The 72,089-nt window shown below is 48.7% G+C and overlaps 1 protein-coding gene across 1 annotated transcript; it reads left to right on the top strand.

Moving 5' to 3' along the window:
* The first annotated feature begins 35,182 nt into the window (after nucleotides 1-35,182).
* Nucleotides 35,183-57,934, top strand: LOC149445085 (vomeronasal type-2 receptor 26-like). The gene is made up of 2 exons (XM_089654251.1): nucleotides 35,183-35,300; nucleotides 57,042-57,934. The coding sequence occupies exon 2, from the start codon at nucleotides 57,056-57,058 to the stop codon at nucleotides 57,932-57,934; it is 879 nt and encodes a 292-aa protein (XP_089510377.1). The 5' UTR covers nucleotides 35,183-35,300; nucleotides 57,042-57,055.
* The last annotated feature ends 14,155 nt before the right edge of the window (nucleotides 57,935-72,089 follow it).

Raw genomic sequence — 72,089 nt, 5'->3', positions numbered from 1 at the left:
TTCCCCCACCAATCATTATCACTCAATTCTGCAAGTGGTTCTGATTTACTATCGCTGTTCTCTAGCCAGTCTAAAACCGCGTCTGACCTAAAGGGACGCTTTTTGGACGCCATGGACGTTTCTCAGTTTCCAGGCAGAAAGAACAGTAATAATGCAGGCAGGGCGCCGGACAAAGCACTCGGGACAAAATGTGTGTGAAATGGTTTGATACAGGAATGTTATACTATGTGATTTTAGTGTATTCAGTGAATGTCACTTTTTGTCATTTTCAAATTTCCCGCCAGTTCCGTCCCCCGTACGTCCCGAGGTCGCAGGGGACGGAATCCAGATGAGAGATACCGGCGTCCTCCGGAGCACATTGCCGGGGACACTGCAGGAGGAACATCGCGGGAGCGCAGGACAAGGTAAGTGAAGAACAGATCCCAGAGCAGCACCGCATGGTAAGCCCGAGTGTAGCTCGGGGGGGGTCACCACTTGTGGTACTGAAACCTTACCCCGAAATACACTCGGGAATACCGCCAGGGGAGTTAATGTGCTAATCCACCGTGTGTGTGTAAATTGTAGCGCTTTTACTCACAGTGCGGTGTTCTCTCTTCTCTCCCTGGACTGACCGGGGGACAGTGGGGGCGCAGATACACCCCAAAATAGAAAGTGCCGTAAGGATACATCGCTTTGCCCAGACCCACCACTGGCCCGCAGATTGTAGGCAGGCAGTTGGCAAGCTGTTAAAAAAAAAACCTAAAAAAAATTTAAATTCTCAGGGCAGTATTTTTTATTTTATTTTTACATTTTTAAATATTTTTTTAAATGCAGTTGGTAACATTGTACTACTCTGGGGGGGTGATCAGTGATCAGTAATTTTTTTTTTTTTTTTTACACTTTGCTTTGCAGGAGCAATAACAATTATTGGGTCCCTCTAAAGCTCTGCACAGCCAGGCAACACGCATTTTCTTCCACATTCTGCACACTGGAGTCAGAAAACATTCTTTGATCTTGGTTTTGTAATTTTATTTAGGGGTTTAGAACTCGGAGGGGTTGAGGGGTGTATGGGATGCCCAAGGGAACTGTGAACTTGAGGACAAACTCCTTAGCAACTATGTACATATGGGGACAAAATAGTTTCTCCTTTAAGAGTACTCCAGCTCTCTCTCCAGCTTTCCAAAAAAGGTGTCATTTGGTGGGGGGGGATTAGTACTGTCCTGGAATTTTAGGGCCTCAAGAATTGAGACAGGCAGTCAACTGGACTGATCATTTTCAATGCTACGAAGTATAGCTGGTAGACTTTTTCTTTCCGACTTCCTCTGGATCAACTGTGGGTGTAGGATTATAACTCTTTTTTTTTCTATGGTTGAACTGGATGGACTTTTGTCTTTTTTCTGCCAGACTAACTATGTAACTATGTAGCCTTAGAATGAGGAGTTGTAGGTGAATTAAGGGCTGAATGTGAGGGTGTAGAAGGTAAGTAGGCATTGTGTGCCATCATCTACTTAGATCTCTTGGATATAAATTCTGGCAAGTACTTCTTTTTATCAGAACAGAAAAATAAATATAGTTACATAGTTAGTCTGGCTGAAAAAAGACAAAAGTCCATCCTAATATGATAGAGATCTTTGTGTGTCATTTATATATTACATTTCTCCTATTTTCTTTGAATAATAATAATAATACCATCCCATGAAAATATCTCCCAACGTATCATCCAGCTTAGTTATCGAGTCACTCACCCTCCCCGGAGTGATGGAAGAATGTATCCAACTTTATTCCGTATGACACCGGACAATCGGGCCTATTATACGGCTGTTGTACATTTCTTGAAGCATTTTGGGTGGAACTGGGTTGGAATAATATCATCATGGGATGGCAGCAGTGATGATGAGGCCCAAGAACTGAGCAGGATGATGAGCCAACACGGGATCTGCACAGATTATATCTTTAAAAGCACTTCACATCTTGAAGATCATTATCGGAAAGTAAAGATGATGTATAAATCATCAGGTAAAGTCGTGGTAGTGTGTGGAACTTTCACAGCGTACTTTTCTCATTTTGCTATAGAAACTATCACATATATTTTCCCGCCGTCGTGGAGTAAATTCTTAGATGCCTTCTATGCTAAGTTTAAACCAGTCAGCTGCACCTTCATATTTCAGTGGCCACAAATGAAAAGCGTGAACTTCAATCATCATGATGTTGGTGTCAACTTCTCCAGCTGCTTAACTGACCCAATACTGCAAGATATTGGGATTTCTTCGCTTCGGTGCCTTTCCCCAAATCTGGACAAAAATAACTGTTTACAACTTTACACTTCTCGCCCTCTCAGACATTGTACAGATGTAAAAATTTCTAAAGTATTTTTTCATTATACATCTATACCGTCCTATGCATACAGGGCTGTGTATGTTCTGGCCCACGCTCTACACGGAATGTACACCAAGAAAATACAATCTGAACAAACTGGATTCCAGCACAGAGTGAGTTGGATAATAAGTGCTTATGTTACTCGGGGGGCGTATTTACCACAAGGTAAACAAGGCATTTGCCTAGGGCGGCATTTTTTTAGATGGGCAGCACTGGCCCCTGGAGGAGGGACATGGGGACCAGGTGGGATCTGAGAAAGGCTGTGGGCTGCTTGATGGTGTATGCAGAGTCCCACTGTCATTCCTGGGGATAGCCAGACCTGTGAAGGTGAGTGTCTTTTTTTCTGTTGGGGGGTGTTAGTGGAAGGCTCTCGTGGGTGGGGGTGGAGCAGGGGTGTTGTTGGTCACCATCAGGCTCTCTCCGTGGGGGGGATGTCCAGACCTGTGAAGGTGAGTGTCTTTTTTTCTGTTGGGGGGGTGTTAGTGGAAGGCTCTCCCGGGTGTGTGTGGAGCAGGGGTGTTGTTGGTCACCATCAGGCTCTCTCCGTGGGGTTAGGATGTCCAGAGCTGTGAAGGTGAGTGTCTTTTTTTCTGTCAGGGGGTGGGGTGTTAGTGGAAGGCTCTCTCGGGTGGGGGTGGAGCAGGGGTGTTGTTGGTCACCATTAGGCTCTCTCTGTGGGGGGGTGTCCAGAGCTGTGAAGGCGAGTATCTTTTTTTCTGTAGGGGGTGGGGTGGGGCATTAGTGGAAGGCTCTCTCGGGTGGGGGGTGGGGCAGGGGTGTTGTTATTAGTCACTGTCAGGCTCTCTCCGAGGGGGGGGTCTGGTGTTGGTTGGTGGCAAGCTCTCTTCGCCGGGAGGGGGAGTGTCCAATTTTTGTATTACCTAGGGCAGCACAACACCTAAGTACACCTCTGATGTTACTACGATCCTATCATAGATTACATAGTAATTGTGTGACCAAAGTGAGATGGACCGCGATCTCCGACCTCCCTCTCACTGTCCGCAAAATTGCCGGCAATACAATGTTTGTTTCTCCTATACAGTATTTAAATATACACCGTATTCCAAATTATTCTGCAGATGATATTTCCTCATTTCCCTCAATAATTGATGTAAATATCAGTCGGCAGAATTCTCAGGTGACAACTAGAAGAGGACAATTCACATTTTATTGCACAAACCTCCTAATGATAACAGGATTTGTGTTCCGGATTATTCCGCACAGGAAGTTTCAGAACACTTTCTAGGTTGTAAAGAACTGAAAGTTGTCATTTGTTGTGTTTGCAGCAAATTTACTGAAATCAAAAGCTATTTCAATCAAACTTTTCCCAACATTGTAACTTTGTAAACATTTGAAGCGGTCACGTTACATTGTAACATAGGAGCCCTTATCTGATAGCAGATCACAAGTCTGGCATCCATTGAACTTGGGAGTTTTTGGACAGTTTCTGCTTGAATTTGTTTGCAAGATGTCAGAATAGCCTCCCAGAGCTGCTGTTTGGATGTAAACTGCCTCCCACCCTCATAGATCTTTTGCTTGAGGATGCTCCAAAGGTTCTCAATAGGATTGAGGTCGGGGGAGGATGGAGGCCACACCATGACTTTCTCTCCTTTTATCCCCATAGCAGCCATTGATGCAGAGGTATTCTTTGCAGCATGAGATGGTGCATTGTCATGCATGAAGATGATTTTATTACGGAAAGCATAGTTCTTCCTTCTGTACCAGGGAAGAAAGTGGTCAGTCAGAAACTCCACATACTTTGCAGAGGTCATCTTTACACATTTGCGGACACAAAAGGGGCCGACCAGCTCTGTTTCCATAATTCCGGCCCAAAACATGACTCCACCACTGCCTTGCTGATGTCGCAGCCTTGTTGGAACAGGGTGGCCGTCCACCAACCATCCACTACTCCATCCATCTGGACCATCCAGGGTTGCACGGCACTCATCAGTGAACAGGACCCTTTGCAAATGAGTCTTCATGTATTTTCTGCCCAATGCAGCCGTTTCTGCTTCTGAACATTGGTTAGTGGTGGCCGAATAGAAGGTTTCTGCACAGTTGCAAGACTCTGGAGGACTCTACACCTTGATGTAGAGACTCCAGAGGCACCAGCAGCTTCAAATATCTGTTTGCTGCTATGTAATGGGATTTTAGCAGCTGCTCTCTTGATCCGATGCAAGGATCTGGCAGAAATCTTCCTCAATGTGCCTTTATCTGCACCAACCCGTCTGTGCTCTGAATCAGCCACAAATCTCTTCATAGTGCGATGATCACACTTACGTTTTCCTGAAATATCGAATGTTTTCACTCTTTTCAGCAGCAGAGAGATCCTTTTTCTTCCCCATATTGCTGGAAAATGGAGCTCTGCTTAATAATGTGGAACGTCGTCCTTTAGGAGTTTTTCCTTCAATTGGGCTCACCGGCCAATCTAATTATCACAGGTGTCCCAGATTGTTTTCAGTGATCAAAAGAGCCCTGACACACAATGCCATCCATGAGTTACACTGAAAAACAAAAGATTTCATCTTTGTGATAAATAGAATTTGCAGAATAATTTGGAACATGGTGTAATTAAATAAATGGTTGGCTTTTAAAAGGGGGGATGTTTATTGTACTAATTGTATATGCCATGTTAAGAGACACATTCAAGTAGCCCAGATTCATATATAATCGATATACATTCTATATATATCCATATATTTATATATCGTATTTTTCATTCCATAAGACACACCTAGGTTTTAGAGGAGGGAGACAAGAAAAAAATATTCTGAACCAATGGGCTGCAGACATACTACAGGAGATGGTCAGAGACTGAGGACATAGTACAGGAGATGACCAGAGACTGCGGACATAGTACAGGAGATGACTAGAGACTGCAGACATACTACAGGAGATGGTCAGAGACTAAGGACATAGTACAGGAGATGACCAGAGACTGCAGACATACTACAGGAGATGGTCAGAGACTGAGGACATAGTACAGGAGATGACCAGAGACTGCGGACATAGTACAGGAGATGACCAGAGACTGCAGACATAGTACAGGAGATGACCAGAGACTGCGGACACAGTACAGGAGATGACCAGAGACTGCGGACACAGTACAGGAGATGACCAGAGACTGCGGACACAGTACAGGAGATGACCAGAGACTGCGGACACAGTACAGGAGATGACCAGAGGCTGCGGACACAGTACAGGAGATGACCAGAGACTGCAGACACAGTACAGGAGATAACCGGAGGCTGCAGACATAGTACAGGAGATGACCAGAGACTGCGGACACGGTACAGGAGATGACCAGAGGCTGCGGACACGGTACAGGAGATGACCGGAGACTGCAGACACGGTACAGGGGATGACCAGAGACTGCGGACAGTACAGGAGATGACCAGAGACTGCGGACACGGTACAGGAGATGACCGGAGACTGCGGACACGGTACAGGAGATGACCAGAGACTGTGGACACAGTACAGGAGATGACCGGAGACTGCAGACATAGTACAGGAGATGACCAGAGACTGCGGACAGCACAGGAGATGACCAGAGACTGCGGATACAGTACAGGAGATGACCAGAGACTGCGGACACGGTACAGGAGATGACCAGAGACTGCAGACACAGTACAGGAGATGTCCAGAGACTGCGGACATACTACAGGAGATGACCAGAGACTGCGGACACAGTACAAGAGATGACCGGAGACTGCGGACACAGTACAGGAGATGACCGGAGACTGCGGACACGGTACGGGAGATGACCAGAGACTGCAGACAGAGTACGGGAGATGACCAGAGACTGAGCACACGGTACAGGAGATGACCAGAGACTGAGCACACGGTACAGGAGATGACCAGAGGCTGTGGACATACTACAGGAGATGACCAGAGACTGCGGACACGGTACAGGAGATGACCGGAGACTGCGGACACGGTACAGGAGATGACCGGAGACTGCGGACACAGTACAGGAGATGACCATAGACTGCGGACACAGTACAGGAGATGACCATCGACTGCGGACACGGTACGGGAGATGACCGGAGACTGCGGACACAGTACGGGAAATGACCAGAGACTGCGGACAGAGTACGGGAGATGACCAGAGATTGAGCACACGGTACGGGAGATGACCAGAGACTGTGGACATACTACAGGAGATGACCAGAGACTGCGGACACAGTATAGGAGATGACCGGAGACTGCGGACACAGTACAGGGGATGACCAGAGACTGTGGACAAGGTACAGGGGATGACCAGAAACTGTGGACACAGTATAGGGGATGACCAGAGACTGCGGGCACAGTACAGGGGATGACCAGAGACTGTGGACAAGGTACAGGGGATGACCAGAAACTGTGGACACAGTACAGGGGATGACCAGAGACTGCGGACAGTACAGGGGATGACCAGAGACTGCGGACACAGTACAGGAGATGACCAGAGACTGCGGACACAGTACAGGAGATGACCAGAGACTGCGGACCTTTGGGGAGCAGGTACTCGAATTTGACAGGTACCCGCTCCCACTTCGCCTCTCTCCCCGTAGTTTTCTAGGACACGTGACAGGTCCCATAAGATTACGGAGCCATTCACAAAGTTCAGCATTTCTCACGCATGCGCAGTGGGCTCCCAGCAGTGAAGCTGCAAGCTGTAACAGCCGGGTGCCCACACTGAAGATGATGAGGTGAGGAGGACACAGCTGGACTGAGGAGCAGGATCTGCTGCACAGAAGAGCCAAGCGGTCAGCCCGGTATTCTAACACGGCTGCGACGGGGGGAATATCAGGCCAGACACTCAATATTCGCTCCATAAGATGCAGAGACATTCCCCCCATTTTTTTTTGGGGGGGGGGAAGTGCATCTTATGGAGCAAAAAATACGGTATATATATATGGGTGGGACACATATTTGGAAACAAGTATGGAACAAGAAGAAAATCGTCCCCTAATACGGTGTTGGACCGCGTGTGGTATCCAAGACGGCCTGAATTTCCTGGGAATTATCACATATACAGTGAAGTCTTTGATGGGGATAATGGAATCTGATATCACTCTTCATACAAGAATCCAGAGTCACCATCCTGCTCATCAAGACACCAAAACGCAGCGCTCTTCAAAGTGATATATCTGTAAACAAGTGAACACAGAAAATAGATGCCAAATAATAAAAGATAAATGTGTCGCATAAATCAATAAAAATTAAATAAAAAATATTTTTCGATCAGTGAAAAAAATATGTGAATAAGTGTCCAACATAAAGTCCATTAACTTATATAAATAAATAAAAAAAACTGCAAAAATTTGTGTCCATAAATCAATATTTCTTCTTTAATCACCTCCCACCCGCCATATAGTAATATGATGGACGCAAGGCGGTTCTCCCGTTCTGGGAGGATGTCATATGGCGTCCTCCCATTCTCACCGCACATGCGCGGCTCAGGGAGCGTGCAGCGCGGCGATCGGCGGTGCGCTGTGTCTCTTGGACACAGCCGATCACGGAAAGAGCCGAAGATGGCGGCTCGGTCATGTGATCAGCTGTGTCCAATCACAGCTGATCACATGTAAACAGAGAAATGCCAGTTACTGGCATTTCTCTCCTCTCGAGCTGTCACACTGACAGAGGAGAGCCAGTAATAGGCTTTCCACAGAGGGGACATCTACACTGATCATCAAGGCACTGATGATCAGTGTATCCCCAGCAGTGCCACCTGTCAGTGTCCATCAGTGCCTTGTGTCAGTGCCCATCAGTGCCTCTTGTCAGTGCACATCAGTGCCACATCAATTCCACATATCAGTGCCTACCAGTGCAAATCAATGCCACATATCAGTGCCTACCAGTGCAAATCAATGCCACATATCAGTGCCCATCTGAGCTGCCTTTCAGTGTCACCCATCAGTGCCAGTCAGTGCCACCTATCAATGCCAATCAGTGCCACCTATTAGTGCTGCCAATCAGTGGCACCTATCAGTGCGCCTATCAGTGCGCATCAGTGCTGCCTAACAGTGCCACTCAGTGCCGCCTATCAGTGCCCATCAGTGATGCCTATCAAAGCCCATCAGTGCCCTCTACTAGTGCCTCCTCATCAGTGCCCATCAGTGCCACCTATCAGTGTCCATTAATGTAGCCTATCAGTGCCCATCACTGCAGCCTCTATAGCGCATATCAGTGAAGGAGAAAAATCACTAATTTACAAAATTTTATAACAAAAACTAAGAAAAAATGTTTTTTTTTCAACATTTTCAGTGGTTTTTGGTTTGTTTAAGAAAAACTAAAAAACCCTGAGGTGATGAAATACCACCAAAAAAAAGCTCTATCTGTCTCAAAAAAATGATAAAAATTTTATATGGGTACAGTGTTGCATGACCGCGCTATTGTCATTCAACGCGTGATAGCACTGAGAGCTGGAAATTGGACTGGACAGGAAGGGGGTGTCAGTGCCCTGTAGGCAGGAAGGGGGTAGAAGTGCCCTGTAGGCAGGAAGGGGGTAGAAGTGTCCTGTAGTCAGGAAGGGGGTAGAAGTGTCCTGTAGGCAGGAAGGGGGTAGAAGTGCCCTGTAGGCAGGAAGGGGGTAGAAGTGTCCTGTAGGCAGGAAGGAGGTAGAAGTGTCCTGTAGGCAGGAAGGGGGCAGAAGTGTCCTGTAGGCAGGAAGGGGGTAGAAGTGGCCTGTAGGCAGGAAGGGGGTAGAAGTGCCCTGTAGGCAGGAAGGGGGTAGAAGTGTCCTGTAGGCAGGAAGGGGGTAGAAGTGCCCGGTGGGCAGGAAGGGGGTAGAAGTGCCCTGTAGGCAGGAAGGGGGTGTCAGTGCCCTGTAGGCAGGAAGAGGGTAGAAGTGCCCTGTAGGCAGGAAGGGGGTAGAAGTGCCCTGTAGGCAGGAAGGGGGTAGAAGTGTCCTGTAGGCAGGAAGGGGGTAGAAGTGCCCGGTGGGCAGGAAGGGGGTGTCAGTGCCCTGTAGGCAGGAAGGGGGTGTCAGTGCCCTGTAGGCAGGAAGAGGGTAGAAGTGCCCGGTGGGCAGGAAGGGGGTAGAAGTGCCCGGTAGGCAGGAAGGGGGTAGAAGTGCCCTGTACGCAGGAAGGGGGTGTCAGTGCCCTGTAGGCAGGAAGGGGGTAGAAGTGTCCTGTAGGCAGGAAGGGGGTAGAAGTGCCCGGTGGGCAGGAAGGGGGTAGAAGTGCCCTGTAGGCAGGAAGGGGGTAGAAGTGCCCTGTAGGCAGGAAGGGGGTAGAAGTGCCCGGTAGGCAGGAAGGGGGTAGAAGTGCCCGGGAGGCAGGAAGGGGGTAGAAGTGCCCTGTAGGTAGATAGGGGGTAGAAGTGCCCTGTAGGCAGGAAGGGGGTAGAAGTGCCCTGTAGGCAGGAAGGGGGTGTCAGTGCCCTGTAGGCAGGAAGGGGGTAGAAGTGTCCTGTAGGCAGGAAGGGGGTAGAAGTGCCCTGTAGGCAGGAAGGGGGTAGAAGTGTCCTGTAGGCTTGTAGTTAACCACATCCCATCCAGCCCATGTACATAAATGGCCGACGGGAGCAGTGCAGGGGCGAGTGGCTGTTTATAAATGGCCTCCGCATTCACTGCCTGTGCGTGCTCCCTGGGAGAGCGCGACACAGCGATCCGGTGCCCACGCAGCGAAACACAGATCGCTGTACAGGACCTCTGTGTGAGGTCCCGATTCACGTGATCACGGATTGGCCAGCGAATTAAATTAAAAATATGTGTCTCGCTCCAAATAAATACTAAAGTGAATTAGAACATATTTTATCGTGCTATATATATACAATTAGTAATAAAAATATTATCCGTGTTAATACTTGTGATCCAAAAAAGCAAAAAGAAAAAACTATATAAAATAAATTCAATTTTGATAGCAAATAATAATTATAACACAAATTAAAATGTGTAAAAATAGATATTAAGTGTCCAAAAATATATTTTGTCCAGTACAAAATATTATTCACTCTGCGATTGTGCTCGGAAAATCTTTGCTATATATGCGCTCACCTTAATGTAAGCCTAACGTATAATTTAGGCAAAAACAACTTTATGTCCTTATTGGATGTATATGGTTCTTCCGATGTTACTTGTATGCCAAAGATAATGGGTAGTAGGATGTAATGATGTCATTCTTCCACTAGGGGGTTCCTAGATACAGTGATCTCTGTGTGTGGACTGGATGGGTAAATCTCTCCCTCGGTCCTCCGGGGGTCTTTATGTCTCCTCCTCCTCCTCTCTTTATTTCTCCATTATTTATATACCAAGAAAGAAAGAAAAATATAGTGCCTTATCCTTTATACCTTTTATTGTGAACAAATATCTGTACACTCATATGGTAAACCATGTAAATTGCGCTTAAGATCTGTCTCAAAAAAAGCCTCCTCTGTGTGTGCACTGCACACGCTCTATACTCGCCATCTGGTATCCTGAGTGCATGATGACATCTGAGCCCTTCCCCTACGCGTTGCACCGCTGGGTCACGAGGCTTCATCAGGGGGATTAAATCTGGATTTAAACGACATCCTCATTCACTGCCTGTGCACGTTTCCTGGAAGCGCACGGCACCACAATCGGGGTGCCCACACAGAGAAACACCGATCGCTGTACAATACCTCTGTGTGAAGTCCCGATTCATGTGGTCACTGATTGGCCAGTGATCACATGCAGAGTAGTAAACAAGATGTCACTTCCTGACCTCATTGCTTTCTACGTGTGAAATCTGTGAATGATCTCAGAGATCACATGGTACAGGGCTATTCACAACAGCCTTGTACCATGTGACAAGCTGTGACCAATCACAGCTCACACAGTATTTCTCTTGTTCAAACATTTTATTAACAGCTACTAGTTACTAGTTTAGTTACTAGTGGGTGGGAGTTGGTAGCAATAAATGTCGTGAAGTTGGTCAGTTACGGTAATGGCTCACTGAAACATTATGGAAGGTTGTAGAAATTTAGGGGGGATCGAAAGGGGGTGGGAATGGGGGAAAAAAAAAAAGGGGGGGGGGAAGGGGAAGGGTAATAGTAATGACTCCATGAGTGGTAGGTAGGAACCTGGCAACACCTATACATCGTATAGGGTGAAACATGGGCAGTGTCCAAGGCGTACTACAAACAATCAGGGGAGAAGAAGAGATTCATCGAAGTTAGGTGGGAGAAAACACTCTACACAGGGACTCCAAACATTTAAGAATTTAGGGATCGTGTCAAGAATTGTGGCTTCCACTTTTGCATGTATCATAGCTTGCGTGACTCTGGTCCTAACCACTGTAATATTTAATGAGGGGGATTTTCAGGATTTTGCAATCACCTGTTTGGCTGCTGTGATGACTTGCAGAAGGAGTTTGAATTGCAAATTAGAAACGCCAGGAGGGCGTTGATTGAGTAGTGCGGTTATCGGGTTGGGTTGTAGTTTAGTAGTGCAAAGTGTGGATAACATGTTGAAAATTTCCACCCAGAAGGTTTGAGCTACTGGGCAGTTCCACCATATATGATAGTGTGTTCCTAGGTCAGTACAGCCTCTAAAGCAGTTGGGCGAGTAGTTGGGGGTGTATTTAGCAATTCTCGCTGGGACTAAATACCATCTTGCTAAGACTTTATAATTGGTTTCTAGAGCTACAATGTTTTGCGAAGATGATTTAGTATTAGTCCAGACATGGTCCCACTCAGAGTAGTCTAACTGCCTGCCTAGGTCAGTTTCCCATTTACGGGTGTAAGGGGGGGGACATGGTGGTCGGGGTTGTGAGGAGGGAATATAGGCATTAAATGAGGCCACGTCTGTGGGGGTCCTTGCAACATGCCCGTTCAAAGAGAGACATGGAGTTAGGTCGGTTTGTTATTGTTGTGTAGGGGGCATAAAAGTGCTGTAGCTGTAAGTATCTAAAAATTTCGGAAGCTGGAAGACTATAGGTTTCCTGTAGTGAGGCAAAGGATTTAAATTTATTCCACTGTAGGAAATGGTGTGTATGGAGCAGGTTAGCAGAGGTCCATGCTTGGAATAGGAGAGATGTCTGCCAAGCCGGGGGAAAGGCTGGGTTTCGAAGAAACGAGAGCAAGGGGTTATGTGGCGATTGGAGGAGATAGCGGGTTTTCAATGTGTCCCATAAAGATAAGAAGTGGGAGGTAATGGGGTTGGTTATTGAGCGGCGGTCTACTGGCCTTAACCAAAGTAAGTTAGCGGTAGATAGGGGATCGCACTCTATCGACTCAAGGACTACCCACTGAGGGATTTCGGAAGTCGCATGGTATTTTGGCAACTGTGCTAAGTGTGCTGCTTGGTAGTATTTACCAATATCAGGGAGGCCTAGGCCCCCACTGAGTTTGGAGCGACATAAGATGGGGAGGGGTATACAAGGACGGGTATTGCCCCAAACGTAGGAGGAAATGCGACGCTGCACCGTACAGAGGTAATGAGAGGGGACTGGGACTGGGAGGACTCTGAACAGGTACAAGATTTTTGGGAGGATTGACATCTTTATAACTGCAATTCTACCCATCCATGCGACGGGCAAGGAGGAACACCTGGTCAAAAGAGCAGAGAGGTGATTTAGCATCGGAATGTAGTTAGCTGTATAAAGATCTGACAGATTAGGGGTCAATTTGATTCCTAAGAAAGGAATATGGTGGTGTGACCAGGGGAATGGTAGGATCTGTTTCAGATAGGCCAGCTCATCAGGGGGAAGGGAGATGTTGAGTGCCATTGATTTGTTTGGGTTAACTATAAGACCAGAGAACGAGCCAAACGTCTCGAGGAGTCGGAGTAGGGAGGGAGAGGAAATCAGGGGAGATGTAAGAAAGAGTAAAACGTCATCTGCAAAAAGACATAACTTGTGATGGGTGCCACTTAGTTCCAATCCCCGCACATCCGGGTTAGCTCTTATTAGTAAGGCCAGAGGTTCTATGGACAAGGCAAAGAGCAAGGGGGACAGAGGGCAGCCCTGTCTCATGCCTCGAGAAATTGGAAACCGAGCTGACCTGTGCCCTAGATACCGAATTCTGGCCAAAGGCTCTCGATATAGCGAGAGGACCCAAGTTAAAAAGTGTGGGCCAAAGCCCCAATGACATAAAATGTAGTAGAGGTATGGCCATGAGACTTTGTTAAAAGCCTTACGGATGTCCAAGGACAGGAAACAAGTGGGAATCTTGCGAGATTTGGCTATATTTGCCAAGAGAGATGCACGTCTGATGTTATCTCCGGCCTGTCGAGTTGGAATAAAGCCCACTTGGTCATTATGAATCAAGGACCCTATACACGGATTAAGGCGCGTGGAGAGGATTTTTGCTAGCAGTTTAATATCAATGTTGAGAAGAGAGATTGGCCTATAGTTGGACTACTGCGTGTCATCCGAGTTTGGTTTCGGGATCATCGAGATGTTCGCTTGCATCATTTCACAGTGGAAGGTATGGCCAGATAGTGGCGCGTTAAAAGCGTTAGTAAGGATAGGTGCAGGGAGATCGGCAAATTTTTTGTAATAAGTAGCTGAGAAACCGTCTGGTCCTGGGCGCTTGCGAGGTTTTAAACACTTAATAGCATGTAGGGTTTCAGCTGGGGTGATAGATTGCTCTAGCATGGCTAATTGGTGTTCCCACAGTGCCTGGAAGGAGATGGGGGCCAAGAGGGCATCAGCTTGTGAGGGATCAAAGGGTGCGGAGGAAGAGTAAAGCTGTGACAGATGTTTATGGAAAGTTCGTAGGATGCGTTCCGGATTACTAGTGAGGTTGCCAGTTGAGTTGCGTATTCGTATAGGTTTAGCAATCTGGTCCAGCCTACGAAGCGAGAGGGCTAAGAAAGTACTGGGCTTATTCACCTTGGTATAATATCTGTGCCTGGATCTACGAAGTGCGAGTTCTGGTCTGTGAGAAAGAGGTCTAGAGCTAAGCGGGATCGTTCTAAGGCTTCACGGTTAGCAGGTGTGGGGGTCGCTAGGAAGATTTGATGGGAATGGTCGTAGGATTGCTCCAGAGAAAGACGCTGTTGTCTTTTTGCTTTGTTTAAAAAGGATGCTTTACTAATACAAAATCCGCGTATCACCGGTTTATGTGCTTCCCAAAGTAAGAGTGGGGAAATGTCTGGTGTATGGTTAAGAGATAAGTAATCTTTGAGGGCGGTTTCAATTTCCGAGCAAAGTTCTGGATTTGAAAGTAAATTGTCGTTGATAATCCATGAGGAGTCAGTAGGGGATGGGGCTAGAGAGGCCATGGATGTAAACACAGCGCAGTGGTCCGACCAGGGAATCGGGATTATCTCAGAGGTCAAGAGCCGGGAAGAGGAGCCGGCTGTAATAAGGATGTGATCTATCCTAGAGAAGGTCTTGTGGGGGTGGGAGTAGAAAGTATATTGGCGTTTGGCCGGGTTAAGTTCCCTCCAGGTATCAATCATGGAATAATGTTGTAATAAGTCTTGTAGGGTTAGCTTAGAGGAAAGGAGAGGGGAAGGTTGGGGGGACTTGTCAAGAAAAGGCAACCCACCGGAGAGGTGCTTCCAGCGTGTGGAATCTAAGTCCCAGAGCACTTGTTCACCAGGGCCCCTGATGGTGGGGATGGACTTGGAGCGCTCTGAGACCAGGTCGCAGTTACTGGGCACACTCACCACTGGTAGGGGTATCCGCCAGGGGCTCCCGCAGAGGAAGAGCCTAATGTGAGAAGGCCGGGAGATCCCGACGGGATGGATGGATGGCTGAGCAGGTGCAGGGTCAAACAAGCCGGGTCGGGAACTGTAGGGTATGCGAGGTACAAAACAGCGGGCAGAGAATAGTCGGGTCACATGCCAGGTCAGAAACGGTATATCAGAACATATATGGGGCATACAGAACAGAAGCCAGGGAAGCCAGAGGTCAGGGCAGGAGAAGGCAGCAAGGTCAGACAATCCAGGTAAGTATTCACAATCAGAATCAGGAACACAGGAACAGATTTAGACCGAACGGCACCAAGTGACAGCTCAGGGCGATTTAAATACCGCGCCCTGCGCTGTCATTGGTGCCCGGCGCACGCCTGCATCACCTACTGCGCATGCGCGGCCTCGCCGCGGCCAGCCCACACCTGCGATGCGGGGCACTGCGCCTGCGCCGGGACCAGCGCCGCGGTGGACCCTGACATTGCCCCCCCCCCCACGGGCAACCTCCGGATGCCCACTCGATCCTGGTCACGCAGGAACTCTCGGACAAATCTGGGGGCATGAACATTTTGGGCCGGTTCCCAGGAATTGTCTTCTGGACCGTAGCCTTTCCATTTAATCAAGAACTGGGTCTGGCCCCCCCCTCTTTCGGCATTTAAGAATTGCTTCCACCTCAAATTCTTCTTGTTCTTCAATGGTTACAGCTTCTGGGGGTCTGGATTCTCGGTCTGGAAAAGGATCCGGAACAACTGGTTTCAGTAGTGATACATGGAACACCGGGTGGATTTTAAACGTTTCCGGGAGGATGAGCTCGTATGCCACTTTATTGATCATTCGTTTCACACGAAAAGGACCCACAAACTTTGGTCCTAACTTCTTCGACATCTTTAGGTTAGTTGTTGCCAACCATACCTTATCCCCGGGTTGTAACATCAGTTCCCCTCTTTGTTTCTTGTCAAAGGCCCTCTCGTTATCTTCCTGGGCCCTAGAGATGGCTTCCTGAAGTAACTTGTTATTGGTAGCGAAGAAGGACAGCGTGTCTTGGGTAGCCGGAACTGCACTCTCGGTGACCAGGTCAGGAAGAAAAATGGGATGAAACCCATAGTTAGCAAAAAACGGGGCCTGCCCCGTGGCTGAGTGATTTGCATTGTTATAGGCAAATTCTGCCAAGGGTAGAAGTGTCAGCCAATCATCTTGCAAGAAGGTTGTATAGCATCTCAGGTACTGCTCCAGGGTCTGCTTCGTCCTCTCTGTCTGCCCATTGGTCTGCGGGTGAAAAGCGGAGGAGAGGGAAAGTTTGATACCCAACGTCTCGCATAACGATTTCCAAAATTTGGAGGTAAAGTGGACTCCCCGATCCGAGACGATGTCTTCTGGTACTCCATGCAGCCTTACCACCTCCCGTATGAAGATTTGTGCAGTTTCGAGTGCCGACGGGGTATTCTTCAGGGGTAGGAAATGAGCCATCTTTGATAGATGGTCAACCACCACGAGGATGGCAGAGTGGCCCTGGGACGCGGGTAACTCGACTATAAAATCCATGGCGATCATTTGCCAGGGCCGATCGGGTATCGGCAATGGGCGTAGAAGTCCCCAGGCCTTATTCCTAGGAGATTTGTTCCTTTGGCAGATGGCACAGGACTTGACATAACGCTCGCAGTCCTTGGTCATATTCGGCCACCAAAATGAACGTTTGAGCAGATCCTGGGTTTTTGCCAGGCCGAAGTGCCCTGCCATCGGATGGTCGTGGCAATGTCCTAGGACCAGTGTTCGGACTCCTTCTGGTACCGTGATCAACCCTTCCTTCCATAGGAGTCCCCCCTTGTTCTGGAGGGACACCCCGCATGGGGCTGACATGGTCATGGATGCCTCCTGTAACCTAGAGCGGAGTTCTGTCTGGAGAGCCAAAAAGTTTCTTGACGAAAGAATGGTATCCGGCCTGGGCTCTTCTTCTGGGTCCTCAAACATGTGTGAGAGCGCGTCGGGCTTGGTATTCTTAGATCCGGGTCGGTAAGTTATGTGAAATGAAAAGCGGGAGAAAAATAGTGCCCATCTGGCCTGCCGTGGTCGCAAGCGTTTTGCTGTCCTCAGGTGCTCTAAATTTTTGTGATCAGTAAAGATCAGAATTGGATGCGTGGCGCCTTCCAGGAGATATCTCCATTCCTCTAGTGCTGTCTTGATAGCCAACAGTTCTCTGTCGCCGATGTCATAGTTTCTCTCAGCCGGGGTCAATTTTCTTGAGAAAAACGCCACTGGGTGTAAAAGCTCCTTGGTACCTTTCCTTTGGGACAGAATGGGCCCCACTGCATTTTCCGATGCGTCTATTTCCAACACATAAGGTAGTGATGTGTCCGGGTGACCGAGAATGGGGGCTGTAGTAAATAACGTCTTCAAGGTCTCAAAGGCCTCCTGAGCCTCTGGTGTCCATTTAAAGCGGATTCCTTGCTTGGTCAACTGCGTAATGGGGGAGACCAGACCCGAGAAGTTCTTGATAAACTTCCTGTAAAAATTTGCAAACCCAACAAAGCGTTGGACCCCCTTCTTGTCTGTAGGGGTTGGCCATTCCAAAATTGCTGAGACCTTCTGGTGGAAATGATCAAACTCAGAAAAGCAATGCTACGCTGCTCGAAACTACATTTGTCTGCCTTGGCATATAATCCATGTAAGCGCAAACGCTCTAATACCTTTGCCACGTGTTCCCGATGCGTCTCAAGTGAGGGAGAAAATATCAAAATGTCATCAAGATACACGACTACAAAAACATCCAGATAGTCCCTGAAAATGTCATTTATGAAATGCTGGAATGTGGCCGGGCATTGCAGAGACCGAAAGGCATAACCAGGTATTCAAAATGCCCAAAACGAGTGCGGAGGGCTGTTTTCCATTCGTCCCCCTCCCTTATGCGTAACAGATTATAAGCACCCCTCAAATCTAGCTTCGTAAAAATGGCTGCTGACTTCAGACTCTGAAAGAGTTCGGGGACCAGGGGCAGCGGATAACGATTCTTAATCGTAACCCTGTTTAACTCCCGGTAGTCGATACAGGGTCTCAAGGATTTGTCCTTCTTTTCCACAAACAAAGTTCTGGCTCCTGCTGGAGAAGTAGAGGGCCGAATGTACCCCTTTTGGAGGCTCTCATCAATATATTCCTTAAGAGCCCCCAATTCTAGTTCTGATAACGGGAAAATCCGGCCGAAAGGAATTTCAGAACCCGGTAGCAGGTCTATGGGACAGTCATATGGATGATGAGCAGAAAGGGTATCTGCCCCTCGCTTACTAAATACATCCAGGTAGTCATGATAGGCCGCTGGAATAATTTGTTCTAAATTGGGATCCCCTATTGAGCAAAGGAGAACCTGAGGAATCGTGGGGCCCGAAGCGCGACAGTGTTCCTGACAGTATGGTGAATGGAACACAACGGACCCAGTCTCCAAGTCAATTTGGGGGTTATGAGCCCGTAACCACGGGAGCCCCAGAATGACTGGGAAAAGGGGAGACGCGATAGCGTCCAAACAAAGGAGTTTGTGGTGCTGGCCAGCTATAGTGGTAGGGAGAGGGAGAGTTTCTTGATCAACTACTCCAGACTTAATCTGGGACCCGTCAGCCAACAATAAATTTAGACCCCTTTTCCTGGGCTGAAGGGGAATCTCCTGCTGGCGAGCAAAGTCAACATCCACAAAGCAACTGCATGCCCCCGAATCAACTATGGCTGTCACCTCCACGATTCTTCCTGGAAGCGGGAAGGAGAGGGGTACAGCTAAGTAGTTGGATTGTCTAGCATCCCCCACAGATAAGGAAGTAAATGAAGAGGTAGACTTACTCATTTTTATCAGGCATGACCGCACCATATGACCGGCTTCACCGCAGTAGAGGCATAGATTCTTGGAACGTCTCCGCTGGTGTTCCTCGGGCAATAGTAAAGGCCGAGCCAGACCCAGCTGCATTGGTTCTTGGGTGTCTGCAGGAGCAGGCGCCCGAGGGCCCATTGTGGAAGGTTGACCTGCATTCTGAACCGGGTCCCATGTACCTCCATGACCCTGGCTTGACCTCTCAGACCTGCCTTCCCGTAGTCTACGGTCGATTTGAATGGCTAGGGCCATGAAGTCCTCCAAAGACTCAGGAAGGCCCACTTGAGCCAGCTCGTCTTTGAGAGCCTCAGAGAGACCCATGCGGAATTGGTGGCGCAAGGCGGCATCGTTCCACCGTGTGTCACCCATCAACCGTCTAAATTCGGACGTATATTCTTCCACTGCCCGGCGGCCTTGTCTAAGGGTATATAATGTGGATTCAGCAGAAGCCGCCCACTGTGGGTCATCATACAGGATGGCCATTGCCTCAAAAAAGTATTTTACTGTTCCAGGATGTGGGTCTTGGTTCTCCATTAATCTGTGGGCCCAGTCCTGGGGTTCATCCTGAAGTAGCGAGATAATAAACCCCACCTTAACCGATTCTGTTGTAAATGTACGGGGCTGCAGGTCAAAAAATAGGAGGCAGGAGTTTCGGAAGGCCCTGAAACGTGCACGGTCGCCGCGAAAGCGTTCTGGCAGGGGAACATGGGGTTCAACCATGGGTGGCGCAGCAGCGTCTCGGATCGGGGAGTCCACTTTACCTCCAAATTTTTGAAATCGTTATGCGAGACGTTGGGTATCAAACTTTCCCTCTCCTCCGCTTTTCACCCACAGACCAATGGGCAGACAGAGAGGACGAAGCAGACCCTGGAGCAGTACCTGAGATGCTATACAACCTCTAGGCTCAGTCATGGCCGTTCGGTACTGTAAGGGACCACCCGACGGTACCTTTAGCAACCCACCAGTGAGGTGCTTCCAGCATGCGGAATCTAAGTCCCAGAGCACTTGTTCACCAGGGCCCCTGATGGTGGGGATGGACTTGGAGCGCTCTGAGACCAGGTCGCAGTTACTGGGCACACTCACCACTGGTAGGGGTATCCGCCAGGGGCTCCCGCAGAGGAAGAGCCTAATGTGAGAAGGCCGGGAGATCCCGACGGGATGGATGGATGGCTGAGCAGGTGCAGGGTCAAACAAGCCGGGTCGGGAACAGTGGGGTATGCGAGGTACAAAACAGCGGGCAGAGAATAGTCGGGTCACACGCCAGGTCAGCAACGGTATATCAGAACATATATGGGGCATACAGAAGAGAGGTCAGGCAAGCCAGAGGTCAGGGCAGGAGAAGGCAGCAAGGTCAGACAATCCAGGTAAGTACTCACAATCAGAATCAGGAACACAGAAACAGATTTAGACCGAACGGCACCAAGTGACAGCTCAGGGTGATTTAAATACCGCGCCCTGCGCTGTCATTGGTGCCCGGCGCACACCCGCATCACCTACTGCGCATACGCGGCCTCGCCGCGGCTGGCCCGGACCTAGTGCCCGCATCCCTGTGTGAAGCGGTGCACTGTGCCTGCGCTGGGACCAGCGCCGCGGCGGACCCTGACAGTTAGAGTCTCCGCAGACCAGTAAGGTACCTCGCTTGTGGTGATCTATAACCGAGAGTATGTGAGAAAGAAATTGTAGGGGACTTTGATTCAGAGCACAGTATGCAGCAATGGTGACATCTACATCTAGGAGTTGCCCTATCAACAGGAGATAGCGACCCTCGGAATCTTTGACTTCAGTATATAAAGTGAAAGGTGTTGTGCGATGGAAGGCTATCAGCACCCCTCTGCGTTTGGTGGTGGCGGAGGCCGTATAGACCTGAGGATAACAGGGGCCAAAAAACTTAGGGGTGGAGTAAGGGGTGTAGTGTGTTTCCTGTAGGCAGACGATGTGAGCCTTTAGTGAAGCAAAAAAGCGGAAAGCCTTGTTGCGTTTCTGCGGTATATTAAGGCCCTGCATATTCAGGGTGAGGATGTTTAGTGAGCCCATGGGGAGAGTGTGTAGCATTTGAGAAAATATGGCATTGCCAACTGGGAAGGAGCCTGAGGAGTACCGTATAAGATGGTTAGTTTACGTGAGAGATTGCACGAAGTCATGGAGTCATATAGGGGGGAGGAAGGGGGAGGGGTGTGATATCGGGAAGGCAACAAAAGAGGGGTACGGGGGGCCATTCAAGGCCTGAGAGGTGGTCCCTGAGGACACCCAACTACAGGGTGGGCCAGGGAGCAACAGTAGCCCCAGTGCTATTAAATAGGCAATAACACAGGAGCTAGTTTGGAGCACGCAGGTACGTGGACCGTAGGGATAACAGTGTTAAAAAGAAAAAAAAAGGTATACGGTAGTAGGATCCCAGGAGGGAGCCGATAGACAAGAACCCGGTGATTTGAGGGGTTCCTAGGCCCAGGCAGCATCGACTGTACATATAGAGCGGCATGAGTAGAAGTGTGTGGCTTCCCATGCCGCCAGAGCCCAGGTTTCCATATATAAGCCTAGGAGCAGTCCAGGAGGAGTGATGCAGGATATGGCATGCGAGTTTCTGTGAGTCCTCCATGACGTAGAACAAAGGCCGAAAAAGCCCCCTAACTTATGGGGCAACCCAAGTTCAAACAAAAGAGAGAAAGAGGATAACTTGGTGGTAGACTTCGGCGCTGGTCAAAAGGGTACACCATCTGGTGGAAGTGGTAAAAAGAAAGTTGCGGTATATAGTTCAGTCCATGGTGTCTTTTGGGGACTGGCCTGGTGACAGGAAGCATCCCCATTTGTGGAAGCTGAGTTGGCCATCCGGTGCGCGTAGGGGGTAAGATTTCTGCGGCGAGCAGGACTTGGACCTCCGTTTAGCATTCTCCGACGGCATTGCTGGTGAATGTAGTTGAAGGTTCCGCAGAGTGACCAGTAGATCCTCAGGAGTCTTGCAGGTGAAATCTCGGGTCTGGTATCGGAAACGCACTGCGAACGGGAAGCTCCACCTATACGGTATGCCATGCTGCTGAAGTGCCTGCAGATGAGGTTTCATAGCCCTGCGTTTGGCAATGGTTGTGGGGCACAGATCTTGGAATAGTTGTAGGTGTGACCTTGAAACTGCAGAGACTCCTTATTGTGAGCTGCTTGGAGGAGTTGCTCTTTAGTGCGGAAAAAGTGGAGCTTGGCTATTATGTCACGTGGTGGACCTTCCGCGCATCAAGGAGCTAACGCACTGTGGACTCTATCCATCTCTAGTCGTTCATTCGGGATAGCTGGGGCGAGCTCTTGGAATAGAGCTGTTACAGTTGACTGGACGTCAACGATTGTTTCTGGTAGGCCACGGATACGCAGATTAGAGCGCCTTGCTCGACTTTCGACGTCCTCCAGTTGCGTCAATAATGTTGCATTTTCATCACGTAGGAGGTCAAGGTCTTCTGTGTGTGCTCGATGGGAGGCGTCGAGGCTGTCCACTCTCTGTTCTAGGTTGGCAGTGCGTTGTCCAAGTTCGCGGATTTCCCTAGATAGCGTGGCGGTGATGCGGTCAGAAGTCTGTTTCAGAGCTTTATGCAACATTTTTTCAAAGCGCTCTAGTAAGTCAGGGGGTGTAAGGTCAGGTTTCAGAGCGTGTGTAGGGGTGTCTGCCTCGGTGTCAGACTCACCCTCTGAAGTGCAGGGATGGCTGGGCTACGAGTCCTGCAGTGCTGCGAATACGCCTGCAATCTTTTTGTTCCCACAAGCTGGGGTGGTGGCCATCTTGGTGGAGGCTTTAGCCAGGGCCTCCTTAATTGACTTGTTTGGCGGGGGGCCTGGTGCCTTGGCGTCCCCTTGACCATTACGCCATTTTCCAAAGGGGGGGGCTGTCGTGAGGATTACAGCCCCCTTATCTCCCTGTGTCCTCGTATTAGCTCCTGGCCGTGGGCGGGCCTATACACGGAGCTCTATGGGGACGGAGCCCCTGCTTATCTGAGGCGTCCCGCCTCTTTAAATCTGCTGCTAACGCAGCGGTTCAGGTCAGGGGGGGTCCGCAGTGCGGGTCGGGTCCTCCTATATTACATTGTGGATCCGCAGCTCCTCTGTACTGTCGCCCGACGGGGAGACGGAGCTCTAGTGGGACATGTCCGTCCCGTCGGCCGCGCATGCGCACTCATGGTCCTCTCACAGTATTTCTCAATGTCTGCAGGAATGCAGCCAGAGAGAAGGAGAAATAATTGCTTTTACAGCCTTTATGGGTTTAAATGCAATCAGTGTAAAAAAAAATCTTCATCACCCCCCACAAGTAGTACAGTGTCACCATGGTGACCCTCTACTGCTAGGTTATAGTATGTTAGAAAAAAAACAAACACATAAATAATATAAAAAAATAAAATAAAATAAAAATGTATAAACATTTTTTTGAAAAATTATATTTTTTGGTTACAAACTAATTTTGTTTTTGTTTTTTTTACTAAAAAGATAACTGAATACATTTTGGCCAAGATTTATGAAGAAAGATTATTTATTTGAAAAATTTTATAAGAAAAACACTTGTTTTCAACTGTTTGGAATTTTTCATTTATATAGCAAAAAAATAAAAATCCCAGCGGTGAATAAATACAACCAAAATAAAGTTTTATCTGTCTCAAAAAAAATGCTAAAACATTCATATGGGTACAGTGTTGCATGACCGCGCAATTGTAATTCAAAGTGTGATAGCACTGAAAGCTGAAAATTGGCCTGGACAGGAAGTGGTTAAAGAGGTTTTCAGGGATCATCTAAAGGTGGATAGATTAGGAGCCAGACGGACAAATTGGGGTAAGAAGTTACATAGAATGGGAGAAACTCGGGAGAAGTCCTGGAGGCGAGCATGGGAGGAGGTGACACAGGAACTAGAGAGAAGAAGGTCTTGGGAGGATTGAAGAGAGCAGTTTGGTTGATATTTTGAGACCAGGTTGTTGATGGCTTTGTAAGTTGTTGTTAATATTTTTAATTTTATTTGTTGGACGAGTGGAAGCCAGTGGAGGGATTGGCAGAGAGGTTTGGAGGACACTGAGTGGAGGTCAGTGGAGGGATTGGCAGAGAGGTTTGGAGGACACTGAGTGGAGGCAAGTGGAGGGATTGGCAGAGAGGTTTGGAGGACACTAAGTGGAGGCCAGTGGAGGGATTGGCAGAGAGGTGTGGAGGACACTGAGTGGAGGGATTGGCAGAGGGGGGTGGAGGACACTGAGTGGAGGCCAGTGAAGGGATTGCAGAGAGGGGTGGAGGACACTGAGTGGAGGCCAGTAGAGGGATTGGCAGAGGGGGGTAGCAGACACTGAACGGTTGGTAAGGTGAATGCTCAAAGCCTCTACCACAACCGTGGTTTTAATATTGTTCAATAAAGCTTTAATATTGTTTATATTTTGAGTATTGATCTTCTTTTTGGTGTGGTGCCTCTTAAAGCCCCATTAGTTTTTCTTAGTTAGGGCCCGTATGTTTTCAGTGTCTTGTTAATAAGGGGTGTGGCTCCAGTAAAATCCATCAACAAGGGCTGAGACCTTCACTCACAGACCTCCCTCTCCCTCTTCTCCTATGAACTCTCCAAATGAAGCTTTCTCTGCCCTCTGCTGACCTCTCCTAGAGTCATAGCCTGAGTGTAACAGACAGGAAAACTGCAATGATTGGTTCTCCTGAATGTAGTGCCATACTCTTGAGAGCGGCTGGTTTTGGGTCCTCCTTTACTTCCTGAACAGCCAGGCAACACGCATTTTCTACTTGTATCCAGACACAAAAACAGTCCATGGGCTTGTTTTTTTGGATTTATTATGGAATTTAACTTAGATCTGTCCACTGAAGACTTACCAAGAACTTGCATCCAGCAGACTTATCCCTTCTAGGCCCTGGGGGTGTAGAGGTCCTCACACTGTCCTTGTCCTGCAGCTGTGGATAGAATTGCTTTCAGGCCTTCTTCTGGGCTGGTTTCTCTCCAAGCATTGCAGGGTGTCCTTCTCCGGGTGGACTGCAGGGCATTGAAGCTCCCTCCTTCAGCCTTCCTCCTTCTTCCAACCTGGAGACAGTCCCTCCCCCCATTCTCCTAGGCCCCCTCCAAGGCTACACAGCAGCACATTAGCAGTCCATCCAATTTTCCACCCGACTCCTCTGCTGGCCAGGTTCTGTCAAAATTTAAGGGCTGGTCTGCCACACTGCCAGGCCTCCTGTCTGGGATTGGTCAGACTGCCATAAATATGCAGATCAACCCCTCCTCACCTCCTCTTACTGACTTCTAGATGCTTCTCCAAGCTTCTAGAGCAGAGGGGTACCATAGGACTGACCTGTAGAGCCCTCCAGCCTGGACTGAAATAACCCTCTGTCTAAACCCAGGCTTCTAGCAACTATTCTCAACAACTATGTACACCAGAGGGCGCTACATATACATAAAGATCAGTCAAGTCTGAAAAGAAAATTAATTTTCATATTTTTTATCATTTTTTTGTGACAGATAGAGCTTTCTTTTGGTGGTATTTCATCACCTCGGGGATTTTTATTTTTTCTTAAACAAACCAGAAACCACTGAAGATTTTGAAAAAAAAAAAGTTTTTTCTTAGTTTTTGTTATAAAATTTTATAGATAAGTGATTTTTCTCCTTCACTGATGTGTACTAATGAGGCTGCAGTGATGGGCACTGATAAGATGCACTGATGGACACTGATAGGTGGCACTGATGGGCACTGATGAGGAGGCACTCATCGTAGGTGGCACTGATAGGCATTGACAGGCATCACTGATGGGCACTGAAAGGCAGCACTCATATGTGGCACTGATAGGCGACACTGACTGGCACTGTTAGGTGGCACTGGCCGGCACTGTTAGGTGTCACTGACTGGCACTGTTAGGCAGCACTGATGGGCAGCACTGACAGGCACTGATAGGCGGCACTGATGCACACTGATAGGAGGCACTGACTGGCACTGTTAAGTGGCACTGATAGGCAGCACTGACAGGCACTGATAGGTGGCACTGATGGGCACTTATAGGCGGCACTGATGCACACTGATAGGAGGCACTGCCTAGCACTGATAGGTGGCACTGATTGGCAGCACTGATAGGTGGCACTGACTGACATTGATAGGTGGCACTGACTGGCACTGATGGGTGACATTAAAAGGCAGCTCAGATGGGCACTGATATGTGGCATTGATGTGGCACTGATGGGCACTGAAATGAGGCACTGATGTGGCACTGATGTACACTGACAGGTGGCACTGCTGGGGCTACACAGATCATCAGGGCACACTTATCATCACTGCCCTGATGATCAGTGTACATGTCCCCTCCGAGGAATGCCGATTACCGGCTCTCCTCTCCTCTCCTCTGTCAGCGTGACAGCTCGTGAGGAGAGAAATGCTGATAACCGGCATTTCCCTGTTTACATGTGATCAGCTGTGATTGGACACAGCTGATCACATGACCGAGACGCCATCTTCGGCTTTTTCCGTGATTCGCTGTGTCTGAGGAACACAGCACACCGCCGATCGCCACGCTGCGTGCTCCCGGAACCGCACATGCGCGGTTAGAATGGGAGGACATCATATGACGTCCTTCCAGAATGAGAGAACCACCTTGCGCCCGTCATATTACAATATGGCGGGCGGGAGGTGGTTAAGCAATGTATTCCCTCCCTGGTTATCTCACGCCTTGACTATTGTAACTCCCTCCTCATTGGCCAACCGCATCGCAGGCTATCCCCTCTTCAGTCTATCATGAATGATGCGGCCAAACTCACCCACCTTACTAACCATTCCATATCTGCCACCCATCTCTGCCAATCCCACCACTGGCCTCCACTCAGTGTCCTCCACCCCTCTCTGCCAATCCCTCCACTGGCCTCCACTCAGTGTCTTCCACCCCTCTCTACCAATCCCTCCACTGGCCTCCACTCTGTCCTCCATCTCTCTCTGCCAATCCCTCTACTGGCCTCCTCTCAGTGTCCTCCACCCCTCTCTGCCAATCCCTCCACTGGCCTCCACTCAGTGTCCTCCACCCCTCTCTGCCAATTCCTCCATTGACCTACACTCAGTGTCCTCCACCCCTCTCTGCCAATCCCTCCACTGGCCTCCATTCAGTGTCCTCCATCCCTCTCTGCCAATCCCTCCACTCAGTGTCCTCCACCCCTCTCTGCCAATCCCTCCACTAATCTCTACTCAGTGTCCTCCACCCCTCTCTGCCAATCCCTCCACTGGCTTCTCATTGCCCAACGGATAAAATTGAAAACATTAACAATAACATATAAAGCCATTTATAACTCTGCCCCAAATTACATCACCAATCTTGTCTCCAAATATCACCCAAGCCTTCCTCTCCGCTCCTTGCACATCTTCCTGCTCTCTAGCTCCCTTGTCTCCTCCTCCCATGCTCATCTCCATGACTTCTCCAGAGCTTCCCCCATCCTCTGGAACTCTCTACCCCAATCTATCAGACTGTCGCCTACTCTGCTCACTTTTAAGCGATCTCTGAAAACCGATCTCTTCAGGGAAGCCTATCCTGCCCTCAGCTAATACCGGAATCTTCTATTCCTCCTACCAGTCCATCCCCCACAGTTACTACCTTTTGTACCACTAGCCCCTCCCTCTTAGATTGTAAGTTCCCAGGATCAGGGCCCTCCTCCCTCTTCTATTGAACTGTATTGTTGCTGTATTGTCTCCTGTTATATTGTAAAGTGCTGAGCAAACTATTGGTGCCATAAATCCTGTATAATAATAATAACTTGGATCTAACCACTTTGTATTTTTTAATTAGACTTTGATTTCAGAACCTTTATACCTGTATATAGTAATGTGAGTATTTCTGTCTTCCATGAAAAGCTGCACAAATATGTGAGAAATGTTCATTACACCGACCCAGACGGAGGCGAGATCTACTTCAATGAGAGAAGAGAAATCCCAACCGATCTTATTGTACAGAGCTGCCTTTATTTACACAATATATCTTTTCCTCAAAGCAAAATTACCGTTTTTCAAGACCCGGATTTTGTACCCAAAACGTTTGATATGAGTAACATCTTCTGGAAAAATGGCAACGTAAGAAATGACTTCAATGTTTTCTGTTCATATCATTTGCTGAGGAGGTTCATAATTAGGATTTATAGGAATTTGTATCCTTGTTTTAAGATATTCCAGCAGATACGTCTGTTCATGAAAGGGGTCATTCTTGGAGTCGGTGAAGGTTGTTAACTGCCATCATTTTGTGCAAAGTTTCCTATAAGTGATCTATTTCCTATTTTGTGTATGTATGTGTTATGACATAAAGTTGTCATAGAAGGTAATGAGGTCTGTAAATCTCTGACATACAGTATGACACGGGATATAATTATTACAGAAAACAGCAGCATTACAATCAGGACATTATTAGTAATACATCCAATTGGGCCCTCAAAGCAGTTCAGGATGTCCATGAAATGTATAAAAGAAATATAAATGGATAGAAAATAAATCTAACTGGGCAGCTCTTTGTGTTTTCCATGTTGCTGGTGAACATAAATTCCATAAGAACATTTAGAACCCCCTAGAGGTGTCTCCTGGATAAATGGTGACTGATCTAATGTGACCAAACAAGAATGTATCTTCAAGTTGGTGACAGATTATATACAGTGACATGAGTGGGTGTAACAGTTGTGATTTACACTCACCGGCCACTTTATTAGGTCCACCTGTTCAATTGCTCGGTAACACAAATTGCTAATCAGCCAATCACATGGAAGCAACTCAATGCATTTAGGCATCTAGACGTGGTGAAGACATCTTGCTAAAGTTCAAACCGAGCATCAGAATGGGGAAGAAAGAGGATTTAAATGACTTTGAACGTGGCATGCATGTTGGTGCCAGATGAGTTGGTCTGAATATTTCAAAAACTGCTGATCTTCTGGGACTTTCCTGCACAACCAACTCTGGGGTTTACAGAGAATGGTCAGAAAAACAGAAAATATCCAGTGAGTGGCAGTTGTGTGGAGGAAAATGCCTTGTTGATGTCAGAGGATAACGGGCAGACTGGTTTAAGTTGATGAAAGGTAACAGTAACTCAAATAACCCCTCGTTACAACCAAGGAATGCAGAATACCATCTCTGAATGCACAATATGTCCAACCTTGAAGTAGATGGGCTACAGCAGCAGAAGACCACACCGAGTGCCACTCCTGTCACCCAAGAACAGGAAACGGAGGCTACAATTCACACAGGCGCACCAAAATTGGACAATAGAAGATTGAAAAAATGTTGCTTGGTCTGATGAGTCTCAATTTCAGCTGCAACATTCAGATGGTAGGGTCAGAATTTGACGTAAACAACATGAATCCATCCTGCCTTGTATCAACAGTTTAGGATGGTGGTGGTGGTGTCATGGTGTGGTGGATCCATCCTGCCTTGTATCAATGGTTCAGGCTGGTGGTAATGGTGTCATGGTGTGGGGGATCCATCCTGCCTTATATCAACGGTTCAGGCTGGTGGTGGCGGTGGTGGTGTCATGGCATGGGGAAGATTTTCTTGGCACACTTTGGGCCACTTAGTACCAAATGAGCATGGCCTACCTGAGTATTGTTGCTGACCAAATCCATCCCTTTATGACTCCAGTGTCCCCATCTTCTGATGGTTCCTTCCAGCAGGATAATGCACCATGTCACAAAGCTCAAGCCATCTCCAACTTTTTTCTTGAACATGACAACAAGGTCTCTGTACTCCAATGGCCTCCACAGTCACCAGATCTCCATCCAATAGAGCACCTTTGGGATGTGGTGGAACGGGAGATTTGCATCATGGATGTGAAGCCGACAAATCTGCAGCAACTGCGTGATGCTATCATGTCAATATGGACCAACATCTCTGAGGAATGTTTCCAACACCTTCTTGAATCTAGAATGAAGGCAGTTCTGAAGGCAAAAGGGGGTCCAACCCTCTACTAGTACGGTGTACTTAATAAAGTGGCCGGGGAGTGCATATTGTTCGGTGGGCAGTGACATCAGTCAGTATCACGGCTGATGGGAGATTCTGAACAATGACTTATTTTATTATGGGATAGATTTAGATACAGTAAAATGGTGAGAGCCAACCTGTCATGACCCTAGTGCTACGAGCAGTCGGGGACCTCAATATAGTCATGTGCAGAATATGGAGCTATAGGAAGATCAGTGATAGGACAGCTTCATAGAAGCTCAGGTTGGGCAAGGCCAGAAAGGGAGGACTGCCCATTTCCTGGTGACCCAGGCTGAATGCAGGGATAAGGGTTTACTATGATTTTTTGGTGGGATCCCATGCCATTTGCTTACACAAAACTGTGTTCTGTCCCATTTAAGAAAAATGGCATGGGCCCCCATAACATTTATACCACCCCCTTATCTTGGCACGTGTGTGGGTGCAGCAGTAAAAACAGTCCAGTTGCAGATAAATTAGAACTTGTGTTGTAGAAAAATGTAAACTACAAACAACCCCAACGGGAGAGCGCCGCTAAGGGTAACACTCAGAGTTCAGTTCTTGGCAGAGGGGCGATGTGTAAAGATGCACCAACAGTCTCTGTCTTTAGAAGGCAGAATGCGGTCTGGTCCCAAAAGGAAGCTGCAGCACAGGTTTGCGAATCCCTAGTGCAGCATTACCCCCTTCACTAGTCGCTAGAGATTTGGGTCCCCCTATAGTCCTGCACACCCAGGAAACATGCATTTCCTTCCAGACTTGCACTCCAGAGACAGTAACCAGTCCTTGATCTTGGGTTTTTTTTGTTTTATTAGGGGATTTTGAACTTGGATGGGGTAAGAGGATGCCCAAAGGAACTGCAATTGAGGACAATATTCCTGGAACTATGTACAAGTCTCTTTAAAACAAAGAATCATCTTATTGGAGAGCTAGCCAACCTCTCCTGGTGTACCACCCCAGACCCTAGATACTTCTTTATCCAGCTGTCTGAAGGAATCCCTGAGCAGGGGATCCAGTGCCTGTCACTTTAAATGTAAGGCAGTCCTGGGTAGAAAGCTAATCCAGTTTCTCACTAGAGTGCTCCTTCCCCTCTCTGGCCTAGGGGGTGCATGCCCACTCACTCAGTCCTCCTATGAGCTGGTGGTTTGGTTGATGTTCTCAGGTCTTCTGCTGGGCTGCTCCTTCTCTACTGCATAGGTGATCCTCGCTCTGGGGGCTGGTGAAGTCCTGAGCTTTCCTCCTTTCCAGGACTACTGCCTATAGGTAAGCCCCTTCCCACCTGGACCCCCTCCCAGGCTCCTGCTCTTCAGCCTCTCACACATCTTCCACCCAAACTCTCCCTGCTGCTGAGCAGGATTGGTCACTCTTAAGGGCTGTCCTTGCCCCATGCCAAGCCTTCTGTTCAGGATTGGCCAGGATCCCTCAAGAGTGCAGATTAGCTCCACCACTAGCTGAGTTCTAGAGACTCCTCCAAGTCTCTAGATAAGGAGAGGTGTCAGGGAACTGCTCTACAGAGCATCTCAGCCCTGACTTAATTTCACCCTGCTAACTATTACACCTGGACTGCTGCTCAGCCCTCCCAACTTCCAATTAACTCCATCTCCCTCTAGCTATCTAGGAGGGTGCTAGCCTGTTCCTACTCATCAGGAACCTTTCCCTTCCACTATCACTTTCCCTAATAGACGGGATGTGACAAAACATGGGGGTCACCAAAGATGGCCACCAAAGGTCACCTGGACACATAGTAGCGAACCAGAACGCTGCCTCCAAGAAACCATAGAGAAAAATGATTTTCCTTTGACTTATTTTCCAGGATGTGCCGGGTGCCACCTACAGAGAAGAAAGCAGACTGCACCTGCCTACAGGCATACAGCCTTGGTGGCTTGTAGGTATGGTCTATATGTTCGAGTGTTCACTGAACATACGAACATCTGGGGCGTTCAGCGGGCCATTCGCCCGTATGCCCCACAGTGCAATGCGCTCTGGTGACGCATTGTAATTGGCCAAAGCATTGCACTTGACCACAGGTCAGGTGCAATGCTTTGGCCAATCACAGCTGAGTTCACAATAAGAGCCATGATTGGCCAAAAGTCTCAGTGACCTTGGCCAATCATGGCTCACGGCAATTGAGAGGAGCTAGCTAATAAAAAGCACTGATACTGTACAAATGGCACTGGGCAGGAAGGAGTTAACATGAGGGGAGATCAAAGGGTTAACTGTGTGCTGGGAGTGTATTACTAGGGGGCGGTGGTGAGTGCTTCACTGTAATCACACTGCTCTGGATGGCTGTGCTTTGCAGTGTGCCCGAGCTGACAGGGAGGAAGATTGTTTGTAAACAAAATAATCTTCCTCCCCATCGAAGATACTCGGCAATCACTGGGCGGGTAATTACCGGCCAGGATCGGTGATTGACAGTCACAGACGCGAATGGCTCGACCGCGCCCCCTACCAGGAAATGAGAAATCATGTATTTATATTTCTTTATTTATTGCAGGTACTTGTATAGCGCTGTCAATGTACGCAGCACTTTACATATATCGTACATTCACATCAGTCCCTAACCCTCAAGGAGCGTACAATCTAAGGTCCCTAACTCACATTCATATACAAGGGCCAATTTAGGCAGGATCCAATTAACCTATCAGCATGTCTTTGGAGTGTGGGAGGAAACCGGAGTACCCGGAGGAAACCCACGCAGATATATATATACTGCATATACACATACTGCACTTAGCTGGCGCCACCTGTCCCTCCCTACATAGCTGGTCACTCCCTGTGGATGGCTGCCGCCGGCAACTCTTTGGATTTTTTGTATATTGTGGAATTCTGGGCCTTAAAAGGACTTTGTCAGAATAATTAGGACTTATAAGGACTCCCTTACATAGTGTTTGCATTACCATTGGTCAAAGTTAAGCGCCAGATCATACTGTTCTCTTTGTGGGGGGAAGGCCCTGCACCAATTCACCCCTCCATGTTGAGGGCATGTGTCCTGGTGTAGTTTGTGGGGGGGGAGTGTCAATCATCTCCCCCCTCTTTCCTGACCTGCCGGGCTGAAGGCTCAGATAAGGGTCTGGTACGGATTTGGGGGAGACCTCAAGTCATTTATTTTTTTAATTTTGGAGGGTCATTTATTTTTTTAATTATCTGTACTGTCCTGACATTTGGGAGATATCTGTACTGTTCTGACAATTTGGGGGATATCCGTACTGTTCTGACATTTGGGGGATATCCGTACCGTCCTGACATTTGGGGGATATCTGTACCGTCCTGACATTTGGGGGATATCTGTACCATCCTGACATTTGGGGTATATCTGTACCGTCCTGACATTTGGGGGGATATCAGTACTGTTCTGGCATTTGGGGGATATCTGTACTGTCCTGACATTTGGGGGATATCTGTACTGTTCTGACATTTGGGGGATATCTGTACCGTCCTGACATTTGGGGGATATCTGTACCGTTCTGACATTTGGGGGATATCTGTACCGTTCTGACATTTGGGGGATATCTGTCCTGTCCTGACATTTGGGGATATCTGTACCGTCCTGACATTTGGGTGATATCAGTACTGTCCTGTCAGGCAGCGAGGAGCCAGACACACAAGGAGGTGCAATTAAAGGTAGGTTTATTAATATAAAATAAGACAAGAGTCTATGCAAGTCCAACAGCGGAAATCGTAGCCAAAGCCGGGGTCAAGAGCCAAGAAGAATCGTCGCACAGAGCCGAGATCAGGAGCCAGGAAGAATCGTCGCCAGAGCCGAGATCAGGAGCCAGGAAGAATCATCGCCAGAGCCGGGATCAGGAGCCAGGAAGAATCGTCGCCAGAGCCGGGATCAGGAGCCAGGAAGAATGGTCACCAGAGCCGGGATCAGGAGCCAGGAAGAATGGTTGCCAGAGCCGGGATCAGGAGCCAGGAAGAATGGTCGCCAGAGCCAGGATCAGGAGCCAGGAAGAATGGTCACCAGAGCCGGGATCAGGAGCCAGGAGGAGTCTTAGCCAAAGCCGAGTCGGTATCCAGGAAAGCAATGAGTAGCTAAACAAGAGCTTGCTGCTGTGCAATAGACAGGACACGAATGCAATGGACAGCTACAAACAGCAGACTTAAATGTGATAAGCAGCACCTCCTGGAGGAGGAGCCGCAGAGGGCTGAAAGCATAAAGGATCCCACAATGCTTTGCAGACACCTAAGATGGATGCCAGCACATGGAGCAGCACAAACCCTGAGGAAAGGTAGGACTATGAAACATCCTGACATTTGGGGGATATCTGCACCATCCTCACATTTGGGGGATATCTGTACCGTTCTGACATTTGGGGGATATCTGTACCGTTCTGACATTTGGGGGATATCTGTACCGTCCTGACATTTGGAGGATCTCTGTACTGTCCGAACATTTAGGGGATCTCTGTACTGTCCTGACATTTGGGGGATATCTGTACTGTCCTGAAATTTGGGGAGATATCTGTACTGTCCTGACATTTGGGGGATATCTGTAATCTCCTGACATTTGGGGGATATCTGTACTGTTCTGACATTTTTGGGGATATCTGTACTGTCCTGACATTTGGGGGATATCTGTACTGTTCTGACATTTGGGGGATATCTGTACTGTCCTGACATTTGGGGATATCTGTACCATCCTGACATTTGGGGAATATCCGTACCGTCCTGACATTTGGGGGATATCTGTACTGTCCTGATATTTGGGGATATCTGTACTGTCCTGACATTTGGGGGATCTCTGTACTGTCCTGACATTTGGGGGATATCTGTACCGTCCTGACATTTGGGGGATATCTGTACCGTCCTGACATTTGGGGGGTATCTGTACTGTCCTGACATTTGGGGGATATCTGTACTGTCCTGACATTTGGGGGATATCTGTACTGTCCTGACATTTGGGGGGATATCTGTCCTGTCCTGACATTTGGGGGGATATCTGTCCTGTCCTGACATTTGGGGGATATCTGTACTGTCCTGACATTCTTGAACCTGAAGAAATTAGATTGGCTGTCAGTACTTCAGGATTGATCGGTTTTCAGATCTATACCATAGTTTTTGAACTCTATAACTTTCCTACAGATAAATAATACATCCTAAGTTGGGTTTTTTTCATCAAAGACATGGAGCAGAATACATCTTGGCCTAAATTTATGAAGAACAATTATTTATTTGCTAACAGAAACAAAGAAAAACGTGAGTTTTTTTTTTCAAAATTTTTGGTCTTTTATTGGTAATTTATCAAAAAATAAAAACCCCAAAAGAAAGCTCTAGTTGTGTGAAGAAAATGATAAAATTTAAGTTTGAGTACAATGTTGTATGACCGCGCAATTGTCATTCAAAGTGTGAGAGCTCTGAATCCTGAAAATTGGCCTGGGCAGGAAGGGGGTGACAGTGCCCGGTATGGAAATGGTTAATAATAATGATAATAATAATAATGATAATAATAATAATTTCTGATTTCAGGTTCCGGTATCTCGATGCTCAGATCCCTGTTTGCCCGGCAGCAGAAAAAAGTTTGGCTCTTCCATATATAAATGCTGCTATGAGTGTTCCCCGTGTCCAGAAGGAGAGATATCCAACATTTCCGGTACGGTTTGTATTTGTTAGTAAGTGATTGTTGGACTCGGCAGACTTTACCAATGTAGTTAACCGGTTCCGTGCCGCCCTATAGCAGAAATACTGCTACAGCTCGGAACGGGTGCGCACAATCATGAATATATACGTGATTTCGCAGTTCCGGGTAGCACCGCCATTCGCAGCCTCGGCTGTCAATCACTGAGTCCCGGCTAGTGATTACTTGCTGGCACCTGGTGATCGCCGAGTATCTCTGACAGGGGAGAGACCTGTGTATAGACAACACGGATCTCTCGCCTGTCAGCTCCTGCACACTGCTTTGTATGGCTCTGCATAGCAGAATGCTTACAGTGAAACACAAACACAGCACACAAGTAACCCTTTGATCGCCCCACGTTAACCCCTTCCTGCCCGGTGCCATTAGTACAGTGTTGGTGCATTTCATTAGCATTGATCACTGTATTGGTGTCACTGGGGATTTCAGTAACACCAAGTAACCCCCCCCCCCCAGTGTCAGAATGCCTGTCACAGTTCCACTATAAGTTGCTGATTGCCTCCATTACTAGAAGAAAATAAAAAATTCCAGTATATATCCCACCATTTGTAAACACTATATATAACTTTAAACCAATTAATTTACACGCATTGGATTTTTTTTTAACAAAGACACGGAGCAGAATACATTTTGGCCTAAATTATGACGAAATAAGATTTTTTAAATTTTTTAACTGGACATGTTTTATATCAAAAAGTCCAAAATATAGTTTTTTTCAAGAAAATATTTTTTTTGTTTATAGAGCAAAAAATTAAAGACACACAGGCGATCAAATACACCCAAGAAACAAACAAGAGATCCCTGTGCTCAAATCCCAAAAGCTAGTACATGCATTTACCCATCAGGTGCTAAAGGGGTGTAACCACATATTAACACTAGAAATACACCCGGGCACACCATCCCACCGATGGGTCCCAACACACCATCCCACCGATGGGTCCCAACACACCATCCCACCGATGGGTCCCAACACACCATCCCACTGATGGGTCCCAACACACAATCCCACCGATGGGTCCCAACACACCATCCCAGCGATGGGTCCCAACACACCATCCCACCGATGGGTCCCAACACACCATCCCACCGATGGGTCCCAACCATTCGCTGTAGCTTAAAAGTATGTGCCGCCTCCAAAGACCAACAACCACCCTGGAGCCAGAACATACCGAGAATAAAAAAAAAACCCACACACACCCCCAGGGAGGGTGGGAGGAAAGCTCGCTCCAATGATGCCATATCCTGGACTGAATAGGGTGACCCCCCCACAACCACACCCAAAGGTGCCGAATTCCCCACCCTGCACTCCCGTCGCCAATCAGATAACCTGCCCATTTTCTAACTCCCACCTACTTTTCTCTTAACCCTTTCTTTTTTTTCTACCCCCCTCTTAAGTCATGTCTACCCTGCGCTATTTTCTTTTTCTTGCTTTTTGCTACAAGCATCACTTTCCAATCAATGTTAACACCTCAGCCACTTCTCAACTACTCAGCTTAACCTCTACATTTAACCTAACACAATGAACACAAGCCACCACTTACTCCAATGGCAACACCCTCAACCTCGCATTCTCCCACTTATGCACTCCCAGCAACATCTCTAACATCCCTTTTCCTCTCTCTGACTACAACCTTCTCAGTTTCACACTTTCCCTGTCTCCTACCTCCCATGCCTCCAACCATCAAACGGTTACCCGCAGGAAACTTGACCACCTCAACCCTTCCCTTCTTCATCCTGCTACTGACTGCCTTTATGATAAAATTGCTCCCCTGTCCTTCCCAGGCCTGGGCACTTCTGCCTACAACAACATTCTGTCATCTTTCCTGGACACACTTGCTCCTCTCACTACACGCAGAACCAGGCCTCACCTGTCACAACCCTGGCAAACAGATGACACCAGAAGTCTCAAGAGATGTAGCCGTGCTCTTGAGCGAGTATGCAGTAAAACTAAATCCCTGAAAGACTTCACCCTCTACAAATCCCTCCTTCTCAAATACAGCTCCTGCCTCCATACTGCTAAACAAACCTACTACACAGGTCTCATCAAAACCCTCTCATCCAAATCCTGTCAACTCTTTTCTACCTTTAATTCCTTACTTCACCCCACACTGCCTCCAGCCACCAACTTGCTTACTGCCCAGGATATTACCAATCATTTCAATAACAAAATCAACACAATTCGTCATGAGATAGCCAGCATCCAGCTTTCTCTCCCAACCAACTCACCAAGTCCAACACCATACTCCTCCTTCAACCCTGTTACCACTGAGGAAGTTGCCAAACTCCTTTCCTCTGTCCACCTCACCACCTTTCCCCTGGATCTGTCCCCTCTCAATTACTATGACCATCTTCCTGCTCCATCCTAAACTCTTAAACCCAAATCTTCAACCTTTCCCTCTCTTCAAGCATGTCTCCTTCCACGGTCAAACATGTACTGACCACCCCCATACTTAAAAAATCCTCACTGGACCCCACCTGTTTAAATAACCTAAGACCCAGCTACCTGCTCCCATTTGCATCCAAGCTTCTTGAATGCCTTATCCACATTGGTATGAGTTGCTACCTCATTGACAACAACTTTTTCAATCCCCTACAGTTCTGCTTCCTCCCCCAACATTCCACTGAAAATGCTCTATTAAAACTCACCAATGATCTGCTAACTGCTAAAACCAATGACCATTACTCCATACTCATACTCTCAGACCTTTCTGCTGCCTTTGACACAGTTGACCACCCACTCGTCCTCAACAAACTCCACTCCCTTGGCCTCCATGACTCTGCTCTTTCCTGGTTATTCTGGTACCTATCTCTGTGCACTTTTAGTGTCACATACAATACCATCTACTCTGCTCCTCTTCCTCTTTCTGTTGGGTTCCCCCAAGGCTCCATCCTTGGGCTCCTCCTCTTCTCTCTCTATATCTCTTCCATAGGCCAGTTGATAATCTCCCATAGCTTCCAATGCCATCTCTATGCTGATAACACCCAGATCTATCTCTCAACTTCTCAATTCACCCCCTCAATCCCCTTACAGATCACAAATTTACTAAGTGACATATCAGTATGGATGTCACACCACTACCTCAAACTCAATCTTTCTAAAACTGAGCTTGTATTAGTTCCTCCTTCTGTATCCCCTCCCCATGACTTTACCATTGAGATCAACGGCACAACCAATGGTCCCTCCACACACGTTAGTGTCTCACGTTCTCACTGGCCTATCCTTACACTAGCTATCCCCCCTTCAGTCTGCTATGAATGCTGGTGCCAGACTAATGCACCTTACTAACCAATCCATGGCTACTGCCCCTCTGCCTATCTCTTCACTGGCTTCAACTAGCCCAACATATAATTTCAAAATCTATGGAAGACAAGAAGGTTCCCATGTTACAAACAACCAGTGGAATTGGTACTATTTGTATGAAAATAAAAAATATGAAAAATACGTGTGAACAAGGTGTCAATCCATTAAAGTGTTCGTTCACCAATGCCAGAAGTCTGCCAAGCAAAGTAGGTGAGGAAGCTTTGTTGCATGAAGAGAACTATGATTGAATTGGTATTGCTGAATCTTGGCTTCATTCTTCACATGACTGGGCCATTAATATTCCTGGCTATGTTCTCTTTCGGAGAGATGGGGGGAATAGGAAAGGTGGTGGTGTCTGTCATTATGTGAGAAGTGATCTCAGAGCGAGTTTAAAAGAGGACCTAGATGATGGAGAGTGTGATGAGGCTGAAGTATTATGGGTGGAACTGCACATGGGGGGGCGTAGTACTAAGGTAATCATTGGAGTTTGTTATAAGCCTCCCAGTGTAAATGAGGAGGTGGAGACTCAGTTCCTTGTACAGATGGAAGGGGCTGCAAGGGCTGGTCCTGTGATAATAATGGGGGATGGTAACAACCCGGAAAGTCACTGGAGTAATGGTACTGAGGAACAGTTAAATGGCAAACATTTTTAAACCTACTACAGCACAATTTTATGGTTCAATTCATAGAAGCCCCAACTAGGAAGAATACTCTGCTGGACCTGGTCATCTCCAACCATGCAGAGCTTATTACGAATGTCCATATAAAAGAACATCTGGGTAGCAGTGACCATAACATGATATCATTTACTGTTAGCTGTAAACAGTGAGCACATATAAGAAAAATAAAAACGCTCCATTTCAAGAGAGCTAATTTTCAAAGCTTGAGAGCTGCTCTCCAAGACATAGACTGGGATGGAATATTGGCATCGATGAAACCCAACATAGAAATGGGAGTTCTTCACAAAGACTGTATATGACCACACTGAAAAATATATTCCCATGGGCAACAAGTAGAAAAGGCTAAAAATCAAACCTATGTGGCTTACGGCCAAAGTTCAAAAAGCTATAGATAATAAGAAGAGAGCTTTTATTAAATATGAAAATGAAGGAACACGATCATCGTTTACACATTACAAAGAATAGAACAGAATATGCAGAAAGGAAATAAAGGCACAAAAATGTAAAATGAGTGACAGATTTTAAAAGATAGCAGGGCCAACCCCCCAAAAATACTTCCAATATATTAATAGTAGAAAGGTCCGGTCCGAGCATGTAGGCCCTTTACAGAACCATCTAGAGGGGGTGACTGGGGACAAAGAGCAGGCCAATATATGAAATCCCTTCTTCAGCTCTGTGTATACAAAGGAACATGGGGAGCTCTTGTCCATAATGGGCGTGGTACTGACACAGCTCCAGATGATCCACATTGGCTCACAATTGATATGATCCAGAAATATTTAGACAGAATAAAGGTGAATAAAGCCCCTGGACCGGATGGCAGACACCCACGGGGCCTTACAGAATTCAGCTCTGTCATTTCACAGCAATTGTTTCTCATTTTTAGGGCCTCTTTAATGACTGGCATAGTACCACTGGATTGGTGTAAGGCCAATGTGGGGCCAATATTTAAAAAAGAGTCAAAATTATAGACCTGTAAGTGTAACTTCTATAGTTGGGAAGATATTGGAGAGTTTAATAAAAAAAACACATAGATGAGTTCTTGCTGGGAAAAAATATTGTAAGCAACAGACAGCATGGATTCATGAAAGACAGAAGTTGTCAAACAAATCTGATTTCTTTTTATGAGGAGGTGAGCAAAACCTTGGACAGAGTGGTGGCGGTGGGCGTAGTATCCATGGACAGAGGGGGGGGGGGGGCTGTGGATGTGGTATACTTGGAGAGAGGGGTGGCGGTGGACATAGTATACATGGACAGGGGGGGGGGGGGCGGGGCTGTGGATATGGTATACTTGGACAGAGGGGTGGTGGTGGATGTGGTATACTTGGACAGAGGGGTGGTGGTGGACGTGGTATACTTGGACAGAGGGGTGGTGGTGGATGTGGTATACTTGGACAGAGGGGTGGCGGTGGACGTAGTATACTTGGGCAGAGGTGGGGGTGGTGGTGGATATGGTATACTTGGACAGAGGGGTGGTGGTGGACGTGGGAAACTTGGACAGAGGGGTGACGGTGGACGTGGTATACTTGGACAGAGGGGTGGCGGTGGATGTGGTATACTTGGACAAAGGGGTGAAGGTGGACGTGCTATACATGGACAGAGGGGGGGGCTGTGGGCATGGTATATTTGGACACAGGGGTGGTGGACGTGGTATACTTGGACAGAGGGGGGGCGGTGGATGTGGTATACTTGGAAAGAGCGGTTGCAGTGGATGTGGTATACTTGGAAAGAGCGGTTGCAGTGGATGTGGTATACTTGAATTTTGCAAAAGCGTTACTCACAGTTCCTCTCACACGGCTAATGTGTAAGATAAAGTCTACGGGCTGGAAAAATCTGAATGTAAATGGAGAGAAAACTGGCTAAAAGATCGTATTCAGAGAGTATTGTTTAATAATTCATACTCTGAATGGTCTGGGGTCATCAGTGGTGTACCCCAAGGTTCAGTGTTGGGGCCCTTACTTTTTAATATATTTATAAACTATATAGGATTTGGGATTATAAATCCCATTTCAGTCTTTGCAGATGACACCAAGCTGTGCCGGGGAATAACGTCCTTGAAGGGGGTCTCCAATTTACAAGCCGACCTCAATGCTCTGTGTAATTGGGGGACTAAGGGGCCAATGAGGTTTAATGTTTCTAAATGAAAGGTTCTGCACTTGGGGGCTACGAACATGCATGCATCATACATACTAGGGGGGGTATAACTGGGGGGTCAATGGTGGAGAAGGATCTGGGGGTGTAAATGGTGGAGAAGGATCTGTGGGGGTCAATGGTGGAGAAGGATCTTGGGAGTCAATGGTGGAAAAGGATCTGGGGGTGTAAATGGTGGAGAAGGATCTGGGGGGGTCAATGGTGGAGAAGGATCTGGGGGGGGTAATGGTGGAGAAGGATCTGGGGGGTTCAATGGTGGAGAAGGATCTGGGGGGGTCAATGGTAGAGAAGGATCTGGGGGAGTCAATGGAGAAGGATCTGGGGGGGTCAAAGGTGGAGAAGGATCTGGGGGTTCTGGTAGATAACAAGCTTAATAATAGCAGCAATGCCAAGCTGCGGGTTCTGACACAAGCAAAATCCTATTAGGAGAGGTATAGACTCCAGAGAGAGAGATATCATCCCCCCCCCCCCCCAACCCCGGTACAAATCATTAGTAAGACCTCATCTGGAATATACAGTTCAGTTTTGGGCAACAATTAAAAAAAAACATTAGGGAACTGGAGAAAGTACAGAGAAGGGCAACTAAACTGATACGAGGCATGGAGGAGATCAGCTATGAGGAAAGATTAGAGGAACTGAATGTATTCTCTACTGAGAAGAGGAGATTAAGGGGGGATATGATCTCCATTTATAATACATAAGGGGGGGATATGATCTCCATGTATAATACATAAGGGGGGGATATGATCGCCATGTATAATACATAAGGGGGGATATGATCTCCATGTATAATACATAAGGGGGATATGATCTCCATGTATAATACATAAGGGGGGATATGATCACCATGTACAATACATAAGGGGGGATATGATCTCCATGTATAATACATAAGGGGGGGATATGATCTCCATGTATAATACATAAGGGGGGATATGATCTCCATGTATAATACATAAGGGGGGATATGATCTCCATGTATAATACATAAGGGGGATATGATCTCCATGTATAATACATAAGGGGGGATATGATCTCCATGTATAATACATAAGGGGGGATATGATCTCCATGTATAATACATAAGGGGGATATGATCTCCATGTATAATACATAAGGGGGGGATATGATCTCCATGTATAATACATAAGGGGGGGGGGGATATGATCTCCCTGTATAATACATAAGAGGGGATATGACCTCCATGTAAAGTGCATAAGGGGGATATGATCTCCATGTATAATACATAAGGGGGGATATGATCTCCATGTATAATACATAAGGGGGGATATGATCTCCATGTATAATACATAAGGGGGATATGATCACCATGTATAATACATAAGGGGGGATATGATCTCCATGTATAATACATAAGGAGGATATGATCTCCATGTATAATACATAAGGGGGGGATATGATCTCCATGTATAATACATAAGGGGGGGATATGATCTCCATGTATAATACATAAGGGGGGAATATGATCTCCATGTATAATACATAAGGGGGGATATGATCACCATGTATAATACATAAGGGGGGATATGATCTCCATGTATAATACATAAGGGGGATATGATCTCCATGTATAATACATAAGGGGGGGGTTTGATCTCCATGTATAATACATAAGGGGGGATATGATCTCCATGTATAATACATAAGGGGGATATGATCACCATGTATAATACATAAGGGGGGATATGATCTCCATGTATAATACATAAGGAGGATATGATCTCCATGTATAATACATAAGGGGGGGATATGATCTCCATGTATAATACATAAGGGGGGATATGATCTCCATGTATAATACATAAGGGGGGAATATGATCTCCATGTATAATACATAAGGGGGGATATGATCTCCATGTATAATACATAAGGGGGTTATGATCTCCATGTATAATACATAAGGGGGGGATATGATCTCCATGTATAATACATAAGGGGGGGGGATATGATCTCCCTGTATAATACATAAGAGGGGATATGACCTCCATGTAAAGTGCATAAGGGGGATATGATCTCCATGTATAATACATAAGGGGGGATATGATCTCCATGTATAATACATAAAGGGGATATGATCTCCATTTATAATACATAAGGGGGATATGATCACCATGTATAATACATAAGGGGGGATATGATCTCCATGTATAATACATAAGGAGGATATGATCTCCATGTATAATACATAAGGGGGGGATATGATCTCCATGTATAATACATAAGGGGGGGATATGATCTCCATGTATAATACATAAGGGGGGGAATATGATCTCCATGTATAATACATAAGGGGGGATATGATCACCATGTATAATACATAAGGGGGGATATGATCTCCATGTATAATACATAAGGGGGATATGATCACCATGTATAATACATAAGGGGGGATATGATCTCCATGTATAATACATAAGGAGGATATGATCTTCATGTATAATACATAAGGGGGGATATGATCTCCATGTATAATACATAAGGGGGGGATATGATCTCCATGTATAATACATAAGGGGGGAATATGATCTCCATGTATAATACATAAGGGGGGATATGATCACCATGTATAATACATAAGGGGGGGATATGATCTCCATGTAAAATACATAAGGGGGATATGATCACATGTATAATACATAGGGGGGGGGGGGGGGGTATGGTCACCATGTATAATACATAAGGGGGGATATGATCTCCATGTATAATACATAAGGGGGTATATGATCTCCATGTATAATACATAAGGGGGATATGATCTCCATGTATAATACATAAGGGGGATATGATCTCCATGTATAATACATAAGGGGGATATGATCTCCATGTATAATACATAAGGGGGGATATGATCTTCATATAAAATACATAAGGGGGGATATCATCTCCATGTATAATACATAAGGGGGGATATGATCTCCATGTATAATACATAAGGGGGATATGATCTCCATGTATAATACATAAGGGGGGATATGATCACCATGTACAATACATAAGGGGGGATATGATCTCCATGTATAATACATAAGGGGGGATATGATCTCCATGTATAATACATAAGGGGGGAATATGATCTCCATGTATAATACATAAGGGGGGATATGATCTCCATGTATAATACATAAGGGGGTTATGATCTCCATGTATAATACATAAGGGGGGGATATGATCTCCATGTATAATACATAAGGGGGGGGGGATATGATCTCCCTGTATAATACATAAGAGGGGATATGACCTCCATGTAAAGTGCATAAGGGGGATATGATCTCCATGTATAATACATAAGGGGGGATATGATCTCCATGTATAATACATAAAGGGGATATGATCTCCATTTATAATACATAAGGGGGATATGATCACCATGTATAATACATAAGGGGGGATATGATCTCCATGTATAATACATAAGGAGGATATGATCTCCATGTATAATACATAAGGGGGGGATATGATCTCCATGTATAATACATAAGGGGGGGATATGATCTCCATGTATAATACATAAGGGGGGGAATATGATCTCCATGTATAATACATAAGGGGGGATATGATCACCATGTATAATACATAAGGGGGGATATGATCTCCATGTATAATACATAAGGGGGATATGATCACCATGTATAATACATAAGGGGGGATATGATCTCCATGTATAATACATAAGGAGGATATGATCTTCATGTATAATACATAAGGGGGGATATGATCTCCATGTATAATACATAAGGGGGGGATATGATCTCCATGTATAATACATAAGGGGGGAATATGATCTCCATGTATAATACATAAGGGGGGATATGATCACCATGTATAATACATAAGGGGGGGATATGATCTCCATGTAAAATACATAAGGGGGATATGATCACATGTATAATACATAGGGGGGGGGGGGTATGGTCACCATGTATAATACATAAGGGGGGATATGATCTCCATGTATAATACATAAGGGGGTATATGATCTCCATGTATAATACATAAGGGGGATATGATCTCCATGTATAATACATAAGGGGGATATGATCTCCATGTATAATACATAAGGGGGATATGATCTCCATGTATAATACATAAGGGGGGATATGATCTTCATATAAAATACATAAGGGGGGATATCATCTCCATGTATAATACATAAGGGGGGATATGATCTCCATGTATAATACATAAGGGGGATATGATCTCCATGTATAATACATAAGGGGGGATATGATCACCATGTACAATACATAAGGGGGGATATGATCTCCATGTATAATACATAAGGGGGGGATATGATCTCCATGTATAATACATAAGGGGGGATATGATCTCCATGTATAATACATAAGGGGGGATATGATCTCCATGTATAATACATAAGGGGGATATGATCTCCATGTATAATACATAAGGGGGGATATGATCTCCATGTATAATACATAAGGGGGGATATGATCTCCATGTATAATACATAAGGGGGATATGATCTCCATGTATAATACATAAGGGGGGGATATGATCTCCATGTATAATACATAAGGGGGGGGGATATGATCTCCCTGTATAATACATAAGAGGGGATATGACCTCCATGTAAAGTGCATAAGGGGGATATGATCTCCATGTATAATACATAAGGGGGGATATGATTGCCATGTAAAATACATAAGGGGGATATGATTTCCATTTATAATACATAAGGGGGTATGATCTCCATATATAATACATAAGGGGGGGATATGATCTCCAAATATAATACATAAGGGGGGTATATGATCTCCATATATAATACATAAGGGGGGGATATGATCTCCATGTATAATACATAAGGGGGGGATATGATCTCCATGTATAATACATAAGGGGGATATGATCTCCATGTATAATACATAAGGGGGGATATGATCTCCATGTATAATACATAAGGGGGATATGATCTCCATGTATAATACATAAGGGGGGATATGATCTCCTTGAGTAATACATAAGGGTCTCCATGTATAATACATAAGGGGGGATATGATCGCCATGTATAATACATAAGGAGAGATATGATCTCCATATATAATACATAAGGGGGGTATATGATCTCCATATATAATACATAAGGGGGGATATGATCTCCATGTATAATACATAAGGAGGGGATATGATCTCCATGTATAATACATAAGGGGGATATGATCTCCATGTATAATACATAAGGGGGATATGATCTCCATGTATAATACATAAGGAGGGGATATGATCTCCATATATAATACATAAGGGGGGATATGATCTCCATGTATAATACATAAGGAGGGGATATGATCTCCATGTATAATACATAAGGGGGATATGATTTCCATTTATAATACATAAGGGGGTATGATCTCCATGTATAATACATAAGGGGGGGATATGATCTCCATGTATAATACATAAGGGGGGATATGATCTCCATGTATAATACATAAGGGGTGATATGATTGCCATGTATAATACATAAGGTAGATATGATTTCCATGTATAATACATAAGGGGGGTATGATCTCAATGTATAATACATAAGGGGGGGATATGATCTCCATGTATAATACATAAGGGGGGATATAATCTCCATGTATAATACATAAGGAGAGATATGATCTCCATGTATAATACATAAGGGGGGATATGATCTCCATGTATAATACATAAGGGGGATATGATCTCCATGTATAATACATAAGGGGGAATATGATCTCCATATATAATACATAAGGGGGGATATGATCTCCATGTATAATACATAAGGGGGAATATGATCTCCATGTATAATACATGAGGGGGGATATGATCGCCATGTATAATACATAAGGGGGATATGATTTCCATGTTTAATACATAAGGGAGTATGATCTCCATGTATAATACATAAGGGGGGGATATGATCCCCATGTATAATACATAAGGGGGGATATGATTGCCATGTAAAATACATAAGGGGGATATGATTTCCATTTATAATACATAAGGGGGTATGATCTCCATATATAATACATAAGGGGGGGATATGATCTCCAAATATAATACATAAGGGGGGTATATGATCTCCATATATAATACATAAGGGGGGGATATGATCTCCATGTATAATACATAAGGGGGGGATATGATCTCCATGTATAATACATAAGGGGGATATGATCTCCATGTATAATACATAAGGGGGGATATGATCTCCATGTATAATACATAAGGGGGGTATACAATCACCATATATAATACATAAGGGGGGGATATGATCTCCATGTATAATACATAAGGGGGGGATATGATCTCCATGTATAATACATAAGGGGGGGATATGATCTCCATGTATAATACATAAGGGGGATATGATCTCCAGGTATAATACATAAGGGGGGATATGATCTCCAGGTATAATACATAAGGGGGATCTGATCTCCATGTATAATACATAAGGGGGGTGTATGATCTTCATGTATAATACATAAGGGGGGGGGGGTATGATCTCCATGTATAATACATAAGGGGGGGGGGGATACGATCACCATGTATAATACATAAGAGGGGATATGATCTCCATGTATAATACATAAGGGGGTATATTATCTCCATGTATAATACATAAGGGGGATATGATCTCCATGTATAATACATAAGGGGGCATATAATCACGATGTATAATACATAAGGGGGGGATATGATCTCCATGTATAATACATAAGGGGGGATATGATCTCCATGTATAATACATAAGGGGGGATATGATCTCCATGTATAATACATAAGGGGGGTTATGATCACTATGTATAATACATAAGGGGGGATATGATCTCCATGTATAATACATAATGGGGATATGATCTCCATGTATAATACATAAGGGGGGATATGATCTCCATATGTAATACATAAGGGGGATATGATCTCCATGTATAATACATAAGGGGGGATATGATCTCCATGTATAATACATAAGGGGGGATATGATCTCCATGTATAATACATAAGGGGGATATGATCTCCATGTATAATACATAAAGGAGGATATGATCTCCATTTATAATACATAAGGGGGGATATGATCTCCATGTATAATACATCAGTGGTTCATATATTAATATTAATTTTATTATACATTATTTATATAGCGCCAAAAAGTTTGCTCAGCGCTGTACATTATAGTGGGGGACAGAACATGAGATGATACAGTAACAATACAATACACGAGGGGTTTGAGGGCCCTGCTCCTTCAAGCTTAGAATCTAGGAGAGAGGGGTTAGTGGTACAAGAGGAAGAGGCTGTGGGGTATGGAGCGGAGGAGATCGGCTGTTAGGTGAGGGCGGGGTAGGCTTCCCTGAAGAGATGGGTTTTCAGGGTGCGCCTAAAAGTGAGGAGGGTAGGTGACAGTCTGATGGATTGGGGTCTGGGCAGTTGAGAGGTCAGAGGAGGGTAGTGTTGAGGGGGTTATCATTGGAGGGAGGCTAGGTGGGGTGGAGGATGAGCATTGGCGATGTCCCTACGAATTGCGACGATCTTGTTTTGGAAGTAATTAGCAATCTTGTGGGTGGTGTGTGAGATACTGGGTGGAGGTGGGGGGGAGAAAGTGCGAGTTAAAAGTGAAGAGCTGGCGAGGACTGGAGGAGAGGGTATTGATGAGGTTTACGAAGTAGGCTTGTTTGGCAGTGTAGAGGGAGGAGGTGTAGGTGAGGAAAGCAGATTTGTATAGGGTGTACACTTGTTGGGATCTGGTTTTGCACCATAGTCGCTCCAGCGCACGACAGCATTGTTTAAGATTTTGGTGTGGTCGTTCTGCTAGGGTTGAAGCAGTCGGATTCTGATGCTACGTGTTGTTACGGGTGCTAAGGAGTCTAGGGCGGCTGACAGTGAATTGTTATAAGCAGTAGCGGCCAGGTCAGCGCAGGACAGGGGAAGGATACTGTCATAGAGTCGGTCAGCTGCAGAGTGGAGTGGGGCAGGGTTCAGGTTGCAGAGGTTACGGCTGGTGATGGTTTGAGGAATGGGGGGAGGTGTTTGAGGATGGGGAGACGAAGAACATAACAAGGTTGTGGTCGGAGAGAGGGAAAGGGGCTTTTGTGAGGTTGTGGGGGGTGCAGAGATGAGAGAAGACAAGATCCAGGGTGTTCTCGTCGGAGTGGGTGGAGGACTGTGTACACTGTGTGAGTGCAAAGAAAGAAGTTAGGTGGAGGAGTCGGGATGACGTTGATAGGGATATTGAAGTCTCCAAAGATGATAGTGGGTAGCTCAGAGGAGAGGAAGAAGGGTAGCCACGTGGAGTTATCATCAAGGAAGCGGGATACGGGTCCAGGAGGCTGATAGATTACTGCAATCCTCAGAGGGGTGGGAGAGAATAGCCAGATGCAGTGGGCCTCAAAGGAGGAGAATGATAGAGGGGGGGTTTGGGAGGACCTAGAATGTGCTCAGCGGTGACAAGAGCATGCCGACCCCACCACCTCTGAGACCGCTTGGTCTGGGTGAATGGGTCCAGACGAGACCTCCATAGAAGAGTGCTGCAGGGGAGGTAGAGTCGGTGGCCTGGATCCAGGTTTCGGTGACCGCTAGGAGGTTGAGGGATCGGGAGATAAAGAGGTCATGGATGGCGGTGAGCTTGTTGCAAACCGATCGGGCATTCAGGAGTTCACACGAGAATGGAGGTTTGGTTGTGGGGAGCAGGGGGACAGGTATTAGGTTAAGGGGGTTGCGGCAGTTTGTGGAAGTAGGAGGGTGCCTAGTGGGTGAGTGAGGTTGTGAGGGACCAGGGTTCGGAGAGATGTCCCTGGTGGTTAGGAGAAGAAGGAGGGTGAGAAAGGTGGCATGAGAGCGGGATGAGCAAGAGCGTGTGAGTCTGCTAGTGGTGGCGTGTGGGTTGGGAGAAGAGTGGAGTATTAGGAGAAGGTGGTAAGAGCCGTAGTGGGGAGATGGAAGCAGTGAGGGTGCGATGTGTAGTTGTTTTGGAGCAGTAGGGGGGTAGAGAGAGGAGATTTTGGGCATGGAGGAGAGGAGTATGAGGAGGAGGAGTACAGGTGGCATTTTAGGAGGGTAAGCAGAGTGGTGGACAGTTGAGGGAGGTGAAATGTTTCTCAGGGAGCATTGTTGTGGATAGTCCGTCGTGCAGTGGCGTATCACATTGAAGTAGCTTCTCATAGCAGGTGTTCTAGTGATTAGGATCTTTCCGTGACAAGAGTTCTCGTGCTTGGGATCGGGATGGGTAGACGCCGGAAGGGCTGCGGGTCAGGGCTGGGTTGTGCCGGGGTAGGCGATGGTGGGCCTCACCAGGTTGAGGTCGTCCATTGGGCAGGTCGAGATCATCTTTTGGGCTCAGCAGGTCCGGGCAGGGTAGCGGCCTGGAGGGTAATGTTAGGCATTGCCAGGCTGGGGTCGTCTGGTGGGTTTGGCGGCGTAGAAGTAGGCTCACTGCGGGCTTGAGGAGATGCGAGGTGAACGTCCACAGTGGAGCTCATCGGATGGACTTCGGGTCAGGGCAGGGTTGTTCCGGGGTAGGCGTAGGTAGGCCTCACCAGGTCGAGGTTGTTCGTTGGGCTTAGCAGGTCCTGTCAGGGTTGCGTCGTGGAAGGCGATGGTAGGCCTCACCAGTCTGTGGTCGTCTGCTGGGTACGGCGGCATGGATGCAGGATCGCTTCTGGTCCCTTGGTTGTTGGGGCAGCAGGAGACCGGAGGGCAGCCAGATTGGGTGCTGTAGGCTGTGTGCTGGTGGCTGGATTTTGGTGCTGTGAGCCACGTGCTCTGTCAGTGCAGTGTGCTGGGTGACCTGGAGCGGTCCCTGGGCCGAGGCTGGGAACTGGTTGCTGGGTGCTGGCTGTTGCAGAGTGCTGGGAGGCCTGGAATCAGCCGATGGGCCGAGGCTGGGTGCTGGGTGCTGGCTGGGTACTAGTTGCTGGGTGGCCTGAAGTGGACCCTGGGCCGAGGCTGGGTGCAGGTTGCTGTCTGTGGCAGGGTGCTGGGTGGACTGGGGTGGGCCCCTGGGCTGATGGAGAGGGTCCCCGGGAGCAGGCAAGTCAGCAGGGGGTGGAGTGGCGGCGATCTTGGCCATCGATCGGCGTTTTGGGTCTCAGCTGTGGCAAAAAGTGAGGCCGTGGCTTCGTAAGCCGCAAATCCTGGAGCTCCGGGATTGGGCTGAAACTGGCCCAGCACTCCTCCCTGGGTGCTTATCGGGGGCCACAGGGTGCTGGGGGCCCCTTTGGAGTCCGCTGCCATCCGGATGGGGACTTGGGCGATGGAGCTCCTGACTACAGGACTACTCCGGTCGCCATCTTCGACATATAGTGAACTCGGTTTAGAGTTATTCACCCTGAGGTCATCACAGAGGACAAGGGGGCGCTCTTTACTTCTGGAGGAAAAGAGATTTAATCTCCAAACACGGAAAGGTTTCTTCAGAGTAAGAGCTGTGAGAATGTGGAATAGACTCCCTCAAGAGTTGGTTGTGGCCAGCTCAGTGGATTGCTGTAGGAAAGTCCTGGATTCTTTCTTGGATACACAGAATATAACTGGATAGAACATTTATAGGGAGAGTTGATCCAGGGAGATGTTCATTTTCAGGGTTTTCAGACAATATAAATTGAAACTCCCCATTGTCACTTTTTGTCTATTTATTGTGCATATCTTTTTTTTTCACCACATGCTAATGTGCATAATGTTCAGTCTCTACACATAGGAGTTCAACTGTGTAATTATCTATCTATCTATCTATCTATCTATCTATCTATCTACCAGGCCCTACCGCTCCCACAGACACTGGACCCGTAGCACCCTCAGTCGCTGGCCCGCAGCATCCGCATGCACTGGCTCACTTTGCCCACGGATGCCGAGTACTACTGCACCTAGCTACACCTAGCCCACTCCACCTCCAGACGTCTGTCCACACCACCGCCTGACGACGACCTTTCAACACCTCCTGATGCCAGGCCCTCCAGCACCTTCAGCGCCTCCCGACGCCGAGCCCTCAGCACCTGACGCCTGGCCTCAACATCTCCAGTCACCGAGCCGCCAGCATCACCAGACGCCGTGCCTACCAACACCCCCGGACATCGCATCCTATGACCCCTCCGCTTGCCAAACCACCGTACCCACTCAAGACGCGTCACAGCACCCACGGACGCCAGCAGACTGCATCCACAGACTGCAACCAGCCAGCTGCTGACCCAGCTGCCCTCCTCTCTCACTCTCCCACTTCAGAAGGACTCAAATGGACTCCTCCATGGCAATACAGACTCTCCACATCACCTTGCCCTGACCTGTATCCCGCCACCTCCCCGACTTGTCCAGCACTCCGCTCACCCCAACATGCCACCTGCACTCCTCCTCCTCGTATTCCTCTCCTCCATCCCAAAATTTGCCTCCCTCTACCCGCCTACCCCCCCAAACAGCTCTACATTGCCCCTTCACTTCTCCCCTCTTCCCACTATGGCACTCACCACCTCCTCCTGCTATTCCACTCCCCCCGTCGACCCACTCCCCCATCAGACCCACACACTCCTGCACCTCCCATTCCCATGCCACCTTCCTCACCCTTCTCCTTCTCCTATCCACTGGGGACATCTCCCCAAACCCTGGCCCCTCACCACCCCACCCCCCCTAGGGACCCCCCTGCTCCTGCCTGCCGCCGCAACCCCCTCAACCTCATACCTGTGCCCCTCCTCCCCGCATCCAACCCCCCTCTCTCGGTTGCACTCCTGAACGCCTGCTCAGTATGCAACAAGCTTACCGCCATCCATGACCTCTTTATCTCCCGCTCCCTCAACCTCATAGCGGTCACCGAGATCTGGGTACAGGCCACTGATTCTACCTTCCCTGCGGCACTCTCCTATGGAGGTCTCGTCTGGTCCCATTCACCCAGACCGAGAGGTCGCAGAGGTGGTGGTGTTGGAATGCTCCTATCACCGCTGAGCACCTTCCAGGTCCTCCCTAACCCCCCTCTCTATCATTCTCCTCCTTCAAGGCTCACTGCATCCGACTCTACTCCCTCACCCCCCTAAGTATCGCAGTGATCTACAGGCCTCCCGGATCCATACCCCGCTTCCTGGATGACTTCGCCGCCTAGCTTCCCATCTTCCTCTCCTCTGAGCTACCGACCATCATCCTTGGGGACTTCAATATCCCCATCAACAACAACAACCCGACTACTTCCCATCTCCTCCACCTAAGCTCCTCCTTTGCGCTCACACAGCACACGCAATCCTCCACCCACATTGATGGGAACACCCTGGACCTTGTCTTCTCCCACCTCTGTACCCTCAACCAGTTCACTAACACCCCCCTCCCTCTCTCCAACCACCACCTCCTCACATTCTCCGTCTCCCCTTCCCCTAACTCCCCCCCCAAAGTGCCAAACCATCACCAGCCGCAACCTCCGCAACCTGCACCCGGCCCCCCTCCACTCGGCTGCCGACCGCTTACACGACAGCATCCTTCCACTGTTATGTCCTGACCTAGCCACCTCCACGTACAACGACTCACTGTCAGCTGCCCTAGACTCTCTGGCACCCCTAACCACACGCAACATCAAACCTAGGCCGCTTCAACCATGGCAGAACGACCATACTAAATGCCTCAAATGTCGCAGTCGCGCACTGGAGTGAATATGGCGCAAAACCAGGTCCCCTTGTGCATTCTCCCTCTACAAATCTGCCTTCCTCACCTACACCTCCTCCCTCCACACCGTCAAGCAGGCCTACTTCGTAAACCTGATCAACACCCTCTCCACCTGCCCTCGCCGACTCTTCTCCACCTTCAACTCCCTGCTCTCTCCCCCTCCTCCTCCACTCAGCACTTCACTCACCGCCAACGAGATTGCCACTCATTTCCACAACAAGATTGACACAATCCGTAAGGACATAGTCAACTCGCAATCTACCTCCCCACCCAGCCTCCCCCCCATCACCCCCCCATCTCTCCCCTCCTCTGACCTCACAACCGCACTGCCCCCCACCACACCCAAGGCCCCGCTTACCGTAACCCCCCCAACAATGTACTCCTTCAACCCTGCTACCACTGAGGAAGTCACCAGGGTCTTCTCAGAAGCCCACCTCATTACCTGCCCCCTGGACCCTATCCCCTCTCAACTCCTCCAGTCACCCCCCTCTTCCCTTAACCACTCCCTCACCCACATCTTCAATCTCTCCCTCTCTACTGGCGCATTCCCCTCCCCCCTAAAGCATGCGCACATCACCCTCATACTCAAAAAGTCCTCCCTGGACCCCACTGACCCAAATAACCTTAGACCCATCTCCCTGCTGCCATTTACTTCCAAGCTCCTTGAGCGCCTAGTCTACGATCACCTAAGCGCCCACCTGACAACAACCTCCTTGATCCACTACAGTCAAGCTTCCGTCCCCTACACTCCACCAAAATCGCCCTCCGCAAAATCACTAACGACCTGCTAACCGCCAAAGCCAAAGGCGACTACTCTGTCCTCCATCTCCTGGACCTCTCCGCGGCCTTTGACACAGTTGACCACCCCCTCCTCCTTAATAAACTTCTCTCCCTTGGCATCAGAGACACCGCTCTCTCCTGGTTCTCCTCTTACCTATCCTGACGATCCTTCAGCATTTCCTACAACGGTGCCACCTTCCCTTCCCTCCCCCTCTCTGTTGGGGTCCCCCAAGGCTTTGTCCTTGGACCCCTTCTCTTCTCCATCTACACCTCCTCCCTTGGCAAACTCATACACTCCCACGGCTTCAACTTTCACCTCTACGCTGATGACACTCAAATTTACCTCTCCACCCCTCACCTCACCCACACAGTCTCCGCCCGCATCGCTCACCTAAACGACATCTCAGACTGGATGTCACTCCATTTCCTCAAGCTTAACCTCTCCAAAATCGAGCTCCTCATCTTTCCCCCTGCCCACTTACCCCCCCATCCTATCCATCACTACCAACAACACCACCATCAATCCCGCCCCGCAAGCCAAAGTCCTTGGCGTCATTCTGGACTCTAACCTTTCCTTTCAACCTCATGTTGTCAGGGCAGGGCTGAGGAACGGACAGGTAGGCCTAGTGGCAGGGTAACGCACTGGCGGACGACAACCACCACCAACAGACCGAAGTCCCTCAGGGCGCGGAGTCTAAGTCCCAGGCTGCCCTTAACCAGGGCCCCTGATGGTGGGGATGGACTTGACGCAGCCAGGAACCAGGTCGCGGCCCCCGAGACACCCCGGCTGCGGTAATGGCCGCCGCCAATGGCGTGTAGCTGGTAAGAATGACAATAACGTAGTCAGGCAAGCTGGGTCAACAACAACGGGACAAAACGGTACAGAACAGTAGACAGAGAATAACAGGTCACGGGCCGGGTTCAGCAACGGAAGGTCAGATCAAAGGAAAACACAGAGAATGGTCTTAGTCACAAGCCGAGTCAAATACCAGAAGAGTCACGAGAGTATACACAGAGCTGTAGCAAGACAAAGACACAAGACACAAGTGCAAAGAGCATGTGCGGATCACAGGCTTATATGTACTCAGCCACACCCCTCTGGGGGATGGACCTCAGAGACCTGAAGGCATAAAAGATTCCCACCATGCTCAGCAGAAATCCAAGATGGATGCCAGCACATGGAGTAACATAACCTCTGGGAAAAGGTAGGACCTTGACACATGTCAAATCACTTACAAACACATGCAGGCTCCACCTCTGCAACATCGCCAAGATACGCTCCTTCCTCACCCCAGACACCACTAAACTACTCGTGCACTCACTGATTATCTCACACCTCGACTACTGCAACTCCCTTCTCACAGGCCTACCCCAGCGCAGGCTCTCCCCGCTCCAGACCATCCTAAACTCAGCGGCCAGACTCATTCACCTCACCAACCGCTCCACCTCTGCCACCCCCCTCTGCCTATCCCTCCACTGGCTCCCGATTGCCCAACACATCAAATTCAAACTACTAACCCTGACCTACAAAGCCGTGCACAACACTGCCCCTAACTACCTCACCAACCTGATTCCCAAGTACCACCCTACCCGTACCCTTCGCTCTTCACAGGACCTCCTTCTATCTTGCTTTCTGGTCTCCTCCTCCCACACACGATTGCAAGACTTCTCAAGGTCCTCCCCCATCCTCTGGAACTCACTGCCCCAGTCCATCAGACTGTCACCTTCCCTCCTCACCTTCAGGTGCACCCTGAAAACCCACCTCTTCAGGGAAGCCTACCCCTCCCTCACCTAACAGCCGTTCTCCTTCATTCTTCCTACCACTCCATCCCCCACAGCCACTTCCTCCTGTGCTACTACCCCCTCCCTCCTATATTGTAAGCTCGAAAGAGTAGGGCCCTCTAACCCCTCGTTCACTGTTGTTGTTGCTGTTCTGTTTCTTGTATTGTCCCCCCCACTCTATTGTACAGCGCTGAGTAAACCCTTTGGTGCTATATAAACTCGATGTAATAATAATAATAATAATATCTATCTTCCACAATTAACTGATGGAAATCCCATTGCTAGCTGTGAGACAACACAAGACAGTTCATTTCCTCAGAAGCTCTGACCCCGATGCTCATTGTGTTTGTATTGTTCTTCCTGCAGACAGTGAAAACTGCATGAAATGTCCTGATGATGAATGGCCAAATGAGAAGAAGGATCGGTGTGTTCCAAGAGTGGTGGAATTTCTCTCCTACACTGGTGACACCATTGTTGCAGTATTTTCAGCTGTCTCCATCCTCTGTTGCCTTCTGACTGGTTTAATATTGGGGATATTTATATATTACCGGGACACCCCCATTGTTAAAGCCAATAACCGGAACCTGAGCTATCTTCTCCTGGCCTCCATCATGCTGAGCTTCCTCTGTGTCTTCTTGTTCCTCGGCTATCCAGTAGATGTGACCTGCATGCTGCGTGTCACCTCTTTTGGTGTCATCTTCTCAGTTGCCGTCTCTTCTCTACTTGCCAAAAGTATCATGGTGTGTATTGCTTTTAAAGCCACCAAACCTGGGAGTCCCTGGAGGAAATGGATGGGAACCAAACTGTCCAATTGTATCATTTGTGTCTTCTCACTGGTCCAAGTCATAATCTGTGTCACTTGGTTGTCTATTTCTCCCCCCTTCCAGGATCGAGACACTCACTCTTATCAGGGGAAGATCATCATTCAGTGTAATGAGGGTTCAGTTATCGGCTTCTACTCTGTCCTGGGATATATGGGGCTTTTGGCAGCTGTGAGCTTCATTATAGCTTTTATAGCCAGGACATTACCGGACAGTTTTAATGAGGCCAAGTACATCACCTTCAGCATGCTGGTGTTCTGCAGTGTCTGGATTGCCATGATCCCGGCCTATCTGAGCACCAGAGGGAAATACATGGTGGCTGTGGAGGTCTTTGCTATAATAGCATCAAGTTCTGGACTTCTTGGCTGTATATTCTTCCCAAAATGTTACATAATTCTGCTCAGACCTGACCTGAATACAAAGACAGTTATCCGCTGATATGTGAGGAGCAACACTGGGTTACCTGTAGTTATGGCATTATCTCTATTATTATATATATATATTAGTATTGTACTCGTGTTTGGGAATTTAAATATTTAATACTTACCTTTTCGGTAGATGGTGAGTCTAACTGAGTCTCCCTTGAAGAGCTATGGATGCCACTAGTATCAGATACTTTGGGTTTGTTGGAAACCTTGTCCCCTGCTGGGTGTAGTGGTTCCTCCCATCAGCCGTTACATCACTACAGAACAATGTAGTCTCTTATTGAGGAGGAACCACAGTGACCAGAGGGGGACAAAGTATCAAAAACATCCTAAACCATCAGATACCAAAACCACCCATCACTCAAGAGAGGGAAGATTTCTGTCATCACCTTCCATAAAGGTAAATATTAAACACGTTCTCTTAGAAGATGATTGTGATGTCATTTGTCAGTGTCACATTCATTATATTTATCATTGTATGTAGATGTATCCGACTATATCAATAAATTCATAAAGCAGTAAAGGTGTACAGAAGAATGAAGTCATACAAATTACAGGAGCATAAATGACATGAAGAAAAACCGTAATGCAAACAGCAGGTCACATAGAATTAGTAGACTGAACGGAAGTTTACAGCCAGTAGTAATGGTGGAGAACAAATGTCTTCATCTTGGGGATGTAAGAGGGAAGGAAAAGGGAGTATAGAGAGGGAAGTTAAAGTGGAGCTCCACCCAAAAGGGGAAGTTCTGCTTGAAGCCTTTGTCCCTCGCTCCTCATTAAGGATTGGCACCTTTGGGGAGCGGTTACCCAAATTTAACAGGTACCCGCTCCCACTTCCCCTGCAATCGCCTGGGCAATCGGAAGTGGAAGTTGTCCTCCCTCCTCCCTCCCCTAGTCTTTTGTGTCACTTGACAGGACCCAGAAGACTAAGGGGCCATTCACGAAGCGCAGCACTTCTCCCGCATGCGCAGTGGGCACCTGTCTGTGAAGCTGCAAGCTGTCACAGCCGGGTGCCCACACTATAGATGCCGGGGAGAGAAGACAGCTGGTGAAATCAGCGGTGGTGGTGAGGACATCTCTGGACCCAGGGACAGGTAAGTGGCCGTATTTTAAAAGTCAGAAGCTACAGTTTTTGTAGCTGCTGACTTTTATTTTTTTTCCATGTGGAACTCCGCTTTACAGTTAAGGCAGGGTAGAAGGAGTAGAAATATTGGAGGAGGGTAATCAAACACGGGAGTGGACTAACAATACAAGCAAATAGTTCCAGTCAGCAATACAAGGCAATCTACGTACAGTTGCAAGAAAAAGTATGTGAACCCCTTGGGATTACGTGGAGTTTTGTATGAATTGGGCATAAAATGTGCTCTGAACGTCATCTAAGTCACAACAATAGAAGAACACAGTCTGCTGAACATAATACTACACAAACATTAGATGTTGCCATGGTTTAATTGCACATAACATGTAAACATTCACAGTGCAGGGAGGAAAAAGTATGTGAGGCCCTAGCTTAATGACTTCTCCCAGAGCTAATTGGAGCCGGGAGTGAGCCAACCTTGACTCCAATCAGTGTGATGATATTGGATGTGTTGCTGACAGCTGTCCTGCCCTTAAAAAACACACACCTGTTTTGGGTTTACTGGTTTCAAGAAGCACTGTCTGATGTGAACCATGCCTCGCAGAAAAGAGCTCTCAGAAGACCTACGATCAAGAATTGTTGACTTGCATGAAGCTGGAAAGGGTTACAAAAGTATCTCCAAGGCCTTGATGTTCATGTGTCCACGGTAAGACAGACTGTCTACAAATAGAGAAAGCTTAGCACTGTTGTTACTCTCCCTAGGCTTGGTCGTCCCGTAAAAATGACTGCAAGAGCACAGCGCAGAATGCTGCATGAGGTAAAGAAGAATCCCAGAGTGTCAGCTAAAGACCTACAGAAATCTCTGGCACATGCTAACATTTTTGTTGACACATCTACAATAAGGAAAACATTAAACAAGAATGGAGTACATGGGAGGACACCACGGAGGAAGCCATTGCTGTCCAAAAAGAATATTGCAGCACGTTTGAAGTTTGCAAAAGAGCACCTGAATGTTCCACAGCACTACTGGCAAAATATACTGTGGACAGATGAAAGCAAGATTGAGTTGTTTGGGAAGAACACACAACACTATGTGTGGAGAAAAAAAGGCACAGCACACCAACATCAAAACCTCATCCCCACTGTAAAACATGGCAGAGAGAGCATCATGGTTTGGGGCTGCTTTGCTGCCTCAGGGCCTAGATGGATTGTTGTCATTGATGGGAAAATGAATTCCAGAGTTTATCAAGACATTTTGCAGGAAAACGTACGACCATCTGTCCGCCAACTGAAGCTCCGCAGAGGATGGGTGATGCAACAGGACAATGACCCAAAGCATACAAGTAATTCAACAAAACAATGGCTGCAACAGCACAGAATACGCCTTCTGGAGTGGCCCAGTCAGAGTCCTGACCTCAACCCGATTGAAATGCTGTGGCATGACCTTAAGAGAGCGATTCACACCAGACATCCCAAGAATATTGCTACACTGAAACAGTTTTGTGAAGAGGAGTGGTCCAAAATGACTCCAGATCATTGTGCAGGTCTGATCTGCAACTACAGGAAATGTTTGGTTGAGGTTATTGCTGCCAAAGGAGGGTCAACCAGTTATTAAGTCCAAAGGTTCACATACTTTTTCCTCCCTGCACTGTGAATGTTTACATGTTATGTGCAATTAAACCATGGCAACATCTAATGTTTGTGTAGTATTATGTTCAGCAGACTGTGTTCTTCTATTGTTGTGACTTAGATGACGTTCAGAGCACATTTTATGCCCAATTCATGCAAAACTCCACGTAATCCCAAGGGGTTCACATACTTTTTCTTGCAACTGTACATGTCATCAATCTTATAAAGTACAATCTGCGTTATTTAGCCATATGGACCAAATTAGAATGAATTTTTTGTGCTAATAATTTTTTTTAATTCTGGTATTTTTTCCATTTCACATTGGTAGCTTAAATCTCTAAGAGTGTTGACCATACTGAATTGTGAAAGGAATTCCATATTCTAACAATGGTGCGTTCAGCTGCAAAAAGTAGGTAGAGAACCACAAATGTAACATTAGAGGGTATTTGTTCAGTACCTAAATTCAGTAATGTAAGGACAGTGTCAGGTAAGATCTAAGTTACATAGTTGGTCTGGCTGAAAAAAGACAAAAGTCCATCCAGTTCAACCATAGAAAAAAAAAGTTATAATCCTACACCCACGGTTGATCCAGAGGAAGGCAAAAAAAACCCCAGTGCCCTATAATATTAGAGGCTAGGAAGTAGATAACATTCCAGTAAGGGTGTCATAAAATATGGGGAAAAAATCCTGTTTCTCCACATAGTCACCAGCACCTAGGGGACCATGTCAGGTATTATTTAGGTAACATGAAGGGGGTAGAATACCAATGATGGAGTGTTTTTTGGTCAAGTTCCCGGAGACTGAAACAGTAGCGCTTATATATAGTGGAGTGTGTGGCTTTCCAGCTCACCTTGGTGAGGACTTTATCTATGTTCCCCTCGCACACATTCTTGGAAGTACGGCTCATCAATGGTGGGTGATGTAGTAACTACCAGCTGGGAATGGAAACATCCTAGGCAAACGTACATATTCATACAAAATGATAGAAAAATGCAGCGATATAGGTGGATCACCCTATAGAATTACTCTCTGACTCCTCAGTCAATATAGATGTGGGTTAATACCAAAAAATTAAAGCATACAAAAAATAGTCATCCCTGAAAAAGGGCCGTCTGTAGTAACGGTTTAAAATGAACCCAAGCAGAGTAGTTAATGGTACAAAAATGACTTTATTATAAATCTTGCATAAAAAAATATGAAACTTTGCAAGGTGAAAAATACACATCACAATATAAAAACTTGAGCAATCCGGATTGCAAAGGCCTAATGTCACAAGTTAGCCTGCAGTTTCGTGTTTGTGTGTTCTGACCTCCTTGCTGCAGTGCTGTTCCTGATCCCTTTTACATGTGTGGACTGTCTGTGCTTACCTATGGGCGTCGTCTGCTGTTCTCTGGGTTTTATTTCCTTCCTTTCCATCACTTCCTGGCCCACCTCCTTGTTTGCCTGCCTATATAAGACATGCTCAGTCTAGGCCACTTTGCCTGAGCAACTTCCTAGTTGTTGGAGCTCCTGTGTGTTGCTATGCCTCAGGGGCGGACTGACAACTCATGGGGCCCTCGGGCAATAGGGGATCATGAGGCCCCTGTGTCCTTGCCCACACTCAAAGCACACCCAAAAAAGCCTATAAAAGTTACCAGGGGCATTTCATGGGGCCCCTTACTGACCCCGGGCCCTCGGGCAGTGCCCAAGTGCTCAAATGGTCAGTCCGCCTCTGTACTGCCTGTATCCTGCATTGACTACTCGTATACCGACCCCGGCTTCATTCTCTGACTGTGCTTGTTTTCCACCCGTCCTGACCTTGACTAGCCTATCGGATTTCCATTTGTCTCCTCCCATTGTACTCTGCTCCCCTGAGCGGTCTCCTCATCCTCAGCTGGGCGTACCCAGCGACCGCGACCTGGTCCCAGCTTGCTGCAAGTCCATCCCCACCATCAGGGGCTCTGGTGGAGAAGCAGGCTGGGGCTTAGACTCCACACCCTGGGGAACCCCAAGTTGACCAACTACAAGGGCTCACTACCACAGGAGCTGACAACTAAGGCTAATAAATATACCATACATCATAGATAAGCTCCATGAAATAAACACAATCCAATATTCACAGAAGCGGTAAATTTATATTATTATTTTACAGTATTTATATAGCGCCAAAACGTTTGCTCAGCGCTGTACATTATAGTGGGGACAGTACATGAGACAATACAGTAACAATACAATACACGAGGGGTTCGAGGGCCCTGCTCCTTGGAGCTTACAATCTAGGAGGGAGGGGATAGTGGTACAGGAGGAAATGGCTGTGGGGGATGGAGTGGTAGGAGGAGTGGAGGAGATCGGCTGTTAGGTGAGGGCGGGGTAGGCTTCCCTGAAGAGATGGGAAGAAATACCACCTTACTTGGTAAATGAATTGCAATACAGTTGCAAGAAAAAGTATGTGAACCCCTTGGGATTACGTGGAGTTTTGCATGAATTGGGCATAAAATGTGCTCTGAACATCATCTAAGTCACAACAATAGAAGAACACAGTCTGCTGAACATAATACTACACAAACATTAGATGTTGCTATGGTTTAATTGCACATAACATGTAAACATTCACAGTGCAGGGAGGAAAAAGTATGTGAACCTTTGGACTTAATAACTGGTTGACCCTCCTTTGGCAGCAATAACCTCAACCAAACGTTTCCTGTAGTTGCAGATCAGACCTGCACAACGATCTGGAGTCATTTTGGACCACTCCTCTTCACAAAACTGTTTCAGTGTAGCAATATTCTTGGGATGTCTCGTGTGAATCGCTCTCTTAAGGTCATGCCACAGCATTTCAATGGGGTTGAGGTCAGGACTCTGACTGGGCCACTCCAGAAGGCGTATTCTGTGCTGTTGCAGCCATTGTTTTGTTGAATGACTTGTATGCTTTGGGTCATTGTCCTGTTGCATCACCCATCCTCTGCAGAGCTTCAGTTGGCGGACAGATGGTCATATGTTTTCCTGCAAAATGTCTTGATAAACTCTGGAATTCATTTTCCCATCAATGACAACAATCCGTCCAGGCCCTGAGGCAGCAAAGCAGCCCCAAACCATGATGCTCCCTCCGCCATGTTTTACAGTGGGGATGAGGTTTTGATGTTGGTGTGCTGTGCCTTTTTTTCTCCACACATAGTGTTGTGTGTTCTTCCCAAACAACTCAATCTTGTTTCATCTGTCCACAGTATATATTGCCAGCAGTGCTGTGGAACATCCAGGTGTTCTTTTGCAAACTTCAAACGTGCTTCAATATTCTTTTTGGACAGCAATGGCTTCCTCCGTGGTGTCCTCCCATGTACTCCATTCTTGTTTCATGTTTTCCTTATTGTAGATGTGTCAACAAAAATGTTAGCATGTGCCAGAGATTTCTGTAGGTCTTTAGCTGACACTCTGGGATTCTTCTTTACCTCATGCAGCATTCTGCGCTGGGCTCTTGCAGTCATTTTTACAGGACAACCACGCCTAGGGAGAGTAGCAACAGTGCTAAACTTTCTCCATTTGTAGACAGTCTGTCTTACCGTGGACACATGAACATCAAGGCTCAAGGAGATACTTTTGTAACCCTTTCCAGCTTCATGCAAGTCAACAATTCTTGATCGTAGGTCTTCTGAGAGCTCTTTTCTGCGAGGCATGGTTCACATCAGACAGTGCTTCTTGAAACCAGTAAACCCAAAACAGGTGTGTGTTTTCTAAGGGCAGGACAGCTGTCAGCAACACATCCAATATCATCACACTGATTGGAGTCAAGGTTGGCTCACTCCTGGCTCCAATTAGCTCTGGGAGAAGTCATTAAGCTAGGGCCTCACATACTTTTTCCTCCCTGCACTGTGAATGTTTACATGTTATGTGCAATTAAACCATGGCAACATGTAATGTTTGTGTAGTATTATGTTCAGCAGACTGTGTTCTTCAATTGTTGTGACTTAGATGATGTTCAGAGCACATTTTATGCCCAATTCATGCAAAACTCCACGTAATCCCAAGGGGTTCACATACTTTTTCTTGCAACTGTATGTCATTGTCAATTACAAAAATATATGTTAGATGGCATATTCGCTGAGCATCAGGATGATAAGTGTTCCAATCACCCCATGGGGATTGAAATGGGATCAGGTAAACCCCAGAGGAACAAAAATAATCATACAGGCCCAAGAGCAAATATATGCATATCACAACATGCCAATAAAGATGATGGAATACGGCACCGTTAGCAATCAATAAGGGACAACAGATATTAGGCCATGTAAGGCTCCATGTATACGGGACACTTCTGAACGATGGAAACAGACTGCTGGAAAATGCAGGTTAAAAACCATCTGTTTAGCCGCGTTTATGCCCGTTTATGTGTGTAATGGAACTGACCCCAGACTGCACTTGAGTACTTCCGTTAGACTCCCACTTCACCATCCAAATATCGACCACAGAAACCACCGCTGACCATACAAGACTAGACGACACCAGTCTTGAAGTAAACCAGGAAGTAGCCTAGTTTATTTTAACACAGATACAAGATATATACTGTCAGGGCTCCAGGGTATGACCAGAGGTATGTGACTGACGCAGGGAAACGCAGGCTTCAGATAAGTTATAAACAATATAATTTATTCAAGATTAACAATACAAACATAAACGCAGTGCAATACTAAAACATAACACAGTGCAAACAAACCAAACCACCCACAGATAACAATATATACAATGCAAGCGTTGTCAGGCAGGCCGGGTCAATAACAAACGGGCAGGTAGGAACAGGAGGAGCAGGCAGAGAGTAGTCAGGTCACGAGCCGGGTACAGCAACTAACAGGCAGGTAGGTACAGGGGGGTCAGGCAGAGAATGGTCGGGGTCACAAGCCAGGGATCAGAACAGGAGAAGTCAGCAGAGGTCCAGATCAAGCAGGGTCAGCAACAAGACAGAAACAGGAACAGGAACAGGATGCAGGAACAAGATACAGGGCCCAGGAAAAACACACACCAAGGCAGAGTCTGCAGGTCTGGCCATCCCTTAAATACACCTGCATAAGCAGTTTCAGGTGTTTGGCTGGCTGCAGGGTTGAGTCTCTGATTGCTGGGAGCACCCGCTGGCCAGCCCTGGTACTGCAGCCCATAAGGCAGGCGAGTCCCACCATTGCTGGCCAGTCCATTCCTGACAGTACCCCCCTCAAGGAGCGGCCTCAGGACGCTCCAAACAGTCCTAGCTGGGCAAAATGTTCCACCGCCTGGGTCTGGTAACTGGCGGGATATCAAAGACTGGCACACCGGGCAGGACTCCGGGCAGCGGCACACCGGGCAGGACTCCGGGCAGAGGCACACCGGGCTGGACTCCGGGCAGAGGCACATCGGGCTGGATTCCGGGCAGAGGCACATCGGGCTGGACTCCGGGCAGAGGCACATCGGGCTGGACTCCGGGCAGAGGCACATCGGGCTGGACTCCGGGCAGCGGCACATCGGGCTGGACTCCGGGCAGAGGCACATCGGGCTGGACTCCGGGCAGAGGCACATCGGGCTGGACTCCGGGCAGAGGCACATCGGGCTGGACTCCGGGCAGAGGCACATCGGACTGGACTCCGGGCAGAGGCACATCGGGCTAGACTCTGGGCAGAGGCACATCGGGCTGGACTCCGGGCAGAGGCACATCGGATCACCAGGTGAAGCAGCAGGCACCGGGCCACCAGGCGGAGCAGCAGGCAGCGGGCCACCAGGCGGAGCAGCAGGCAGTGGGCCACCAGGCGGAGCAGCAGGCACCGGGCCCCCAGGCGGAGCAGCAGGCACTGGGCCCCCAGGCGGGGCGATAGGCACCGGGCTCCCAGGCGGGGCGACAGGCATCGGGCCCCCAGGCAGGGCGACAGGCATCGGGCCCCCAGGTGGAGCAGCGGGCGCCGGGCCCCCAGGAGGGGCGACAGGCATCGCGCTCCCAGGCGGGGCGACAGGCATCGGGCCCCCAGGCGGGGCGACAGGCATCGGGCCCCCAGGCGGGGCGACAGGCATCGGGCCCCCAGGCGGGGCGACAGGCATCGGGCCCCCAGGTGGAGCGACAGGCATCGGGCCCCCAGGCGGGGTGACAGGCATCGGGCCCTTAGGCGGGGCGGCAGGCATCGGGCCCCCAGGCGGAGCAGAGGGCGCCGGACCCCCAGGCGGAGCGACAGGTCTCGGGCCCCCAGGCGGACCGGCGGGCACCGGACCCCCAGGCGGAGCGACAGGTCTCGGGTCCCCAGGTGGAGGGACAGGCACCGAGTCACCAGGCACGATAGTGGGCTCCAAGTCAACTGGCATGACCGCGGGCACTGGGTCAGACATTGGATCGTCTGGCTGGACAGGGGGCATTGGGTCACCAGGCATCAGGTCATTTGGCTCGACAGCGGGCACCGAGTCATCTGGCAAGGCAGTGGGCACCGAGTCACCAGGCACGACAGTGGGCTCTGAGTCAATTGGCATGACCGCGGGAACTGGGTCAGACATTGGATTGTCTGGCCCGACAGCGGGCATCGGGTCACCAGGCATGACAGCGGGCACTGGGTCATCAGGCATGGGGTTGTCTGGCTCGACAGCGGGCATCGGGTTACCAGGTATGACAGCGGACACTGGGTCACCAGGCATCAGGTCATGTGGCTCGCCAGAGGGCACCGCGTCATCTGGCACCGAGTCACCAGGCACGACAGTGGGCTCCGAGTCAACTGGCAAGACTGCGGGCACCGAGTCAACTGGCGGAACAGCAGGCATCGAGTCGTCTGGCAAGACTGCGGGCACCGAGTCGTCTGGCAAGACTGCGGGCACCGAGTCAACTGGCAAGACTGCAGGCACCGAGTCAACTGGCAAGACTGCAGGCACCGAGTCAACTGGCAAGACTGCGGGCACCGAGCCAACTGGCAGAACAGCGGGCTTCGAGTCATCTGGCAAAACTGCGGGCACCGAGTCAACTGGCGGAACAGCAGGCATTGAGTCACCTGGTAAGACTGCGGGCACCGAGTCGTCTGGCAAGACTGCGGGCACCGAGTCGTCTGGCGGAACAGCGGGCATCGAGTCAACTGGCGGAACAGCGGGCACCGAGTCGTCTGGCAAGACTGCGGGCACCGAGTCGTCTGGCGGAACAGCGGGCATCGAGTCAACTGGCGGAACAGCGGGCTTCGAGTCGTCTGGCAAGACTGCGGGCACCGAGTCGTCTGGCAAGACTGCGGGCACCGAGTCAACTGGCGGAACAGCAGGCATCGACTCACCTGGTAAGACTGCGGGCACCGAGTCGTCTGGCAAGATCGCGGGCTCCGAGTCGTCTGGTGGAACAGCGGGCTTCGAGTCAACTGGCGAAACAGCGGGCACCGAGTCATCTGGCAAGACTGCGGGCACCGAGTCGTCTGGCAAAACTGCGGGCACCGAGTCAACTGGCGGAACAGCAGGCATTGAGTCACCTGGTAAGACTGCGGGCACCGAGTCGTCTGGCAAGACTGCGGGCACCGAGTCATCTGGCGGAACAGCGGGCATCGAGTCAACTGGCGGAACAGCGGGCACCGAGTCGTCTGGCAAGACTGCGGGCACCGAGTCGTCTGGCGGAACAGCGGGCATCGAGTCAACTGGCGGAACAGCGGGCACCGAGTCGTCTGGCAAGTCTGCGGGCACCGAGTCGTCTGGCGGAACAGCGGGCATCGAGTCAACTGGCGGAACAGCGGGCTTCGAGTCGTCTGGCAAGACTGCAGGCACCGAGTCGTCTGGCAAGACTGCGGGCACCGAGTCAACTGGCGGAACAGCAGGCATCGAGTCACCTGGTAAGACTGCGGGCACCGAGTCGTCTGGCAAGATCGCGGGCTCCGAGTCGTCTGGCAAGACTGCGGGCACCGAGTTGTCTGGTGGAACAGCGGGCTTCGAGTCAACTGGCGAAACAGCGGGCACCGAGTCATCTGGCAAGACTGCGGGCACCGAGTCGTCTGGCAAAACTGCGGGCACCGAGTCAACTGGCGGAACAGCAGGCATTGAGTCACCTGGTAAGACTGCGGGCACCGAGTCGTCTGGCAAGACTGCGGGCACCGAGTCGTCTGGCGGAACAGCGGGCATCGAGTCAACTGGCGGAACAGCGGGCACCGAGTCATCTGGCAAGACTGCGGGCACCGAGTCGTCTGGCGGAACAGCGGGCATCGAGTCAACTGGCGGAACAGCGGGCACCAAGTCGTCTGGCAAGACTGCGGGCACCGAGTCGTCTGGCGGAACAGCGGGCATCGAGTCAACTGGCGGAACAGCGGGCTTCGAGTCGTCTGGCAAGACTGCGGGCACCGAGTCGTCTGGCAAGACTGCGGGCACCGAGTCAACTGGCGGAACAGCAGGCATCGAGTCACCTGGTAAGACTGCGGGCACCGAGTCGTCTGGCAAGATCGCGGGCTCCGAGTCGTCTGGCAAGACTGCGGGCACCGAGTCGTCTGATGGAACAGCGGGCTTCGAGTCAACTGGCGAAACAGCGGGCACCGAGTCATCTGGCAAGACTGCGGGCACTGAGTCGTCTGGCAAGACTGCGGGCACCGAGTTGTCTGGCAAGACTGCGGGCACCGAGTCGTCTGGCAAGACTGCGGGCACCGAGTCAACTGGCGAAACAGCGCGCACCGAGTCGTCTGGCAAGACTGCGGGCACCGAGTCAACTGGCGGAACAGCAGGCATCGAGTCACCTGGTAAGACTGCGGGCACCGAGTCGTCTGGCAAGATTGCGGGCTCCGAGTCGTCTGACAAGACTGCGGGCACTGAGTCGTCTGGTGGAACAGCGGGCTTCGAGTCAACTGGCGAAACAGCGGGCACCGAGTCATCTGGCAAGACTGCGGGCACCGAGTCGTCTGGCAAAACTGCGGGCACCGAGTCAACTGGCGGAACAGCAGGCATTGAGTCACCTGGTAAGACTGCGGGCACCGAGTCGTCTGGCAAGACTGCGGGCACCGAGTCATCTGGCGGAACAGCGGGCATCGAGTCAACTGGCGGAACAGCGGGCACCGAGTCGTCTGGCAAGACTGCGGGCACCGAGTCGTCTGGCGGAACAGCGGGCATCGAGTCAACTGGCGGAACAGCGGGCACCGAGTCGTCTGGCAAGTCTGCGGGCACCGAGTCGTCTGGCGGAACAGCGGGCATCGAGTCAACTGGCGGAACAGCGGGCTTCGAGTCGTCTGGCAAGACTGCAGGCACCGAGTCGTCTGGCAAGACTGCGGGCACCGAGTCAACTGGCGGAACAGCAGGCATCGAGTCACCTGGTAAGACTGCGGGCACCGAGTCGTCTGGCAAGATCGCGGGCTCCGAGTCGTCTGGCAAGACTGCGGGCACCGAGTCGTCTGGTGGAACAGCGGGCTTCGAGTCAACTGGCGAAACAGCGGGCACCGAGTCATCTGGCAAGACTGCGGGCACTGAGTCGTCTGGCAAGACTGCGGGCACCGAGTCGTCTGGCAAAACTGCGGGCACCGAGTCAACTGGCGGAACAGCAGGCATTGAGTCACCTGGTAAGACTGCGGGCACCGAGTCGTCTGGCAAGACTGCGGGCACCGAGTCGTCTGGCGGAACAGCGGGCATCGAGTCAACTGGCGGAACAGCGGGCACCGAGTCATCTGGCAAGACTGCGGGCACCGAGTCGTCTGGCGGAACAGCGGGCATCGAGTCAACTGGCGGAACAGCGGGCACCAAGTCGTCTGGCAAGACTGCGGGCACCGAGTCGTCTGGCAAGACTGCGGGCACCGAGTCAACTGGCGGAACAGCAGGCATCGAGTCACCTGGTAAGACTGCGGGCACCGAGTCGTCTGGCAAGATCGCGGGCTCCGAGTCGTCTGGCAAGACTGCGGGCACCGAGTCATCTGATGGAACAGCGGGCTTCGAGTCAACTGGCGAAACAGCGGGCACCGAGTCGTCTGGCAAGACTGCGGGCACCGAGTCAACTGGCGGAACAGCAGGCATCGAGTCACCTGGTAAGACTGCGGGCACCGAGTCGTCTGGCAAGATCGCGGGCTCCGAGTCGTCTGGCAAGACTGCGGGCACCGAGTCGTCTGATGGAACAGCGGGCTTCGAGTCAACTGGCGAAACAGCGGGCACCGAGTCATCTGGCAAGACTGCGGGCACCGAGTCGTCTGGCAAGACTGCGGGCACCGAGTTGTCTGGCAAGACTGCGGGCACCGAGTCGTCTGGCAAGACTGCGGGCACCGAGTCAACTGGCGAAACAGCGCGCACCGAGTCGTCTGGCAAGACTGCGGGCACCGAGTCAACTGGCGGAACAGCAGGCATCGAGTCACCTGGTAAGACTGCGGGCACCGAGTCGTCTGGCAAGATTGTGGGCTCCGAGTCGTCTGACAAGACTGCGGGCACTGAGTCGTCTGGTGGAACAGCGGGCTTCGAGTCAACTGGCGAAACAGCGGGCACCGAGTCATCTGGCAAGACTGCGGGCACCGAGTCGTCTGGCAAAACTGCGGGCACCGAGTCAACTGGCGGAACAGCAGGCATTGAGTCACCTGGTAAGACTGCGGGCACCGAGTCGTCTGGCAAGACTGCGGGCACCGAGTCATCTGGCGGAACAGCGGGCATCGAGTCAACTGGCGGAACAGCGGGCACCGAGTCGTCTGGCAAGACTGCGGGCACCGAGTCGTCTGGCGGAACAGCGGGCATCGAGTCAACTGGCGGAACAGCGGGCACCGAGTCGTCTGGCAAGTCTGCGGGCACCGAGTCGTCTGGCGGAACAGCGGGCATCGAGTCAACTGGCGGAACAGCGGGCTTCGAGTCGTCTGGCAAGACTGCAGGCACCGAGTCGTCTGGCAAGACTGCGGGCACCGAGTCAACTGGCGGAACAGCAGGCATCGAGTCACCTGGTAAGACTGCGGGAACCGAGTCGTCTGGCAAGATCGCGGGCTCCGAGTCGTCTGGCAAGACTGCGGGCACCGAGTCGTCTGGTGGAACAGCGGGCTTCGAGTCAACTGGCGAAACAGCGGGCACCGAGTCATCTGGCAAGACTGCGGGCACTGAGTCGTCTGGCAAGACTGCGGGCACCGAGTCGTCTGGCGGAACAGCGGGCATCGAGTCAACTGGCGGAACAGCGGGCTTCGAGTCGTCTGGCAAGACTGCAGGCACCGAGTCGTCTGGCAAGACTGCGGGCACCGAGTCAACTGGCGGAACAGCAGGCATCGAGTCACCTGGTAAGACTGCGGGCACCGAGTCGTCTGGCAAGATCGCGGGCTCCGAGTCGTCTGGCAAGACTGCGGGCACCGAGTCGTCTGATGGAACAGCGGGCTTCGAGTCAACTGGCGAAACAGCGGGCACCGAGTCATCTGGCAAGACTGCGGGCACTGAGTCGTCTGGCAAGACTGCGGGCACCGAGTTGTCTGGCAAGACTGCGGGCACCGAGTCGTCTGGCAAGACTGCGGGCACCGAGTCAACTGGCGAAACAGCGCGCACCGAGTCGTCTGGCAAGACTGCGGGCACCGAGTCAACTGGCGGAACAGCAGGCATC

The sequence above is a fragment of the Staurois parvus genome, unplaced genomic scaffold (assembly GCF_062004578.1).
Source record: "Staurois parvus isolate SC_StPar_1 unplaced genomic scaffold, SC_StPar_1.0 ptg000747l, whole genome shotgun sequence".
In the NCBI taxonomy this organism is placed as follows: domain Eukaryota; kingdom Metazoa; phylum Chordata; class Amphibia; order Anura; family Ranidae; genus Staurois; species Staurois parvus.
This window is presented reverse-complemented; position numbering and strand designations above follow the sequence as displayed.

Coding starts and splice junctions, on each gene's coding strand:
- LOC149445085 (XM_089654251.1), top strand. CDS start 57,056: ATGAAATGTCCTGATGATGAATGGCCAAATGAGAAGAAGGATCGGTGT.